This window comes from Urtica dioica, chromosome 11 (assembly GCF_054948205.1).
Source record: "Urtica dioica subsp. dioica isolate 48M chromosome 11, U.dioica_male_clone48M_v1_H2, whole genome shotgun sequence".
Taxonomy (NCBI): domain Eukaryota; kingdom Viridiplantae; phylum Streptophyta; class Magnoliopsida; order Rosales; family Urticaceae; genus Urtica; species Urtica dioica.
The window spans coordinates 7,959,332-8,031,420 of record NC_142766.1 but is presented as its reverse complement, the minus strand read 5'-3'; the positions used below and the strand labels follow the sequence as shown (position 1 = coordinate 8,031,420).

The window sequence follows — 72,089 nt, the reverse complement described above, 5'->3', positions numbered from 1 at the left end:
CAGATTTTTGCCCATACGACACTTTACCGGAAACAATTTTACTAAAAATTGCATGGTTTTGAAAATGGTGCGGTTCCCAAGGTAAAAAAAACCTCCTTCCATTTCTCTTCAAAGTCGTGGATTTCTAGCGATTTTAACACAAAATTTAATTACAAAATGTGTAATTATTTTCTTTGAAAAATGAGAACCTCGCTACCAAAATTTTCCTCAAAACCTCTAGAAGATGCATTTTCTTTACTTTTATAGATAGTCATGTTTTAATCTTCTTCAATATCACATTTTTCCGCAAGAGATCAAAGATTGTTAATGCCAAAAAAGGGATCAACATAATTAAAGAGCATCACCCGGAATTAGACCGACGGACCTTGTGGTCACATGTGAGCTGAAAATGGTAGCTTTCCTGGACTTGTCGGAAAGAGGTTTTCGACTCTTGTCACGTGAAAATAAAGAAGAAAATGAGCTGTGTAACGCAGAGGATTATCCCCAACGCGCTCATAAACAATTAACATCATTATGTTCTACAGAGTTTCATGGTCACCCTTGTTATATTTGATTTTACATTTTAACCAATTATATGAAGGCCATAGACTAGAAACCAAACACTTTTTTTTATATATAAAAAGGAGTAATTCCTCACGAAAATATATTGATAAAATAAAAATAAAAAGACTTAGCCTACAAGCACAAAATATTTCCAAACTTAAAAAAAATACAAATAAAACATTACAATGGGTGACTCTTTTCAAAGAACAGTGAGCTGGAGATTGTGTTTTAAGGTAGGTACATTGTCAGAGTGAGATCCTCACTTAAGAAAATAAACATATCCTATATTAAGGTTAAAATTTAAATAATGTAACTAAAAAACACATTGATCAAAAATCTTCTAACATAAAAATGAACTCCATGCTTGAAATTGAAACATAAAAAATAGTAAAATTAACTAGTAATAAAAATAATTTATTTCAGCAACATTAATTCTTGACCATCAGTTATTAAATCTAACTTAACATCTTCATCAGAGCTCCAAACAATCTGAAACCTCCATCATTACAAAATAGAGGGCTTTATTTGGTATATTATATGCGCAAATCCATAACCCTTTGCCCATCTATCTTATCCTTTAAGTTGAGTAAATATTTTTGGTGGTTTTATTTTGAGTTTTATTGTCACAAATTATTCCTTTAATCTCAAAGCTCTTTCATCCTTCATTCCAATCATTCTCTTGGAATTTTCGAATGTCTTTGACAATACCTCTGTGATAATAGTGACTTGATCACGACTCGCCTGATGACTCATTTGCGCATAACCTTCCTTCACATAATCTCGAATAAAATGAAAACGCACTACCAAAAAACTGTTTGACAACTACAGTTTAAATTTTTTTTAAAACTACATTTACGCCTTAAAATTGAATCTTAAAAAATAGACTACAATCACCTTTTTTATGAGGTATATTAGACTCCATTCAAATTCAAAACTGTAGTGATTAGTTTTTTATCCACTACGGCCAATATAAAAAGTAGTGTGTATAAAACCTAAAAAAAAAGTAGTGTGAAAATCTAAAAAAAAAAAATGGGCTCCAAATTTCACCAATTAAATAGAGGGAAATTTTCCTCCTCCATTTCACTTTAGGCGGGTTTAATAGAAAATTTGAATAAAACCCATTCAGTACACTGCGCTCCTTCTTCATTCTATTATGTCACATAACATTTATTTCAATTAAATTTACCAAACAAAAATTATTTTACTTACCAAAATAGGAGGAACAAGTGTCTCGAAGAGATATCGAGTATCTAAGATCAATGACGAGCGTCTAGCTAGAGAGAGATATGTGCGGCAACGGAAACCTTATAAAAAAAATCATGACACAGTAATTTATTTATATTCATAAAAAATTGTAAGCCTGTATTTTGACTTACAAATGCAATTTACTTTACAAGATTGTGTTTTTACTTGAAACAGAATCTTCTCATGCATGCTATTGCTAAAAGAAGACAAATTATGTCATATTCCCCCATGTTTATTTTAAACCTAAAATACCTTGTATTAATCATAAGCTAAAAATCCTAATTACAAATATGGGCCAGGGGGCCAAAAAGCTGAAAAGATAAAATCCACAGTACAAAAGACAATACTACTACAAAACTAGGATTTTACAATGGTAAATAACCATTGTAAAATGTTTCTGCAACGACTTTGTACCGTTTTAGAATCCAGTGTTATAAAAGCTAGAGATTTTATAACGGTACGGGTATCGTTGTAAAAAATACAAAAAAATTGAATTTCTCGCCTCAGCAACATATAAATCTCGCTGCAGCGAGATTTTCTACAACGGTTCTCTGTACTGTTATAGAAAGTTTTGCTGCGGCGAGATTTATATGTCGCTGCAGCGAGAGTTTAAATGTCGCTTTTAATAGTGCAACTTTAAATTGATTCCTTTTACAAATTTTATTTTTCTTTATTTTTAGCCTATTGTTTTAAAAAAAAATAATAGCAATCAAAATAATACATTTCATTCAAATAAAAAAAATTAAATCATACATATTAATTGCAATACCAAAAATCAATCTTGTTTATACCTGAATAGCTTCAAATGTGCCTTAAACAACAATGTCATGTCACAATTGAAAGAGAAGAGGAAGAAGAGAGAGAGAGAGAGAGAGAGAGAGAGAGAGAGAGAGAGAGAGAGAGAGAGAGAGAGAGAGAGAGAGAGAGAGAGAGAGAGAGAGAGAGTAATCTCATCAGAGAATGTTATTTCTGATTCTCATGATTTTACAACAGAGTATTTTGCTTTTATACTAAGTACACATCAGCAGAGCTATTTACACGTAAGCAACACAAATTCATTACAAACACACCCCCTCAAACTTGGCTTCATATCAAATGGAGGTAAGCTTGTCGCACAATTCTTGGAATCGTGGAATGGGAAGCGCTTTTTTAAATATGTCTGCTGTTTGTTGAGTTGATGGGACATATCTAATTTCAATTTCTTTCGCCATAACTTTCTCTCGGACAAAATGCATGTCTACTCCAACATGCTTAGTCCTGGCATGGTGAACGGGGTTTGTTGCTAGTTGAGTAGCTCCCACGTTGTCACACCAGAGAATAGTCTGGCCATTAAGTTCAATCCTCAGTTCTTTGAGCAAGTGTTTCAGCCAGGTTAACTCGGACGCAGCTTCTGCCACATCTTTGTACTGAGCTTCACAGCTAGACCTGGACACCACCTTTTGTTTCTTTGAACACCAATTGATCAAACACCCTGCTAAGAACATGCAGTACCCAGTTGTTGAGCGTTTGTCATCCACAGATCCAGCATAATGTGCATCTGAAAAAAAAGACTAAATCCATTGCAATCCCACGACTGAACTAAATGCCATGATCAAGAGTTCCTTTCAAGTATCTCAACAATCTCTTGCAGGCACACCAGTGCTCATTCGTCGGAGCTTGCATGAATTGGCTCAATTTATGTACTGGGAAGGCTATGTTTGGCCTTGTTAGTTTGAGATACTGCAGAGCTCCCACAGTGGACTTGTACAACTAAGGATTTTTTAAAGTAACTCCACTTTCTTCGTCAAGTTCTTGTTTTGACACATTGGAGAGGGACTTGAATTTGCATTAAGCAGATTTGTCATCCACAGAGCCAGCATAATCTGCATCTGAAAAACAGACTAAATCCATTGCAATCCCACGACTGAACTGAATGCCATGATCAAGAGTTCCTTTCAAGTATCGAAAGTAACTCCATTTTCCTTCGTCAAGTTCTTGTTTTGACACATTGGAGAGGGACTTGAGTTTGCATTTAGCAGATTTGTCTTAGTGAGAAGATCCAATGTGTAATTGAGTTGTTTCAAGTGATAGCCATCTTCTCTTTTGGTTGCTTCAAAACCAAGAAAGAAGTTCACCGGACCTAAGTCTTTGAGAGAGAATTGACTGTTCAGTGAGTTGACAAGCGTTCTAATCGCTACACTATCAATCCCCGTGATCAGGATGTCGTCAACGTAGATAAGTATCGGAATAATATTACAGCCAGTACCCTTGAAGAAAAGAGACTTGTCAGAGGCAGAAGATGCAAAACCAAACCCGGTGAGTGCTGAACTGAGTTGCTCAAACCAGGCTCTCGGAGCCTGCTTCAAATCATAAAGAGCCTTCTTGAGACGACAAACATGGTTGGGAAAAGCAGCATTGACAAATCCTTGTGGCTTCTCAGTGAATACTTTTTCATGAAGAACACCATATAAGAAGGCATTGTTAATGTCCACTTGTTGAATATTCCAGCCAAAAACTGTGGCAAGGGTAAAAAGAACCCTGATTGTAGAGTACTTGGCCACTGAGCTAAAGGTGTCAAAGTAGTCAATGCCAGTTGTTTGTTGAAATCCACGAGCAACCAATCGTGCCTTGTGCTTGTCAAGAGCCCCATCTGCCTTGAACTTATTCTTGAACACCCACTTTATGGTTATGACATTCATATATGGTTCTAGAGGCACCAGTTCCCAAGTTTGATTCTTGAGAAGGGCCTCAAACTCACATTGCATTGCCTTTTTCCACTCAGGAATGGTTAGGGCTTCAGTGGTTGTTTGTGGCTCAAGAGGTGTGTCTGGTGTGAAATAGTCAGCAAAAAATAATTTTGGTTTGAAGATGCCATGTTTGGATCTAGTGACCATTTGGTGGGCTGAATGAACAGGTTGGTTTGGTGGAATGACAGGTGTGGGGAGAATTTATTGGTGGGGTTGATGTTGATTATGAGGTGATTGGCAGTCAGGTGTGTGAGAGTTAGGCTGAACTGGATAGTTGTAGATCGGAGTAGGTGTACGAGACAGGCTTGGTGATGTGCTGTAAGAGCTACTAGAGGATTGAGTTGGAGCACTTAGTGGAGGATTAATGGACAAAGGAGTTGGAATGACCCAATTTGACTGAGGCACTGTGAAAGAAATATGAGAACTTGACTTAGAGAACAAGGTATCATATGGGAATTCAGATTCATCAAAAATGACATCACGAACAACATAAAGGCGATCAGTTGGATGTAGACATCTATAACCCTTACGAAGAGGACTCGGACCTAGATACAAAACACTTATAAGGAGGTAATCAAATTTGTGATGATTGTATGGTCAAAGAAATGGATAACAGGCACAACCAAAGGTTTTGACACTATACAGGTCTTGTTGTTTGTGATAGAGCATTTGAAAGGGTGACTTGTTGTGAAGGACAGGAGTAGGCAGAATGTTGATCAAGGAGACAGTAGTGCTAAATGAGTCCCACCAAAAATGAAATGGAAGTTTCGACTGATCAAGTAATGATAGACTTGTTTCGACCACATGTCGGTGTTTTCTCTCGGAAATTCCATTTTGTTGATGGATGTGGGGACGAGATAGAATATGTTTTCTGCGAAGGCTGTCTAGGATAGGCTTTAGAGGATGATATTCGTCACCCCAATCTGTGTGAAGAACTTTGATTTTGTGTGTGAATTGTCTTTCTATGAATGTGTTCAAGGGAAAAAGCCAAGTGAACCTGGTGAAATCATCCACAAACACAACATAGTATCTATAGCCATCACGAGGTATTTTAGGTGAGGGTCCACAAAGATCAGAGTGCACAATCTCAAATGGAGCAGATGACTTAGACATAGACTTTGGAAACGATTTTTGATGTAATTTTCCTCTAACACAAGCTAAGCATAGAGGTAATTTTGCAATTTCATTATGACTGAAAGGAATTACAAGCTTTAAGGTAGAAATAGAAGGGTGGCCAAGCCTTCTATGAAAAGAATTACATCAGATGAGCTTAATTCAGTCTTATTCTAACACAGAAACAAAATTTGTGGATAGCTTTGAAACTGACTGATTACAAGTGTTTTTACATTGAGCAGAATTTCTAAACTTATTTTGACTACTAAGATTGCAGACTTTCTGAGCTTTGAGACTTGTTTCGGCTTGCACAGCTTTACTAGGAGACAGACACAATTGATAGAGACCATTCCTCATATATCCTCTTGCTAAGACACGTCCATTGCGTTCATCCTTGATTAGACACGATTCACTATTGAATTCAATAACGAAAAGATTATCACGAGTGAATTTGGATATGCTAAACAGACTTTTGAAAATATCAGGGACATGAATGATGTTTTTAAGTTTGAGTTTGGATTGTGTGGCAGGAAAATGCAATAGTGAGTCACCAATATGAGAAATGTCAAGCTTTCCACTTCCTCTGTAGTCTGACTGAACTGAGAGGTAGTCAAGCTGAGCTGTGACATGATTTGTAGCTCTGCTGTCTAAGTACCACGCTGGTTCAGGTTTGCCAGGAAGATAGCATGAAGCCGATGAAGAGCTAGCTGTGTGTGCTTGTGGCTGGACTGAATTGTTCGAGTGTAGATCATGTGTGCAAGGACTATACCATGCTTCATCATTGCTTGATTGTGACTTATCGAAGCTTGACTGACTGTCTGAATTGAATTGACTCTGATGAGCTTGAGTCTGATGTTCCTCACTTGCACCATGAAAATTCTGATCAAATTTGTGCCAGCATTTTACGGCTGTGTGGCCAACACGACCACATAGTTGACATTCAGGACGTCTTTTGCCACCAGATCCACGACCTCCTCTACCGCCTCTTCCACGATTTGTTCTCCACCGCAATTCGAGCCTCGACTTGCACCTCCACGACCTCGATTCATTCCAGCATAGGCATAATTTGCAGTCATGTTGCTCATTAGACCTTGAGTGACATTATTGGTTTCAATTCGCATTTCATTAGACTGAAGCATGTACTGTACTTCTTGAAGATTTAGATCTCATTGCTTGGACATTAGATTTACAACCACTGACTCGTACTCTTGGCCAACACCTCCGAGGATGTAAAGTATGAGTTCGTCATCAGAAATTATTGATCCTGACGTGTTGTGAACATCTACAACATTTTTCATCTTCAAAATGTATTCCTCAATCGATGCAGATCCTTTCTTCATTGTTTGTAGCTGAAGACGCAGTTGAAGAAGATGAGCTTTGGACTAAGTTGAGTTGATTCTTCCAATCACATTCCAGATCTCCGCAGATGTCTGACAATGACTCACATGTCCAAGCTGAGTTTCATGAATCGAAGCGAGAAGCCAGCTCATCAAAAATTGATCGTATCGACGCCACTTTTGGAACTCTGGATTTGGCTGTGGAGCTGAGCAATTTGAATATGTGCTAGTTTCAACAAACTGAGAAGGAATCGCAGCAATTCCGAGTAGGATTTCTTCAAATCCATGAGCACGAACCGCAGGAAGAACTTGAGACCTCCATAGCACGAAATTGTTACGATCCAAACGCAGAGATAGTGGATTCAAGTGAGGCGAGAAGGTTGGTGTGGATTGAAACATCGAGGAAGAGACGCCGTTGGCATTGGCATTGATTGACGAATTTGAGTTCGCCATTGAAATAGGTATTGAACCCTAGAATGGCTCTGATACCATGAAACAGAAGAGGAAGAAGACGAGAGAGAGAGAGAGAGAGAGAGAGAGAGAGAGAGAGAGAGAGAGAGAGAGAGAGAGAGTAATCTCTTCAGAGAATGTTATTTCTGATTCTCATGATTTTACAACAACGGAGTATTTTGCTTTTATACTAAGTACACATCAGCAGAGCTATTTACACGTAAGCAACACAAATTCATTACAAACAACAATTATCTACCAACAACTGATATCTATCAGATGCTCTCGCTCTCGTACCTGTGGTCGCTAGAATCAGTTTAAAAATGACATGTAAGATGACATCTAAAAATTAACATTTCAATCACAAATCAAAATAAACACTGATACTATTATCATACTCATGCATAGAAAATAAAGCATATTATTTGTGTTTAGTATCCAAAAAAAAATCTAAAAAAAGAAAAACTTACAAAAGTGAGTGTACCCTCTTCCTCTACTTTATATAATAATATAATTAGTTATATATTATATAGGTTACGTATCAGCTTATATTCTATATATAATTAATAAGGTTTATTGCTTACGTAGTTGTTTAATATTTTATTATATTTAGTTTTGGTATTAAATTAATATTAGTTATTATCATTTCCCTATAAATAGGCTCTTAGACCTCACTGTAAAAGGAGATTTTGATCAATGAAAAAAAAATAGAGTTCTCTAAAAAATCCTTGTTTTCGGTATACTTTGTGAATCAATGAGATCGCGATGTCCTCAATCTGGCATTCGTAATTTAATGAACCAACATATTTTAGGAAGAGTCATTGACCGGTATTCATGCGTGAATCAACGATCGTGGTTGTTTTTATCCTTTCCACCATCGCTCGCTACATCATTCAGCCTGGAAAACAAACCAAACCAAACCAAACTAAACGAAATTGAGCGAGAGTTGAACGTGAACTAACTCCATGGAAGAGGAGATCATATAACTACAGCAGTATAAACCTAAACTAATTCTCACTAAACCTATACAATCAGACCACGCTTCGCCAAAGCGGAGATCACACGAGGAGAAAGATGATTCTTCTTCGTTATCTCTTCTGAAACCAAAAAAAATAACCCATCAAACCCTATGAAATTCGAAGAATAAAGAGAAGAAATTTATTCCTTACTGTGAACAACTCCAGTCATCGTCCAACCCTTCCTCTTCTTCAATCTCTCTCTCAATTGTGCCTTTCAATTTTTTATGGTTTTTTGGCTAGAGTCGTTGAAGTAAGGCCTATATTTTTCGTCGAACCCATACCAAATAGCTTCGTCATTGTTCAAATCCTCGCCGGAATCCTCATTATTCATATCCTCTTACAATGATTCTTTTTCTTCTCTCTCTCTATCTATCTCTCTCTTTCTCCCTATCCATCTATCTATCTATCTATCTATCTATTGTCGTCGCCTTCTTCTATTACTTTCATTTCGGGATTTTTCATTTTTTTGTTTAATGTACGGTCCAGATTAAAACACTGGTAGATTATTATTTAGTAATGTACGAACCAGATTCTTACTCTTATTACTTATAAGTCATGTTTTGTTAAGTTTACACAACGGTACATTCTTTCCGTTAAGTAAACGTCATTGCAGCGTGAATGCCCAGAATATCGTACCGTTATATAATGTCCAAAAATATATCTAATTGCAGCGAGAATTACTTATCCTTGCAGCGAGATGGTCCGTACCGTTGTATAATATCCTATTTTAGCCATTTCTTACAACGGTACAATTGTACCGTCGTAAAAAGTCCAATATTCTACAATAGTACAACTATACCGTTGCAGAAAGTCCAATATTCTACAACGGTACAATTGTACCTTTGTAGAAAGCATATTTTCTACCACATATATTTGTACCGTTGTAGGACATCCATTGTATAATCCATAGTTTGTGATAGTGTGATCTCTACACAATAGTCGCCACAAAGACCCTACCCTAAATTCAACCCGAATACATTAAAAAAAATTAAACAAAATTATTGACTAACTTTAAAAGTAACAACAACAACTTTAATTCAACCATGCCTAAATTTGAACCGAATACATTAAGAAAACTCAAACAGAATTATTGACTAACTCTAAACACATATCAAGAAAAAAAATAAAAAAAAATCTGGAAACTAATTCCGCATACTTGAGGGGAATTAACTATTTAAATAATTTAGTTAATTATTTATATAAAAAAATGGCATGAACTAGCCAATTCAAACTATGGCTTTTGCAAAATAGCCATAGTTTCATTAGGTTAGGCAAAATAGTCATCACTCTCTCCACCAAAAATGAGCACGAGCATGGCCGATGTGACGTAGACACGAGCATGGCCGATGTGACGTAGACACGAGCATGGCCGATGTGACTGAGATCGTAAGCAGTGACTCCACAGACATACATTCCCACATTTCCTTCCACTTTCAGCCTGGAAACTTCCTTCTTTCTGCTCATCGTGTTGTGGAGCCAGAGCTCAGAAGACGACGAATTCTCTGTCGCTTTTCCGGCGGAACTGCCTCGAAGGCTCTGGGCGATCGACGGTGACGCGCCTGAGGAGCCGAGGCATCGGAATCAAATGGGCTTGAAGAACAAGGGGTGAGCCGAGGCATCGGAATCGGATGCGCCGAGGCATCGGAATCGGTTCTGCTTCAGATCCTCGTCTCCGGTGTCGGATCTGATGCACGGCTGGATCTGTTGGATTTCCAGATTGTCATTAAATTTAATCATGCCTTCATTAATTTTAATCTTGTCTTCATTAGGTATAACAAAATAGCCAATTGAGAGTACTACGATTTTTAATCATGCCTCGATTAATTTTAATCTAGCGGTCATAAACCTTACATTCTGTCTTTATAGTTCGTTGGGATTAAATTTAATCCAACCTAGATTAAGTTGGCTAGTTTGCTTATAGTTGACAAACTATGGCTATTTTGCAAAAGCTTAAGTTCTATTTGGCTATATAGCCGCTTGACCCTAAAAAATGTAGTATAAAAATCTCTTGACCATGCCCAACTATAGCGTAAAGTAAACTATTTATATAACAAAATCAGAACTCAAACATATACCTAAGGGTCATTGCCTTTAGCTATTTTGGGATTGAGAGAGAGAGAGAGAGAGAATCAAAGGGAGTGGGAGCAAAATAGAGACAGTGTCAGAGAAACAAACGCATACCTTAGGAGTTTATGATGCCGGCCGGTGAGAGGCGGAGCGAGAGACAAGGAACAATGCCGCTCAAAGTTTCGGAGTTACTGTATGCCTGAGCGACAAAAAAATTAGAGAGATAAAGATGAGAGAGTGATAAAGATAGACACGGGAGTGAGAGAGAGAGAGAGAGAGAGAGAGAGAGAGAGAGAGAGAGAGAGAGAGAGAGAGAGAAAAGTATAGATAAACATGAGAGAAAGAGGCATCCCTCAGTAGTTTGAGAGCGAAGACCTGGGAGCGGAGCGAAGAAGACGGTGGGAAGACTCGGCCGGCTCCATGCATGAAAGTCAATTTAAAATAATTTAAGTTTCGAATAGAAAGAGGTATCGAAGCAAAGCGAAGATACTCGTAGTTTGAGTTGTTCACCGTACGAGGGAGGTACCGAAGGTAAGATCCTCGAGGATTGTACGAGAGCATTTCTGGTGGAACCCTAAAACAAGAACACCAGTTCTTTCCTTTTGTTTATGTATTATCTCACTTCGTTCGATACCTCGTACCGTAGGTACGAGTATCTTCGCTTTGCTTCGATACCTGATTTTTCTATAGAATTCTCTTAACTCAAGGTATAATATTTTTTGCAGAAGTTATGAATTGTCATTATGGTATCTTTCTTCGCTTATCTCACATTCTCTTTCCGGTTCCGTTCCGGTATCATATCTTTGATCATCTATCTTATCTTCGATACCGTCGGTGAACAGTATCTGCATTTATCTTTCTTATCTCGCTTATCTCACTTCGTCATTATCTCACTAAAATCGAGCGTTCGATACCTCAATACCTTCGGTATAGAGTATCTTCGCATTTCGAAGAGTGCATAACCGCATGGATAAGCTCACACTAACCCGTCAATTTGGGATCCGATTCGGGATTTCCCTTGGGAGGTCTCGGGAAGGAATTGGAATGTAATAATATCAATTTATTCATAAGAAAGGGTTCTCTATTGATTCAAACGTTTTAATATATTCAAATTTATTAATTGCTTTAATTACGATATATTAAATAATATTATTTAGTTTTTGGTATGATCCTACATTTTAAATATAATTAATTATTTGTTGTATCTATCAGTCAAAGAAAAGGATTGGTTCTCTAGGAGGAACCAATCACAAAATCTCATTATATCTCATTATACGCTCGTATCTGAAGCACGGAATATATATATAATATTACAAAGTATTTACAAAATTGTAAAAGTTAACAATTAATTTGTAATTGACCGGAGCGAGAGAGAACGTTAGAGAGTGAGAGAGTTCGAGAGTAAGAGAGAGCATTAGACTTGAGGTGGGGAGCCCTGAGCGTGCGTCGGACATGAGGTGAGGGAGAGTGAGAAAGAGACGGAGTGAGAAAGAGACGGAGTGAGAAAGAGCGAAGAAGAGAGAATGAGAGAGAGCGAGACCGAGGAATGACAAAGACTCATTGAAAACACGTGGCGGTATTTCAGTTGGAGTACTTGGAGAAGAGGAGATTGAAGGACCTTGTGAAGAAGAGGATTTGTAATATACAAACTTTTGCAACGCTCGACTTGTGGATTTGAATAAAATAAACGAGCTCCCGTTTGTTACAATTATGTTATTGAGTGAATGATGGACGTATAAGTTTCCCGAGTTAATTTAAAATATATTAAGGTAATGAGAAATCTCGGAATAAATAAAGGAATTATTGAGTTTATCTCGACTAATAAATTATTTCCGAGGAAATATTCCGGAAATTAATTTAAGAAATAAATTCTCAAGGACGAGAATTAATTCCGAGAAACCTTAATTATATTTTAATTAATTTAGAACGAACAAGAAAATTCTCGGTTCGAATCATATAATTATAATCCATTTGGTTATGGGTTTAAATAAATAATTATATGAAGAGGACTTGGTTGTAATGATTTTTTAAGGGACCCATTTGAAAGAAAACAAGGAAAAGAGATTGGTTTGTGAAAATTAGGATAATGATTGAGCTGCCACGTGGAAATCTTATCCTCTCTCCTCTTTCTTTCTTCTTCGAGTGCTATATCTTCTCTTCTTTTTCTTCACTCACGCGAGCTTCACCTGCAAAGAGTAACAAAGAAAAAAAAAAAATCAAGCAACAAAAGCTTGCTCGGCCATCATCACCGATCCTCTTCACTAGCACTCGACCTCAACGTCTTCTCCCTTTCTTCTCGTCGAGCGTCATCATCCTCCAGCCGAGCTCTCCTCCGCGCGCGCCACCTGAGAAGAAAGACGAGGTCGCCGAGAGCCACGTCGACGCCGGAGCAAGAAAGAACGCCGGGGAAGGCGTGGTGACTCACCGGGGAAGCTTATATCACGGGTTGAGGTGAGGATTTCATCTCCTTGGTTTGATTTGATTCTAGGGTTCATAGGGTCAAAAATTGGGGGTTTTTGATCCGAGATGAAATCTGAGTTTTTGGTTGGTTTTGATTGTTCATTGAGCTTGATTGGTGATGACTATGAGATGAATTTGGTGATTGAAAACGAATTTCTTGGATTGAGTTTGATTTTGGACGAAAATGAATATGTTTCGGACATGGTGATAAAACGGACGTGGGCAGTCCGATGTGTTATGAGTTTATATTTGTTAGTATTTTTCCTGGAAAGTAGATGTTATGGGCTTTCTAAAATGACCAAGAACGTAATAATCCGTGGAGTATTGAAAGAGTTATGAATTTTTGAAATCTGGTATTCAAAGCTGTGAACTGCTGAATTCCAGAACAGCGACCCAATATTGCGGGCTGTTTTAGAGATAGCTATTCTGCTCATATGTAGGCTTATAATATATCGTTAGAAAGGTACGGAAGTTAGTTACGTTCTGAAACTGGAATCGTTGGATTTCGAGTTGTATAGCTCGAGTTATGATGCATTTTTCAGTCGCTGTTCAACCAGTCCGATTATGTGCAAATTTTGATTATGTGTTTGAATCGGGGACTTAGAGTCGAGATTGTGCAATTGTTTGTGTATGTTTGGTATCGACGAGAATATGATGTGCCTTGTGTTTGAATATGGATACGAGTGTTTGCGCTCGTTTGGTTGTAAGATTGCTCGTTGTGTCTCCGGAAGTTTTTTGGTTGTGTGACTTGCTTGGGTCTGGATTTTGAATAGAGTATGTTTCCGGGCTCGTGAAATTGTCTCGAGAAATTTAGTTTTGATTTCGGAAATTTATGTGAGCTTGGAATCATGTATTTGACTAGTTATCGGATTACGCGAAAGGGATTACAGAATTAGACGGACGAGCGGGAACAGACAGAGTCAAAGGCAACGAAGCAGGAATTTGAAGTTTCGAGGAAAATGTTATCGATGTTAAAACTCGATTAACTCTTCCTTTGACTTTTCGACAAGTGTCAGATATTCCGGAGAACGTGAAAAGCAAGACATCGCTGGAAGTTGTCGAACTTTCTGTCGAGTTGTTCCAAGTAAGTGTGGAGACATAAGTCAAATACTTACCAAGGGAATAATCTTGTTTACGTGCATTTACGTGTTAATAACAATAAAGAGTATGAAAAGCCTTAAAAGACACAAACACCAAAGATTAAGGCTTCGGCCACTCTTTATGAAAAATTTAGTTGGGTTTATACCCATAGGTTCAAATGCTAACTTGAACCAGCCACGTTGCTACTTTGTTGTAGTTAGATCCCTCTGCTAACCATAGAGTTTGGCTAGATCTGAGGTGACAGGAGAGCATGTTGGACTCTCGGATTCGAGCCGAGGGTAGAAGTACCAGGAGTCACGTCCTGAGTCTTCAATCTAAAACACTTAACGAGCATGAAAGGGAAACCATAATTCTTTCGGGATTTATCCCGAGACGCTCTCCTGTTTGTAATTAGTTGTATACTCTATAAGCTAGAGTATCCAAATAATAAATAATGTTGTCGGTGGTACCCACGAGTTTCGACTCGTGTTGAGGACTAAGACGGTCCTGATGGCGCTGAGTACTCCACGGGAGCTGCTGAGAGCACCCCGTTCTTGCAATGGGAAAGGTCGCCCCGGCGAGCCCATTTGCTATGTCATGACGCATGTAGCCCCGGCGCCCAAACGAAGATGGTACCACTAGTGGATCCCAGACAGTCTTAAAACTTAAGCCACTGATGACTACTGCTCGAAGTCTGATGTTGGCTTCTTGTCATTCCAAGGGTTATAGCAGTGGATGTTGTATAACCTTGTGGAATGGCAAGTGATAGCGTAGAGCGAGGCCCCGCGTTAGACATGCTCTTGAATCATATGCATCTGCATTCTGCATTCGTATGTGTTGTTTGCACGTCACATGGCATTAGTTGTTTTTCTTTTCCTAAGTTAGACTCCCACTTACTGAGTCAATCGACTCATAGTTTTATGACCCTTGGTAATGTAGATAAGGGAAAAGCTTGTAAGCGGGAAACGAGATCGAAGACCGAGACCGAGCACGTATTGTCTTGACCTATGGGCTATGGGGTTTCTTAACCGGGGGTTAGTCTCTTTTGTTAAAACGTTCCGGAACGTATTTGTATAGGAGTCGCTATAAGACTCTTTCAGTTATAAAAGCGAAAAAATTTCTCCGGATTTTCGCAAACTATTTTAATATATAAAAGTATTATGATCTATTGTTTAATATGAAAAATATGAGAGTTGATCGGTCGCGGCTCGTGGGCGAGCTGTCGCTCGCAGGTCGTGACAGGATTATTCTGAGCTCATTAGCTTCGAGAAGACGACTAAGAAGGAGATCAGCGACGACGAGGCCGAGGAGGAGGAAAAAGAAGAGGAAGGAGATATCAAGGAAGTTGACAAGGAGAAAGAGAAGTAGCCCAATAAAACAAGGTCAAGGAGGTGATCTATGAGTGGGATCTCATCAACAAGAAGAAGCCAATTTTGGCTGAGGAAGCCTGAGGAGATAACGAAATAAAAGTATGCGGCATTCAGCAACACAGCGATGCTGAGGAGCCCTGAGTGTGCAACGGACCTGAGGTGAGGGAAAGTGAGACAAAGAACGAAAGAGACATAGTGAGAAAGAAATGGAGTGAACGAGAGAGTGCGATACAGAGGGAGTGAGATAGGCTAACCAAAACGAGGGGGGAGTGGCGGTCAATTTCTGGGAATCGTGGTAGACCTGGGTTTGGAGTGAGACAGAACGAGTAAGTTAAGGAATGAGAGAGATTGAAAAAGAGATAACGAGAGAGAGCGAGATAGAGGGAGAGCGATCGACTCAGCATGACGAGCAGTGGAGCGGCGGAAAAGAAGTCGAAGAAGAGAGTGAAGTCGCGTTTGATTAAATTTGGGGATTTTTGTTTATATATAGCAATATTAAACCTAAAAGGGAATAAGCGTGTGTATTTTTTTTTTCTTCAGACGTGACTAATCGCGTCAACTTTTATGTCTAAATCCTCGGTGCAAAAAATGGAAGCAAATTCTCATACCTATATGAAATTAATTTAACCAAAAAAGGGGATAAATCCACGACTTGTGGTGTGCATTCTCGCAGCAATATAGACGTGACTAATCGCGTCTGAAAGTTGTTGTGTCTAAAGGCACAGTTTACAGTAGTGTGTAAGATTGTCGAATCGATCACATATAGACCACTGCCTTCCAGCCCGACCTCTTTTGTACTCATTTCCGAATGTCCTACTTTGTGTGCACAATGGTCAAGATCAATGTATTTGTTGATGGGATAAAATATGTGTTAGTCGGAATCGTGTCCTGAACCGCCAACTCCAATCTGAAGCTGAGAAGCACGAGATTCTTTTTTTAATTACACTGTACTATATAGTATTGTTGGTTTTTTTTTTTACTATTACTATGCACTTTATTTTTTTATAATCATTTGCTTCTGATCACGTTCCGTGAATAGGCGGGCTCAGTTAGGTAGAGCACCTCGTTTACACGTGCGCCGGGATGGCTATATTTCTCGGAGCGAACTCCACTAGGAAAGAAATTAGTGTTGTCAGGTCATGGATTTTCACGATATTATTCATTTTCTTAAAGGTAATATGGACCGTGCGCCTCTTTTTGTGTCTCACTATATTTATCTCCAACTAAATTATGACATATAAGTGAGGTGTCCTGATTTAATTGGAAAAACGTATCCGAATTCAAAGTCGTCAAATCAACACAATAAATAAATAAATCCTCTAAAAGAAGAACGACCTCTCTCCAGATCAACTTTTTCTTTGTTTTGATATTTTTTTTTTATCAACTGATCCGTAATAATACAAAATATTTCAACGCAATAAATATTAGTTGTATCAATATATTTATCAGAATCATGTACGTCTTATTGCATACTCATTCATTGACCATTCACGATCGACGCAAATATTTGAAGATTTATTAGTACTTAAATGCACTATACTCTTTTATCACGCGGTAGCGTAACTCACTGCTCTATAAATAGCGACGAGGTTTATTGGTACAGAGACCACACACACTCTAAAAAAAATGAGGATCACTACCATTATTGGTGTTGTAATGTTGCTGTCCGCTCTGGCGGTGTCAGCACAGAACACGTGTGGAAAACTGGCCAATGGAGCGCGCTGTCCCGATGGGCGGTGCTGCAGCAACTTTGGGTACTGTGGAAACACTACTGCCTACTGTGATGAGGGATTGTGCGAATCAGACTGCTGGACTGACTACGCAGAGCGGTCTGACCATCGATGCGGCCGAGCCCTCGGGAGCCCCCCCTGCGGCCATGGCCGCTGCTGCGGCCTTAACGGCTGGTGCGGCGACACAGAAGACTACTGCGTCGGTCTACAATGCCGGTACCGCTGCTGGACTGGTACCGTCGCCCATCCCAGCAACGCAACCACCAGCTCCGTCATTGATCATGTCATTACCAGAACTAATTAGTTATTGTCAAATCAAAATAAAGAGCGGATGAGATGTACTACTCTTGCTCTGTGTCTTACGTTGCTACCAAAACTTGTTTCCTACTCTTGCCTTGACATTCGACTAGCTTAAAACAAGGTGTTAATTTAAATTTTTGCTGTGCATGCCAGGAGTTTAGTGTCTTGTTTATCCATTTATTAATAAGAAATCATTTATGTATTTTACATGTCAACCCGTCATTTTACACGAGTGAAGAATAAAGGTGGCCATATGGGATCCCGCGGGACCCCGTTTCCCGTATTATTGGTACCATGTGGGAAATGGGAAAAATCCATATTATAAAATATGGTACCGGGACTTTTGTCCCGGAACCATCCGGGAAATGGGACGGAACCGGGATCCCCGTTTAGCACCGTTTAGTACCGTATTTTTTATATTGTATTTTTTTAATTGAAAATATATGAATTTTTATTTATTTTAAATGCATTTATGATTAAAATAAAATAAATATGGGAAATATGGGAATCCCGGAACTGCGAAATATGGTACCGGGAATTCCCGGTACCGTGGAAAATGGTTCCGGGATTTCCCGGTACCATTTTTTACGGTCCCGGGAGTTCCATTTCCCGCAAAATATGGGACGGGACCAGGGGATCCCATTTCCCGGGTTCCATATGGCCAGCTTTAGTGAAGAATGACACTTCAAGAGCAAAAACGATTAGCTCTCTGTCTCTCTCTCTCTCTCTCTCTCTTCGAATGTGTATATTGTTGATTTTTGTTTGGTTTGCTTGAATAATTTTTTTCCCAAATTTTTCAGGTTAAAAAAAAACCATATAATGTCGACAATGTCAATAAATCAAATAGATTATTAACGACCATGTAATGAACTAAACAGACAAAATATAAAAGAAAAATGATATTTCATTGAGAGTAGTTTTGTATCAATAAATATAAAAAATGTCAAAATTTTGCATAATTTTTGACATATTGCATTTTGATCCAAAAATATTGAAGAGGTCATAGTTTATAATCTCAATCAATTAATTTCAAATGGCTTTCATGTAAATTTCTTTTTTATATTAACTGATCAGTAAAAAAATATTGAATATATATTTATAAAAAGAATACTGAAAATATTTCAAACAATATAATAATTTATTCAATTGGAGAATAACATTTAATTTATGGCGAGGCCTTGCCATCAATTTATAGATTTGTTTATACAATATTAATAGTAATGAATATTCTATTAATACATATATCTGAGTCATTAGTACATCTTATTGCATGCTAATTCAATTACCATTCGTGATCAATGCAAATATTTGAAGATTTATTAGTACTTATCGCCCTATACTATTAATAATGAGGTTTTATTGGTACAGAGACCATACACACTTCACGGCTCTAAAATATTCCCACCAAAGAAAAAAAAAAAAAAAAAAAATCGATGAGGCTCACCACTATCACTGCTGTTGCAGTAATAATGCTGTCCGCTCTGGCGGTACTGTCGGCGAAGAATAACACGTGTGGAAAATTGGCCGGCGGAGCCCGGTGCCCTGACGGGCGGTGCTGCAGCGTGTGGGGCTACTGCGGGAACAGCAGCGACTACTGTGGCGTGGAATTCTGCCAATTAGACTGCTGGACTGATTATGCAGAGCTGCCTGACCACAGCTGCGGCCCCTACTTCTTGAACCCACCCTGCGGCCGGGGCCGTTGCTGCAGTGTCGACAGCTGGTGTGGCGACACACAAGACTTCTGCGTCAGTAAAAAATGCCAGTACCGTTGCTGGACTGGTACTGGGCCCCGCCCCAGCAATGCAACCACCAGCTCCGCCATTGATGATGTCGTCCCCAGAAAAAATTAGTAATCGTATATGTCAAAAAAAAGAGTGATTGAAATAAAATAATATTTAATTACCACAAAAAAAAAAAAAAAAAAAAAAAAAAAAAAAAAACCACAACATTACTCCCCCGGATAGGATGCAACGACTATCCATAATAACGTACTATTATTTCCTTGTTTCTTACTTTGCTAACCAAACTTGTTTCTTACTCTTGCCTTAAGATTTGACATGGAGGAATCACGCATATAGCTCATTTTAATCCGCTAAACTGTCTATAAACTAATATATTACACATGAGTTGGCCATAAGTTCGAAAGGTAAGCATGAGTTGGAATTTTTTTTTTAATATATGAATAGTTTGATTATAATCAGGCTAATTAAATTATAGCTATACACGTCACTAGTTTAGTGTCATGTTTTTCCATTTATCAATTAGTCAATCGTTTTATGTATTTTATCTATAATCCATTTTGAAGTAATATTTAGAATTGCTAGGACCTGAATTTTCACCGTAGCTCTCCCAGACAGTCTCAGTGTTGAAGTCAACCATCACTAGAGGAAGTGATGCATGTCAAAATGGATTACGGTTTTTGGAAACTTGAGACCACGGTAATGAAAATGGACATAAAAGTAATATTTTCTATTGGAAACGACATAATAAAAAAGAGAACTCAGTGATATGCACTGGGGTATAGGGTTTAAGCCCAATTCAGACATTTAGAAATGGCCGTTTCGTGTTTTGTCTCGTTTTTTCAATTTTCAGCTTTTTTAACTCGGTGTGTTAATGTGTGCTAATTAGCTTTTTTCAGCTTTCTGTTTATTTTTGTCAGTTTTGGTTTGTGAAAAGTCACAAGATCAACTGTAAATCTTGGTGACTTGTTTAATGTGGACAGATTTTGTTTAGCGAAAAAAATGAGAGCTCTCTCAAAATCATTATTTTCGGTATTCTTGTTGGAATATTAGAGAGATGTTGTGGATTGAAAAGAGTAAACTCAGTGAGAAAAGACTGATAGAGAGAGAGAGAGAATTTTATTCTGATATTCTCTTCAATGATTGATATCCGTACAACAGAGGAATTTATAGGGAATGTTATGAAGTGACTGAGGTCAGACTAGCTGACTCATCAATCTTACACGTAGGCAATCTAATCTCAGACTAACAGTCCCCCTCAAGCTAAACTCTTGCCACTGTAGAGGTTAGCTTGTTGCATAGATCTTGAAACCTTGGAATTGCCAATGCCTTCGTGAACACGTCTGCCAGTTGACTCTCAGTGGGCACATAGCGAATGTCAAGTACTCTCTGCAGCACCTTTTCACGCACAAAATGCACATCTACCTCAATGTGTTTTGTTCTAGCATGAAATACAGGATTTGAGGCTAGTGAAGCAGCGCCAACATTATCACACCATATAACAGCACTTTCTTTGCTCTGCAAGCCAAGCTCATTCATCAAACTTTGCAACCATACTATCTCAGCAGTAGCATCAGCCAAAGCTCTATACTCTGACTCACAGCTCGATCTTGACACCACCTTCTGCTTTCTTGAACACCAATTAACAAGACATCCACTCAGAAACACACAGAATCTTGTGGTCGATCTTCTATCATCCAATGACCCAGCATAATCAGCATCTGCATATCCCACTATGTCAAGTCTATCTCTGGCTTTGGCAGCAGTGAACTCAATGCCCTTGTCCAGTGTACCCTTCAGGTACCTGAGTATGCGCTTGCAGGCACTCCAATGCTCAACTGTAGGCGCTTTGAGAAATTGACTCGGCTTATTCACAGGAAAAGCAATATCTAGCCTTGTCAAGGTCAAGTACTGCAGTGCTCCTATGGTGCTCCTGTAAACTTGGGGATCTTCAAGCTCAACTCCTTCAGCTCCAAGCTTCTTATTTTGACACATCGGAGTTGGACTGGCGTATGCAGTGTCCATGTTGGTTTTGGCTAGCAGATCAAGCGTATATTTCCTCTGAGTCAGATAATATCCCCCTGTACACTTGACTGCCTCAAAACCAAGAAAGAAGTTGACTTGACCAAGGTCTTTCAGCGAGAATTGAGCATTCAGTGAGGCCACTAAGGCACTGAGCTTGGCATGGTCACCCCCAGTGATCAGAATATCATCAACATACACCAAGATGAGAATGAGATCTTCACCCTGCCCTTTGTAGAACAAGGAAGTATCAGAGGTGAAGCTATAGAGAGCCTTTTTCAGTAAGCAAACATGATTTGGTCTAGTGGGATCGACAAAACCTTGAGGTTGTTCCATATGCACAGTTTCATGGAGAACACCATTCAAAAATGCATTGTTCACATCCACTTGATGAATTTTCCAACCAAATTGAGATGCAATGGTGAACAGAACTCGAATTGTGGAATGTTTGGCTACAGGACTAAAAGTGTCAAAGAAGTCAACACCCTCATGTTGCTGAAATCCCCTGGCAACTAGTCTGGACTTGTACTTATCCAGTGAACCATCTGCCTTAAATTTAGTCCTCAAAACCCACTTGTTAGTAATCACATGCATGTCCTCAGCTCGAGGTATTAGGACCCAAGTCTTATTTCTCATAAGTGCCTCATATTCCTGCTTCATAGAGTTTAGCCAATCAGGGTTACCTAAGGCATCTTGGACATTTTGTGGTTCAATTGGTAGCTGGTTAGACATAAAATCTGCTAACAGGGCTCTTGGTTTGTAAATGCCTAGCTTGGAACGGGTGGTCATAGAGTGAGTGTTTTGATTGGGGAGTGGTGGAGGGAGAGAGATGAATATTTCAGAGATAGGTATGGGACCAGACTCAGGTATATGACCCCCAGATGATGACTCAGGAGTGGATTGTGACTCAGGTTCAGGTGATACATGACTTTGAACAGAAGGACTAGACTCAGGATTCTGGCAAGGCTCAGGAGGAGGCGATTTTTGTATTGTTCACAGGTGTATGGTGAGGACTTGACTTTGACATTGAGAGCTGGTACAGACCATCCTTAAGGCTTCCTTGAACTAACACTCTCCTTGACTCCCTATCCTTAATATAACAAGCATCAGAATGAAACTCAATCACTACATTGTTGTCATGAGTAAACTGAGATATGCTCAAGAGGTTTTTAGTGATTTGTGGAACATGAAGGATGTTTTTGAGCTTCAACTTACTATGTATAGCAGGAATATGAATGATTGAGTCACCAATATGAGAAATAGAGAGCAAGGATCCATTAACTAGTAGAAAAATGACTTTTAATGGCGCCTCTTTAATGGCGTTAGTGAAAAAAAACGCCATTAAAAGTAATTATTGTATTTTCGAGATTGTGTTTAAAGCAAAAGACGAATTAGAGAGCGCCACGTGTAGTCAGCCTGTACTGCAAGATTCTCAAGCTGAGCAGTGACGTGGTTTGTGGCACCTGTTGGAATCGATCTAGGGTTTGAGAAAATAATTAACGCTTCGGTAAGCGGCGGAATTTTAAAAAAAAAATTTACAAGTAAAACAGTTTTTACTAACCTAGACAAGTGCAAGTACATGTAATTAAAAACCAATATGAGCTAGAAGTTTACTAACCTTTCTTGAAACTTGAACTTTGAAGAAGCTTGTGGAAAGTTTGCAGCGCTCGTCTCCCCTCGCAGCACGTCTCTCTTTCTTTCCTCGGCACCTCGAGCAACCACGAAAGTTTCTATCACTAAATCACTCGAAAAGAAGGAATCAGTGAGTGGGCACTTTTAAACACTACGACTTAAGAACAAGTCTCGAAGTCGCAGAGCTAAACACTAGGTCGAGTGAGGACCTAGGTGCCAAGACAAGAAAAAATCGAAAATAAACTAGAGAGAGAGAGAGAGGATTTTCGGCGAAGTTCTAGAGAGAGAGTCTCTCAAATCTCTTAAACTTGGATGAATGAAAAGTGAGGAATGGGGCTCCTATTTATAGGAGAGGTTTTACCTTCAATAAGGTACTTTCCTCTTCTATAGAATATCACATATTCATGAGCAAAAATCCCTTATTTCCCATTCCATGTTGGGCGCCCAAGGCTGCCTCCTAGAGGCTTGGATTTGTTTCCTTTTTTGTTCCTTGGCTTGCCCTTTTCTCACTTGGCCGAAATTCCTTGTGCATCTACATGCAAATTTGTTTCCTCTTTTTCTTTTGGCAAGTATCTAAATACATTTATGCACAAAATAAACTCTCTTTCCTCTTGGGTGGTGGGCGCCTATTCTAATGCTAGAAAGGCCTTCTAGAAGCTTTTCCACTTGTTCATGACAACATGAAAAAGGCCCATTAAGAATTTTCAATAAAATTCTTATGAAATGAAATTAATCCACAAGGCCCAATAAATCTTATTTTGGCCGAGTGAAACTTGTCATCAAATGAACATGTCAAAAAATTTATTGACATTCATTTCATCCTATGTCTCAAAAGACAAAAATACCCTTTTGACTATTTTCGTTCTTGTTTTGACTTAGCTTCCAGTTTAACTATTCCTATCGATGTGATTCGTGACAGTGACCTCATGGACCCAAATGAACAAAGCTTGAGCTAAAAACTTGGACTCAAAAGTTCACAAACCTTTTCCAAGTTTAGCTTAATGCCAACTGACTCCACTAAAGAGCTGACACTGAAAATCTCTCGGTTCAAACGAATTTGTTTTCTACTCAAGAATTCGACCTAATTATGATGAGCGGATCCACTGAATATTATCTATGTTTACCCTTCATGAATGTCATCAGCTAGTCGGGATTTACTAAATTACCATTTTACCCTTCTAGTTGTTATTTCCTCAACTCCTTTGTCGCTTGTGAATAAGTTAGAAACAATGTATTGACGAGGAGCTAACAAGTCACATTGTTTCATCCAAAAGAGTCAGGACTCAATTTGGACACTGGCCAGTTCATTTATTCACACTTCAAGGAACAAAGCATGAGGTGACATACATTGCATTTCAGCAATCTTGTACATGAATTCCATATCTATGAGAACTTCACAAAGTTACTCATGACAGACTCACAACTTAGTACTTCACCAATAGGCCTTGTTCGGAATCACGTAGTGAGTCCGAACTTTGACTTTCTCAAATGAGAATACTAAGGTGTGAAATGGCATGTCTCATTTCAGGATTAAGGTAAGCATGATGCAATTCATACATAGTGACTTCGAGACATAAGAGGTTAAATGGTTTGTTCTTATATTGTCTCTAGAAGTGCACTGGTCAATTCAGTACCTTCGGAAGATACCTAGAAGAACTATAGAGTCCCCAACTCTCAATGCCTCATAACCAGACATCATAGATTCTTCTAACAATCATACTGAGGTCAATAGTCCTTTGACCCTAAGATTGCGAATATATCGTTTTAAGCAAACTACGAAGAGTTTGTTCATGCAAATCTACATTTGTCTCTTCGTATGTTGTTAAGTTTGTTTATGGACTAAAAGACTAAGGTTTTATCATAAAGCTTCAAACAAAGAAAGAATGAATGAACGTTTCAACTTTATTAATGAATAGATAGGCAATTACAAGCAAGAGTCTTCATGAGACTTTATTACATCAAATGTACAAAATAAAGACTGCAACTCTTCTTGTGGGCACCATTGACAACAAACTCCCATTTGACTCAAAGAAGGTGTGTGTAGTCCTTCATGCCTAATCCCTCACGATGTTGGTCGAAGACCTTGTTCGCTAGGGCCTTGGTGAATGGATCTGCGAGGTTGTCCACCGTTGAGATCTTCTTCACTTCCACGTCTCCGCGCTGCACGATCTCTCGAATCAAATGGTATTTCCTCTCAATATGCTTAGAGCGCTTATGGCTTCTAGGCTCCTTTGAGTTAGTGACAGCCCCACTATTATCACAATAAAGGGTCATGGGCTCGTCGACGTTTGGAACAACTTCCAAATACTTAAGAAACTTTCTAAGCCATACAGCCTCTTTGGATGCTTCACAAGCAGCCACATATTCTGCTTCCATTGTGGAGTCAGCAATGCAAGATTGCTTAATACTTCTCCACACAACAGCTCCACCATTAAGGATGAACACAGATCCCAAAGTGGATTCCCTGGAATCCTTATCCGCTTGAAAATCGGAGTCGGTATATCCTGTCATAGTCAGGTCAGTACCTGAGTATGTAAGCATCAAGTTCCTAGTTCTTCGAAGATACTTAAGAACATGCTTAACAGCAATCCAGTGCTCGGGTCCAGGGTTGGATTGGAAACGGCTAACTACGCCAACGGCGAAACAGATGTCAGGTCTAGTGCAAAGCATAGCATACATGAGGCTTCCTACGGCAGAGGCGTAAGGAATTTTCCTCATGTCTTCAATCTCTTGTGCAGTCTTGGGAGACTGGTCCTTAGAGAGTGAAACTCCATGCCTAAAGGGTGTTTGGCCCTTCTTGGAGTCTTGCATCGAGAAGCGATCCATTACCTTATCAATATAAGACGCTTGAGAGAGCGACAGGGTCTGATTTTTCCTATCTCGAAAGATTTGGATCCCCAGAATGTACGCGGCTTCTCCTAGATCCTTCATATCAAATTGCTTTACCAGCCAGACCTTAACCTCAGATAACTTACCCACGTCATTACCAATGAGTAGTATATCATCGACATATAGTACCAGAAACACAACTTTACCTTCGTGTATTAACTTGTAAACACAAGGCTCATCTATTGACTGTTCAAAGCCGAAGCTCTTTACAGTTTCATCGAATCTAATATTCCATGACCTAGATGCTTGCTTTAGTCCATAAATGGATTTAAGCAACTCACAAACCTTGGTCTCTTGACCTTTATCCACGAAACCGTCTGGTTGAGCCATGTAAATGCGCTCGTCAAGATTGCCATTCAGAAAGGCTGTCTTGACATCCATTTTCCAGATCTCATAGTCGAGAGCTGCAGCTATGGATAGGAGTATGCGGATGGATTTAAGCATCGCGACTGGCGAGAAGGCTTCTTCATAGTCAATCCCTTCTTGTTGGGTATAACCCTTCGCCACAAGTCGTGCTTTGAACGTCTCGACGTTCCCATCAGGACCACTTTTCTTCTTGTATATCCACTTACACCCTACGGGTTTAATCCCTTCAGGAAGGTCTACAAGTTTCCAGACTTTGTTGACATACATCGAGTGCATTTCAACTTTCATGGCGTCAAGCCAAAGGTTTGATTCAGAACAAGCCATCGCTTGGCTATAGGAAACAGGGTCATCCATGTCGGAGACGGCTACAAGAGAGTCTCCATAAGACATGTACCTGTCAGGCTTTTGAGTAGCCCTCCCACTACGTCTAAGTACTACTTGACAAGATTTTGATGAGTTAGGTTGTGTTTCAGTTGGGGTAAGAACAGTTCTTACAGATGAGGTAGAAGCTTCCTCACCCAACTTTTCTTCAAGCACAATTTTGCTTCTAGGTTTTGCATCTTTCATAAAGTCCTCCTCGAGGAAACGAGCATTCGTGCTAACGAAAGTCTTATCGTCCTTGGGACTATAGAAAGTAAAACCTTTGGTTTCCTTCGGATATCCCACAAACAGGCACAATTCTGACCTACTAGCCAACTTGCTAGTCTTTTGCCTCAGCACGTGTGCAGGGCAACCCAAAATTCGGATGCGGCCAAGATTCACTTTACGGCCAGTCCATCGTTCATAAGGAGTACCAGGAACCGTTTTGGACGGAACTTGGTTCAGAATATAGGCGGCTGTTTCAAGGGCATATCCCCAAAAGGAAAGCGGGAGTGATGAGTAACTCATCATTGATCTAACCATCTCCATAAGAGTTCGGTTTCTTCTCTCTGACACTCCGTTTTGTTGAGGTGTGCCAGGTGCGGTAAGCTGAGAAGCGATACCTTCTTCTTTAAGAAAGTCATCGAACTCTCCAGACATATACTCACCACCTCGATCAGATCGAAGGGTTTTGATCACTTTGCCAGTTTGCTTTTCCACTAAAGCCCTAAAGACCTTAAATACGTTAAAGGTCTCGGATTTGTGTTTAAGCAAATAGACAAACCCATATCTTGAGTAATCATCAGTGAAGGTAACGAAGTATTCGTATCCTCCACGTGCCTGTTGGTTGAGCGGACCACATACATCAGAATGTATTAGTTCCAGCAACTCAGTGGCTCTTCGACCCTTATCGGAGAAAGGTCGCTTAGTCATTTTTCCTTCTATGCAGGATTCACAAGTAGGTAGTGAACCTATTGCAGAGGCTTGGAGTGGACCATCCCTCACAAGTCTCTTAATCCTATCTAGACTGATATGACCAAGTCTTAAGTGCCAGAGGTATGTTGATTTTGTTAGATCGGAGGATTCAGAAAGTTTGATCCTCTTTGGCTCCCTAATTAGATCGTTATCTATTTCGGTGTCTAAAAGAGAAGGTTGAGTGGGATAGATGTAGAAAAGAGCATTCTTCATACATGCATCAGTGACAAAAGAATTATCAGGAAACGAAATACGAATTCCATTCTTAATGAACTTTAAACAATAATTTTTCTCATGAAGACGAGCAACGGATATTAAGTTCTTCCCAAAGGTAGGAACAAAATAAACATTATTCAAGTTTAAAGTGCGGTCTTCAAAAGACAGCGTCACGGATCCCACAGCCTTTGCGGACACCAGGCTCCCATCACCCCATTTGAAACAGAACTCGCCTTCCTCTAAGCTTTTGGTTTTCTTGAAACCATTCAAGGAACAACAAATATGGTTAGTAGCAGCGGAGTCAAGAATCCACGTTGATACATTATCAGCTACTAAGCATGCTTCGGTAACTAGTACAATACTATGTTCCTTTGCTTTGAGATAGGCAGGACAGTTCCTTTTATCGGCCTTGTGAGGTCTCTTCTTAGTTCTAGAGGCGGAGGCTTTTGCTCAGTAGCATGTGCCTCTCCTTGATTCCTCTTTCTCTTAGTGAGACCTACAGCAGTGTGAAGTTCCTTCATAAGCTTGGTAACAGTGTACTCTAGCTTGTTTATGAAGTAGTTTATCTTGGAGGTATCAAGAGATGCGGGGAGAGTTTCTAAGATCATATCTATGATATTCTTCCCATCAATCTCAGATCCTAGGATTTCCATTTTACTCAGATGACTAATGATCAATATCATAAAGTCTCCAACAGGAGTCCTAGCCTGCATATGACAGTTCATAAACTGTCGGACTGCTTGTAGCCTTGTTTGACGCCTTTGCCCTCCAAACATCTCAAGGAGATTGTAGAGCATGTTAGCGGTAGTCTCGATGTCACGATGTTGCTCTTTCAGCATATTGTTCATAGATGCCAATATATAGCACCTCACAATCTCATCGGATCGAAGCCTGGCCGCTAAGGCGTCATTGTCCTCTTGAGTTGAATCATCATTCGTCAGAGGAGGACACGGGGTGGTGAGTACCCATTTGTGCTTGTTAACGGTAGGTTTTATGTCGAGGTTACGTTTCGAATCTACGTAGTTTTCGTTTTCGAGTTTGATCGAGGAAAGAAAGATAGAGAGATGGTTGAGAGACATATTGCCTATATAAGTTGAAACAAGTTTATGATTTAGTCTTTGGTTTAGGATTTAAGTTTTATTAAGACTTTTATAAAATCCAAAGGTGTTATAAACCAAACGATAATTTACTCCCTCAAGAGAAGGCCGCAAAAAATCTCCTTTTATAAGTAAATGACACATCATTAATGCTTAGCCAAGATGTCAATACATCAGCTTTTACTAGCCACCTTGTAAATTGGTTTGATCACTCATATCCTTTCGCAGAGCCTCAAGGGAGGATTACTAGGGATTGAGCCTAAGTGTGTAACCAACCACTTAGTCCAAAAGATCAGCTTTGAAAAACAATCCCCCAAGGGGAGGCCTTGTCATCATTGCATCACTCTCGGACGTAGCTCATTGAGCAATGATCGAGGCAATAACGCCTTGGAGTACTCACATTTAAGTGAGGGTCGCAAGAGCGGCTCTTAGTCCCACGTTATTGCATCTTTCACTAGTGTTGGGGATCGTGGGTTACAAACAACGAATATAACCCTCCCACTTAGTTTTTGGAGTTGGTTCATCGACTCTTATAAGTTCGGAAACAAATTTCCTAGTTAGAGAGCGACAGAGCGGACAACTAGAAGAGAATCCTAGATCGACATGTTCAGAGCAGTATTAGTGCATAAAGGCACAAGGTACATACTCGATCTTTTCCTATTTTCTATTTCGGGAAAGTGCGTGAGAGAAGTGTGAACTTCAACTCACTCGAACACTTGAAAGTTTGAGATTACACATCTTTTTATTTTTCGGCTTGTCTACAAGGAGACCTCCCACTCAAATTTTCAAGAGCATATAGATTTTGAACATATGTGATATAGATATAGTTTTGAAAACATTTTGAAAATTTATTTGATTTGGATGACAAAATATTTTTCAAGTTTGAAAGTGAAAACGGTTTTTCAAAATTCAAACTAGTTTTGTAAAAATTCAATTTCAATTAAACTTTCAAAAATCAAAACATTTTAATCTTACACATCATGTTTATAATCATATGAAAAACATTTTTGCTCAAGAAAATTTTCTCATTAGAGTTCTATAACTCATGGTAGTGGGGTTTGAAAATCCGGATTTCTAAAAAACTGGAGTTTCAGACAGCCGCGCACCTCGGAGTAAAATCGCCATATCTGGCGGCTCCGATGTCCTTTTGAGCCGAAACCGGTGGCATTGGACAGAGGACAGACAGAGCTTTAATTTGATTCAAGAATAATTAAATTTAGATTTCTGAGCAGAGAGTTATGCCACTTTTAATGCGGGTTTACTCCAGCTCGAAGAAAAAGAAATAAATTAAAGCTTGGTCCTTTTTAGGTGCGAAAAAGAATCGAGTGTAACAGAACGTTTTAAGATGTTGTTTAAAGCTTCTGTTTGTGTTTTATTAGCAGGGTAATAACATAGAATAAAAGAAATAACAACATGCATAAAACGATTCAAGTAAAAATAAGAAACTAGCAAGATATCAAAACTAGTCACAAAATTTTACTCGAAATTTCTCAAACCTTTAAAACACGTTTTTCAATATAAAAAATTAAAAACTTTTAGAACTGATTCTAATGTGTTTTAAAAACATCCCAATCTCATAGAAAATCAACATGCTTTTTAATTTAAAGACAAGAGCATTAAATAAATAAATAAAATCTAAGATTACAATTCTAACTTGTCACAAAATTAGTAAACTTTCGAAAACGATTTTCAAGCTCATAAATTTAAAAACATGTACATGCTAATCTTTGACAATAGCTCTGATACCATTTGTTGGAATCGATCTAGGGTTTGAGAAAATAATTAACGCTTCGGTAAGCGGCGGAATTTTAAAAATTTTCTTTTACAAGTAAAACAGTTTTTACTAACCTAGACAAGTGCAAGTACATGTAATTAAAAACCAATATGAGCTAGAAGTTTACTAACCTTTCTTGAAGCTTGAACTTTGAAGAAGCTTGTGGAAAGTTTGCAGCGCTCGTCTCCCCTCGCAGCACGTCTCTCTTTCTTTCCTCGGCACCTCGAGCAACCACGAAAGTTTCTATCACTAAATCACTCGAAAAGAAGGAATCAGTGAGTGGGCACTTTTAAACACTACGACTTAAGAACAAGTCTCGAAGTCGCAGAGCTAAACACTAGGTCGAGTGAGGACCTAGGTGTCAAGACAAGAAAAAATCGAAAATAAACTAGAGAGAGAGAGAGAGGATTTTCGGCCAAGTTCTAGAGAGAGAGTCTCTCAAATCTCTTAAACTTGGATGAATGAAAAGTGAGGAATGGGGCTCCTATTTATAGGAGAGGTTTTACCTTCAATAAGGTACTTTCATCTTCTATAGAATATCACATATTCATGAGCAAAAATCCCTTATTTCCCATTCCATGTTGGGCGCCCAAGGCTGCCTCCTAGAGGCTTGGATTTGTTTCCTTTTTTGTTCCTTGGCTTGCCCTTTTCTCACTTGGCCGAAATTCCTTGTGCATCTACATGCAAATTTGTTTCCTCTTTTTCTTTTGGCAAGTATCTAAATACATTTATGCACAAAATAAACTCTCTTTCCTCTTGGGTGGTGGGCGCCTATTCTAATGCTAGAAAGGCCTTCTAGAAGCTTTTCCACTTGTTCATGACAACATGAAAAAGGCCCATTAAGAATTTTCAATAAAATTCTTATGAAATGAAATTAATCCACAAGGCCCAATAAATCTTATTTTGGCCGAGTGAAACTTGTCATCAAATGAACATGTCAAAAAATTTATTGACATTCATTTCATCCTATGTCTCAAAAGACAAAAATACCCTTTTGACTATTTTCGTTCTTGTTTTGACTTAGCTTCCAGTTTAACTATTCCTATCGATGTGATTCGTGACAGTGACCTCATGGACCCAAATGAACAAAGCTTGAGCTAAAAACTTGGACTCAAAAGTTCACAAACATTTTCCAAGTTTAGCTTAATGCCAACTGACTCCACTAAAGAGCTGACACTGAAAATCTCTCGGTTCAAACGAATTTGTTTTCTACTCAAGAATTCGACCTAATTATGATGAGCGGATCCACTGAATATTATCTATGTTTACCCTTCATGAATGTCATCAGCTAGTCGGGATTTACTAAATTACCATTTTACCCTTCTAGCTGTTATTTCCTCAACTCCTTTGTCGCTTGTGAATAAGTTAGAAACAATGTATTGACGAGGAGCTAACAAGTCACATTGTTTCATCCAAAAGAGTCAGGACTCAATTTGGACACTGGCCAGTTCATTTATTCACACTTCAAGGAACAAAGCATGAGGTGACATACATTGCATTTCAGCAATCTTGTACATGAATTCCATATCTATGAGAACTTCACAAAGTTACTCATGACAGACTCACAACTTAGTACTTCACCAATAGGCCTTGTTCGGAATCACATAGTGAGTCCAAACTTTGACTTTCTCAAATGAGAATACTAAGGTGTGAAATGGCATGTCTCATTTCAGGATTAAGGTAAGCATGATGCAATTCATACATAGTGACTTCGAGACATAAGAGGTTAAATGGTTTGTTCTTATATTGTCTCTAGAAGTGCACTGGTCAATTCAGTACCTTCGGAAGATACCTAGAAGAACTATAGAGTCCCCAACTCTCAATGCCTCATAACCAGACATCATAGATTCTTCTAACAATCATACTGAGGTCAATAGTCCTTTGACCCTAAGATTGCGAATATATCGTTTTAAGCAAACTACGAAGAGTTTGTTCATGCAAATCTACATTTGTCTCTTCGTATGTTGTTAAGTTTGTTTATGGACTAAAAGACTAAGGTTTTATCATAAAGCTTCAAACAAAGAAAGAATGAATGAACGTTTCAACTTTATTAATGAATAGATAGGCAATTACAAGCAAGAGTCTTCATGAGACTTTATTACATCAAATGTACAAAATAAAGACTACAACTCTTCTTGTGGGCACCATTGACAACAGCACCACTGTCCAAGCACCACGACGTGTCACTGGTACTTGCAACATGAGCTTGATGCGACTGCTGAGACAGTGAGGCGAGCTGAGCTTGTGGAGCTGAGCCATAGCCATAGGACTGAGTGTATGACTGACTTTGACCATCAAAGCTTGGTACATAAGCTTGCTGAGCATAGTTGAGGTTGTAGCCACCAGTCACACCTTCTGAAGAAGCACAAAAGCTTTCTTCAAAGTTCATCTGCTCAGTCTCATCTATGTAGCCTATGTCAGACTGCACATTGTAGTAGTCATTCTCATACAGCTGTGTCTGATGAGCTTGAAAGCCTTGCTGTTGATGTTGAAGGCCCTGCATTTGAGGCTGAGAGGCTTGTTCTGGTGCTTCAAAGTGAACATCAAACCTGTGGAAGCACCTTATGGCTAGGTGACCTGTTCTTCCACAAATTTGACACAGCACACGTCCACGTCCTGGACTAGGACCACGTCCACGTCCTCTGAAGACAAATCCTCCTCTGTTGTGACCTCCACGACCAAAATTTCCTCTACTTGGAGAAAATCCAGTGCGTCCTCCTCTGTTGAAACCACTGCGAGTCGATCCATGAGCAGCATAATGTGCAGACAGGAGATCTGAATTATCAGGAAGAGAGAGTGCATTCATTGCTTCAATTCGCATCTCTTGAGATTGAAGCATGAATTGCACTTCCTGAAGGTTAAGATCATCTTGTCGCGATGTGAGATTCACCACTACGGACTCGTACTCTGGTCCTACTCCTCCAAGAATGTAGAGAATCAACTCATCATCAGAGATAGTTTGACCTGATTGGTTGTGATTGTCTGCAAGGTTTTTCATCTTGAGTATATAATCCTCAATTGACTGATTTCCTTTCTTTGTAGTCTGTAGAAGAAACTTTAACTGCAGTGACCTAGCTTTCGACTGTGTAGCATTCAACCTTGCTAAAGTGAACCAGACTTCTGAAGAGCTTCGACAACGATTCACATGTCCTAACATTGACTCCGATATCGAAGCGAACAACCAGGAGAGGAGAAACTGATCGTACCACATCCAATTGTGAAAAGCTGGATTTGGTCGTCGAACTATAGGTTGAGTCGGATATGGTTGATTTTCGATGAACAGAGTCGGAATCGGCGATGTGCCTTCAAGAATTGTGTCGAATCCATGAGCTCTGACTATTGGAAGTACGTGTGAGCGCCACAGAACATAATTGTTCCGATCTAGCCGCATCGGCAGTGGATTGAGGTGAGGAGCGAAGTTCGGCGCTACTTGAAACATTTCCTCTCCCTGGACTAATGGCTGATACCATGAAAAGAGTAAACTCAGAGAGAAAAGACTGATAGAGAGAGAGAGAATTTTATTCTGATATTCTCTTCAATGATTGATATCCGTACAACAGAGGAATTTATAGGGAATGTTATGAAGTGACTGAGGTCAGACTAGCTGACTCATCAATCTTACACGTAGGCAATCTAATCTCAGACTAACATGGATAATATAGAGGATTTATTATCTAATGAGTTGTTGACTTTAGGCAAAGATTTGAGTGGGTTCCACTCAACGGAATTTGGTAATTACTTCGTATTATTCTTCATTGCGGAATGGGGCATAATATCGATCATAAGTTTGCCAAAAATCGGAGCTATAATGAATGAGAAATTGATGCTCAAAGTATGCTTAAAGTACACATTTGTTATATGTAATTGAAGTGAAATTCAAGAGTCTCACATTGGTTGGGGATGTGTGGGTTATCTCTTAACCCCTCACGCGCGCCGCCGCCGAGTCGAGCCGGGCCGGGCTCGGGTTTCGGGAATGTCTCGGTCTCGGACTTGGGCCTTGAGCCGATTCTTATCTTTTTATTGAAAGTTTCACTTCATAAAGTTGTTAATTCCACAAATAACTTGAGTTGTTAGTGTGGGAATTAATTGTGTACCGTGCATTAATAGCGTACTTTGAATGGCTTGGACGGTTTTGTGCCTGGGCAGTTTTGAACTGAGCCAAAAACGTTTTACATTAAGTTCGAGTTATTGGATTAACTGCCATAATGGCTGGACGGTTTTGAGAGGCTGAAAGTTGTAACCTCTCTGAGACCTTGCCTATAAATAGAGGCCTCTAGCTCTCATTCGACGAACACACACAAATTCTCTCTTCTCCTTCTCTCCTCCGAAATTGCTTTGTTTTATTTTGTAGTCGGTGACTAGTTCTGTTGCAGTGTTTAGTTCACCGGAGACCTTCGTTTGGTGTACCGTTCTTCTCTTCTCCCGCCGTTGTATCCTGAGAGGTAAATTGCTCGTCGATTTCGACACCCGTGGGAGGGCAATATTACTTTAAGGAGAGCGTCGAACTGTCCTCGGCCTTTGGTTTTTCGTCTTGTTTTTCCTTTACTTCTTCTCGTTCATTTTATTGTTGTATTGTATTTTATTTCTTCTTATATCAAAGTTGTCGTTTATTTCCCGAAAATAAATATTATTTACGTAATATTTCTAACAATTCTTTGTGAATCAATTAGTTCAAGATTCCATTAATTTAGGTAATTTATCAAATCAATAGATATTGGAAGAATCATTGAAGTTCATGCGCGAATCAACAGTCATGATTGCGTATCCATCCCATCACCTCCCGCTACATCAGGAAGCCTCATCCTCATCGATCCCATATTCAAGCTAACCCAGACGATATCCTCGAACTCGGACGCCTTGCCTCTTTGCAAACCTCGCAAACCCAGCGATGATCCATCTCACGGCTCAAGAAGACTATTACAAATCAGTTTAGAGAGGGAAATGTGGTGCTGCGAAAGGGTTGTGGCTAAGGAGGAGGTATTTGTTTTTAGAGCTTAATTTAATAGCTCGTCTTTTTTGTTAGTAATTCATCATTGTCGAGATCTAAGTCCATTTGTGTATTTTGGCTTTGAAGTTATCTCCAAAGTTTTTTTATGGCTTTTATGTCTCGAAGATGTTTTACTCATCTTTACTCAGTACGTTAGTCTTTAGGCAATAAAAACATTTAACGTATGTCTCCACAGCTGGTATTGATCCTCAAACGATTTAGTTCATTCATGGGCAATAAAAACATTTAACGTATGTCTCCACAGCCGGTATTGATCCTCAAACGATTTAGTTCATTCATGATCTTGAGATATAGTGAAACGATTTAGTTCGTTCATGATATTGAGATATAGTGAAAGACCTATTGAGTTATTCGAATTTCATTGTGGTCAAACTTCTAGTTGTCAAAAGTTCTTATGCAATGTGTTTTTTATCGGATTATAATCTCAAATCATCTTGATCTTGAGATCTAATTCTTCTACCTTGAAAGATGTTTGACCTCCTTTTCAAATGAAAAGACTTGAACTATTGCTTAAAAAAAAAGTCACAACGACATAATAATGAATAAATAAATAAATAAGCATTCCTTAAAAATAAAATTAAAAAAAAAAAAAAAAAAAAAGGAAAAAAAAAACGACCTCTCTCCGGATTGAATTTTTCTTTGTTCGGATTTTCTTTACTAACTGATCAGTAAAAACTCTTAAAATATGTTAACCAAAATAACAATTTATTCAATTCGAGAATAACATTTCATTCATGACGAGGCATCGCGCTATTAATTATAGATTTGTTTCTACATATTAATAGTAATAAATACTCTTTATATCAATGGCCGAGGTCATTCCATAATAACATTTTTTTCATGAATGGCTGTAGGCCTCGCAATTAATTTATAGATTTGAAATGTATATATTAGTAATAACAAATATGTATCCTATCAGTACATATATTTGAGTCATTAGTACGTCTTATTGCGTCTTATGCATTGCCGATTTATTGATATCTTTCCTATCTGTACATATATTTGAGTCATTAGTACTTCTTATTGCAGACTAATTTATGGACTGCGAAGATTTGAAGATATAATACTTAACGTGTATAGGTTACTATACTCTTTATACTCCTCTATTAATAACGACGAGGTTTTATTAGTACAGAGACCACAGACGCTACGCCGCTCTAAAACATCCCAAAAGGAAAAAAGAAAAATGAGACCCACTATCACTGCTGTTGTAATACTGCTCTCCGCTCTGGCAGTGTCGGCGCAGAACACGTGCGGAAAACTGGCCGGCGGAGCCCGGTGCCCCGACGGGCGGTGCTGCAGCAACTTCGGGTACTGCGGAAACAGCACCACATACTGCGGCGTGATGTGGTGCAAAACAGACTGCTGGACTGACTATGCGGAGCGTTCCGACCACAGCTGCGGCCCCGACGTTGGGAACCCCCCTTGCGGCCAGAACCGTTGCTGCAGCCTCAACGGCTTTTGTGGCGACACCGCCGACTTCTGCTCCGACGGAAGATGTCAGTACCGCTGCTGGAATGGTACTTCCTACCCCACCGCCGTCACCCACCACCGCAACAGCTCCCTCAATATTCATGTCATTACAAGAAAAAATTTGTGATTGTAAAATTTAAATTAAGAGCGATTGAAACAAAACCAGATTCGGGCCGCGATATACTGCTTTCACCTTGTTCTTATGTTGTTAACGAAGTTCAATATGGGTAATTAAGCTAAATAGCCTCCTGAAAATAGCCAATTTATTTTTAGCCTTCTGTAAATAGCCCGGGGGATTTATTTACAGCTAATATAGGACGAGACTACCCTTATATTTTCCCGCCCATTAACCTCAGGAAATTTAATATCATTAAACGCAATCACGTAATCTTCTCTCTCATAGAAAATGAAATTTGAAACACGAAATCCCACTCCTTCTCCTTCTTCTCTTCTGCGCGCGGCCACCAGCACCAGCCCGAGCCCGAGCTTCTCTTCCTCGCGCGCGCCATCCCGCTGAGACCGAGCGCCGCCGTCTTCTCCTTCTTCTCTTCTGCGCGCGGCCACCAGCACCAGCCCGAGTCCGATCTTCTCGTCCTCGCGCGCGCCATCCAGCTGAGACCGAGCGCCGCCGTCTTCTTCTCCTCCTTCTCTTTTGTGTAACTAGGCCACCAGCACCAGCCCGAGGCCGAGCTTTTCTTCCTCGTATTCACCATCCCGCCGACGAAGAGACACCATCCCAAGGCCGAGCTTTTCTTCCTCGTATTCGTTGATTTTGAGTTTAGGCCGAGTGGTGAATACGAAGCTTATTTACAGGCGTATTAACAATATATATACTGTAAATACGGAGGTTATTAACGAAATATTCACTGTAAATACTAAACTTATTTACAGTATTTTCGTGCAAACAAAATTAGAAACTAATAACCTAAAAATATGCGCTCATAATAACTACCTGCACGATTTCAAAATTAAAATTTTGAATTTTGATTTTCAAAATTCTCGGCCTAATTGAATATTGTTTAATTAAAACTTGCCGAAAATTAAACTTGCCGGAATTGTTTTCAAATTTCAAACAAAAAACTGCCTAATACGAAACTGATTTACAGTATATTCATTGTAAATACGAAACTTATTTACAGGTTATTCGAGTAAACTAATAACACGAAGTTCAACAAATATCAACTATTAATATTTTCAATAAATATAATTATTATTAACCGATTTCCAGTGAATAATTTGTAACAAAATTAGAAACTAATAACCTAAAAATATACGCTCATAATAACCTAAACTTGCCGGAATTGTTTTCAAATTTCAAACAAAAAAACTGCCTAAAAAAGAAGTTACTAAATCGGTCAAGCAAGGGCAAATCAGTAAAAAAAATCCTTCTTAAATGAGCCGCCACGTAAGCGTCTAGGCTATTTACGGATTATTAACAAAACGTTGGCCAATTTTAAATTGCAACACTTTTCGTGGCTTAAGCGGCCAATTTTTTGTTAAAATATTTATCGGCCTCTCCCGAGTCGCCAATAAATCCCTAAATCTTATTACTCACTATCACATTCCTGTTTATAATTTGTTAGAATAATTTTGGGACTACTGATGTTATTAAATATATGTGAATGTTGGGGTCATTATTAATAACTCAAAATTGATGTGGTTTAATTCATAATAAAATTTATGCCTTAAGTACATATTTGTCGTGAGGTTATTATGTGGCTACACTAAGTGTTAATCTAATTTGATGATGGGCCAAATTAAAAATAAACCATAGTTATTAGTAACTGTCTGACATTTATTAATATAACAGAATAGGTCCCTGATTACAGTACGTTCATTTTTGTGTATCTCATCAACAAGAATACTCCAAAGTCTCAGGTAAACTGCAATCGAAAGACCACCACTCTTTTGTATTTTCAATTCATGGATTCATGTACGCTTCTGTTATTCAGGTCTTTAGTTTTTTTTCTCTTGAATTAACTTAAGATTAAATTTGGGATTCAAATTCTAACCATTGGTATTTGAGCCAACCTAATTTAATTCTTGAGAAGTATCGTCGATTTTAAATTGTTTAAACCCAATGAAAATCGATCATGCTTTTTAATGTGTTGTCGATTTTGGGATTCATAACTGTGGTTTGGCAATATGGAAATACTACGATAGACTATCGGAATTACTTCTGTATCGAATTTGGTATGCAATCGGTTATGTGGCATCATGTTAATTAATGAAGATTAATTGTTGGTTCTTTCTTTTCTGTTTGCACTACTACAAAATACCCATTTAGAGTCGCTCAAAAAGCGACGCATTATATTTTGGGCGTCGCTTTTTGAGCGACGCATATGTTTGTGACGTCCAAAGGTTAGAGCGTTGCTTATGACCAAGCGACGCTCCACGTAAGCGCCACGTCGTATTTGACGGTTTTTTTTGCTTGGGCGTCGCTTTTGAGCGACGCATATGTTTGTGACGCCCAAATGTTAGGGCGTCGCTTATGACCGAGCGACGCTCCACGTAAGCGCCGCGTCGGATTTGACGGTTTGTTTTGCTTGGGCATCGATTTTTAACCTGGAGTCGCTTAAATAAAAAGCGACGCCAAGGTGGAGTCGCTCAGGAAAAAAAAAAAAAAAAACGCCAGTCTGGAATCGCTTTTTATTTGATCGACTCCGATTTTTTTTTTAATATAAAAAAGGGGCGTCACTTGTTTAGTGAGCGACTCCAATATTAAAAAAAATTAATATTTAAAAAATACGTTTTCCACTATAATTTTTCTGCAACAAAACAAATGAAACAATACTCAAAACCGATCGAAAAACAAATAAAAACAGCTCAAATTTTTCATGCAAAATTTCAAAATGAAGCTTTTGAACATAACAAAATAACAGTATTAGCGCAGTTTTTACAATCAGCTAACCTTTTTTTATATCTTAACGCATATATAGTCTAATATAAAGACATCAACATACCATCCACAATAATTCTAGCATAATCTTGTCGAAGTTCGTCCATCTCGGCATCACTGTAAGTTGGCAACGATAGCAACTGAAATCAAAATAAATTAACATCTTAATAAACATACATAACATACTAAGAAACTATTAATTAGATACTTACATGTTCGAGGGTATCAGAAAGATTAGTTTCACAATGAGTTTCAGCAATAGTTTTGCGGTGGACAAAAGAGGGCTCGTGATGGATTGGCTCTCTTATGGAAAAGCCCTCTGAACTCATAGTCCTTGTCATTGTTGTCGTCTTGGAACTAACCTGACTACAAAAACTAAGTGTAACTAAAGTACAAGTTTGGATACCATTCTCTGAGCACTCTTCGAATATTCTACGTTTCTTGTTTATGTTCATTTTCTTCACTTACACGTCGACGTTTTTCTTCAAAAATTTGAGCTACTCAACCATTTACCGGTCATCATTTGCTCGACCTTGCTCGTGTTCCAAAGCATGCTATATTTCCTCACCTGTCCCGGACCATGGATTTGGTGATTGAGAGATTATTTTTTTCTTGAACTTATATCTTGTTTGAAAGAAATAAGATAAATGATGACTAATACAAATAATGGCAATAAACGAAAATAAAAACAAACAATGATGTGGCATCAAACGAAGCAAATATAAATTATGCTATTGTTGTGAAAAACACACCACACAAAGTAGACGTGTCGTTTCAAGTATTATAGATTTATAAGTAATAGCGTGGAACAAACGAGGATTGATAATACTAGGGGTGAAACTGGATCGGTTCGGTTCTGTTTTTGACATTTTTAGTATCCGAATCCGAATTTTCGGTTTTTAAAAATTCGGTCCAGTATCCGGTCTAATTTAGTCTAAAATCGAAATTCGGTTATCCGAATATTCGGTTATCTGGTTTCTTAAATCCAGTATCCCGTCCAGTATCCATTTTTTAAAATTCGATTATCCAGTTTGTAAAATTTCAAATCCAGTTTTATAAAACGGATATCCAATTTCTAAAATCCAAATCCGGTTTGTAAAAATTCAAAAAACGAGTACAAACAACTCTTATAAAGCTCAAAAATGACAATACATAATCTAAAACTGAGTAAAAAAATAAAGTTAAAAAAGTCACTCGTCTCCAACTACCTGCACATGTAAATATCATACTATAAAATTAAAATTACAACCCTAATGATCATAATAAACCATACAACAATTTAATTTGTATGTTACTTTTATAGATCACATATCAAGTTGTGTAGTAGTATGAGTTGATATATGAGAAGTTTGTTCTTCTATGACAACTTGACCATCATCTGTTAATAATAATGACATAAATTTAAAATAAATTTGTTTTAATAAGCAAACAACAAATGAATATGTCAAATAATATATCAAATTAATTATCTTACCCGAAACAACTTGTTTAGAATCATTTAGTGCTTCCACTTCTGCAAAATCTGATTTGGGAAAAAAATAAAAACGCTAGGTCTGTCTCAAACTTAGGTCAAATATTTTTTTTTAATATATATTTATTTTTAATTAAAAAAATCGATTAAATAACCGATATCCAGATTTTTCCAAAATCAAATCCGATATCCGGTCCAGTTTTGTAAACCGGATCGGTTATCCGAATCCGAATTTCGGTTAGCTGACGTGGCTCCAAATTTCGGTTTTGGTTTGGTTTGGATATCGGTTTTATCCGATTTCGGTTCGGTTTTGTACAGCCCTAGATAATACCACTCAAGAACTACTCTAGAAATTTTAACAAAATGGGTTTTCAAAAAAAAAAAAAACAAAACAAAACAAAAAAAACCGAACTTCCGGATTGAAAGCAATGACTACACTTAATATACTACTCTTGCCTTGTTTCCTATACGCTGCTAACTAAAATCATAAAAACGCATATCAACCACTCTTGAATCGTCAATTATTACCTTTTGGTTTCTAGTCCTATTAAAATAATCGATATAAATTAACGCAAGAACTTGTATGCTTACACTTGAGTCTAGGGAGGCCATAAATCCAGATTATCTCCCATCTCAATTCTAACATGAAACAGCTATTGATCTCTTTTTGGTCACCAAATAATCAAAAATAACACACTACAACAAATATTAGCTTCATCACGATTTTCATTGCGGCTAAAGACCAAAAAATCGCTGCTAATAAATTAGATTCAGTCGTGATTTTAGCCACAACAAGTCTCATTAAAGCTTAGGCACTATTCTAAATAGTCACGACTTTGGCTATGACAAATCGTGGCTATATTATCACCCGCCATCTGGCAGGTGACTATGTAGCCGCGGCAAGAATACTTTAAACAACTGAAATTAATTACATCGCACTTTACTATCATTTTATAAACGATACAATATATTTCAAATACTTTATTACAAATATAAAGGTACTACAGACTGTTTTGTGTGACCACAATTCCAATAAGATCAACTTATGGGCTTGGCTTTGTGAGAATTGTGCTGTTTTGGTTCATCTTAATAAGATTGGTGTATCATTGCTATCACTAATTAAACTATACGTTTGATCATGCAAGCGTATACATTTCAGAGTAACAATGATAATTTCTGATAAACATTTGACAAGAAATACCTTGCCTTTAGATTATGAAAATCATTGAGCAGTGTGACTAGCTACTACTATCAGAGTTAATTTCATGCGTACTCATGACCGAAATTTCGTCCAATGTAATGTGAAGAGGATTCCCACCAACTTCTTCAAACAAGACTAAAAGGTTCTCAGAGTCCTTAAAAAAGGATCGAGGGACATGATACCTGTGGAAAAGAAATGAAATATAACAAATAAATAATTATATGTGTCTCTCTTACACATTGATAATTAGTTCGATAGAGAATTTACTATAGAATTTAGCACCCCCTAATAGCAGTTTTGCACACGGTTTTTCTACCTGTCCTGACAGAAAAATCTAGACTTTGTTCAATGGAAATTAAAGATCTCCCAATCACAAAGTAAATCGATCTCCTCCAATTTTCAAAGTGTAACACTTAAGCTCCTAAGCTTTTCAAGTACAGCATATTGACCTCTAATTTTATTGAGACGGGGTTTCGTAAAAAAAATATTAATTTCATTGGTCACCTATGAAAAAATAGAGATTAAAAATGGATACCAAATAGTCTTACAATCCTGATTTGTTGACTGGGATACTAAGTTCCTTAACATTACGATACAGTTGTAGAACCAATTCGATTTTGTATATTAAATCTTAAAAAAAAAAAAAATATATATATATATATATATATATATAATAAAAAAAATTAAAAAAAAGTCCCAATGATCTAATATTCATCTTATTTCTAATATTTCAACCTTTATCCTAAGACAAAATTGAAAAAACTAGACTGTGATTAGAATATCCGACTTACAAGGATTGTGAGGGTTTTCCCTTAGAGGTATGGAAAGTAACCCAATAACGACCAATGCTATGTCCATTGATCCAAGCTTCACCTTTTCCCATCGCTTCAAGGTTTAATGCCAATGAACCATTTCCCTTTGGTGCATCAAATACAGTCTATAAAAAAAAATTGAAATAAAAAAATGCGTGAAATTAATTGGATTAATTATATCAAGATATAAACCAAGTCACTCTTAATATCCTTGCAGTTTATTTAAGAGTTTTAAGATATAATCATACTCATTATTTGATGTATAGTTGTCAGATACTTAAGGCCCTGGGTAAAATTATATGTAAAAATTAAATGTCAATCTGCAAAACTTTTATATTTTTGTCTTTTTATTCTCTCAAAATTCTGGTACTCGTACTCGCATCAAATTCCCAAGTGGATAAGGATTCCTCTTCTTCATAAAAGTTTGGTATACAGTTACTAGTACCAATTACAACTTGATGAATATATACCAAAAATCTTATGTATTCTTTTTTAAAACATCCATAAATCTCGTGGAATTAGAAATGAGGACAGACTTATGCACAACGCGTCTAAATATTTTATCGTGAAATAAAAAATAAAATAAAAAACCAAAATTTTCAAGCCATAAACAATCATTGATCTTAATGTTAACATATATTTTTTATTAACTTTGTTTATTGTATTAGGCTTCATTTAACTCTGTTTACCGTTTATAGCTTTTCTTTAAAAGATTCAAAACATTCACTATTATAAAAAATAATGTAACATTTTTAAATTACTAATCTTGTGTATTAAAAAAATACTATTTCCGTAATTTTTTCTAAAATAAACTTCGGGTATCATTTTATGGGGCAGTTCTGACAGTGCCCAATTCAACAACTTACCGGATTGAATGTAGGATTTATATCACAAGAATGACTTTCTCCATAATTTCGGACCAAAATTCAATAAATCTATTTTAATCCAAAAGCTTGACTTTACATATTTAGTGTATTTACCATTTTAACTATTTTCCTCTCTCTCTCTCTCTCTCTCTCTCTCTCTCTCTCTCTCTCTCTTTCTCTCGTGTGGCTGATTTTTTTATTTTTTTTTATTCGCTGAATCTTCACGGGGTTCACTTTCACTCTCATAGAACCGTTTGAAGATATTTTTTAATTTTTTAATTTTAAAATCTAGGAATTTGTTTGAGGATTTATTGACATGGATGTCAATAAATCTTCAAAGATTCTGGGAACTCGTTTGAAGATTATGGATCTGTTGAGTATTTATTGACATCCTGAAAATTCATTGTCAAGTATGTTAATAAATCTTCAAACGAATTCCCAGTTTTTTCAAATGAAAATACCAAAAAATCTTCAAACGGTTCTATGAGAACGAAGGTGAAATCATGTGAGGACAGCAACTCAAAAACAAAAGAATCTGCCATGAGAGAGAGAGAGAGAGGGTTAAACACGTAAATACACAAAATTGGTAATCATACTTTTGGATTAAAATAGACTTTTTGAAAAAAATTATTGAAAATGTCATAGAATCCTTTAAACATACCTTGTACCAATTAATTGTTTGATTGGAGGAGACTTCAAATGTATTCCATTTCACTTCGGCCAATGTATCTTCTTTATATATTTGCAATTTCTCTCCAAGTAGTCCAGCCTAATTATCAAACATATAATCAAACTGTTTTGTGATTATACAAGAGAACGTCTTATTTTCAGTGGGTACACTTAAAAGTAATATTTCGAACAAAAAAAAAAAAAAAAAAAAAATACCCTGAAACTCTTGGTCACACATTCTGTGATTTATAATTGCTCATTATATTTTAACTCCAATTTAACTAACATGGCAGACTATTATTTTTCTAAGGTTCGATTAATTAATAAAAATATAATGCAATTGGGTAGTAAATTTAAAATAAATTGTGTTTGACTTTAACTACTGGTTGTATTACCTGATATCCCCATTCGTAATTTGTAAGATTGTAATAACTATTTTCGGTTTTGCACTGAATTTCCACTCTAGTCAACCCAGCAAATCTTCTTTCCAGAAAAGCTCCAGAATCCTTAAAAAGAAAACAGAATTGCAAATCAAATGAAAAAAAAAATACATATTTTTAACAGAAAATACACATATTATTAACATACCGGTAGTCCAACCATTACACTGAGCAAAGAGATATTATTCATCCCAGCATTTAATTGTAACTTCTTCTCCAAAATGAATCCTTTGTTGTAGCTATGGTTGCCATGCTCATATCCTGATTTACAAAACTAAATTATTGTGTATATGATTTCTTACTTACATTATAATATTTGATTTCTTATCTAATACTAAAGTTCTCGGATCCTGATTTTACTTATACCGATCCGAATGCATTGTGGTGCGAGAGAAGCTAAACAATGCCCTTGAGAATACAATATCAAAATATATCTATAAATTAATCTTAAAATAAAATTTAATTATGTCCATGTGAATCACAAGACTAAAACTATGTACTTAATTTATAAAATAGGAAACAAAAATTCCGTGTCATTTTAATAAAAAAAAATTAAGAATATTTCACTTCCAAAAAAATGATGAGGCAAAAGAAATCATTAGGAAATATTACCCAAGTAAAAGTTATTGAGAAAAGCATGAACCACATGTCCCAATGACTCAACATGAAGAACTGGCTCGGCGCAAGTGATGTTGTGGTCAAACCTGTATTATAGTCATTACAAACCTTTTTTTTTAAACCAAAAAGATTAATATCTTAAGATAACTTAGAATACGAACACGCTAAGAACCATCATCATGTTTCATGAATCACAAACCGCTTGTCCGACCACGTCGGTTAACCTTAACTATTTTTTTTTTCCTATTTACTAGAGTTAAAGACTACTTTTTTATTAATGGTTAATCTCAATGAACTTTTATATTAAAATCCAAAACAGCTTGAAATACGTTATTTAAAAACATAAAATATTTTGTTTAAATTAAAAATTTTAAAAAAAAAATACCTCTATTCGTTTTAATCAAAATTTCAGTTAAATTTAACATTTTGACCGAAAACTAAAACTGGTTAGAACAGTTTTCCATTAAAAGGTGTATCCTTACGTAAACCCATTAACTGAATAGCCGAGGTGGCCAAAGAATAATGCATAGGATAAATGTTACTAAAATATTTGCTAGAAGTAGCCTAACTCACTACTAAAAAGTAGCTCAAATATAAGTGATTGTCAAAATACTAATAATAAGAAATAAGTTGCATACATACTCTGTCAATGTGAAACATTCTTAGTACTCGAGTAATTAAACAACTAAGAAATTTATGTCAATTCAACCAAACTTATGCTACGATTAATCTTTCCGGGGAATTTTAAAAAATAATCTAAATTTTTTATCAAGATTATAACTAAACAAAATACTTTATAAAATGCATATGACATTATTAAATTGTAATAGCTAATTAAATTTTGTGGAGAATATTTAAAATACTTAAGCTATGTGCATTGTTAAAATTTGAAGTCAAGTTTTCTTTATAGTTTATGCTTAAATATGTAATGTAATTTGTTATTATCTTAAAGAAAAAGAATCTATGCATAAAGATATAAAAAATAGGGAACATTATTTGTGGTCGTGTTCTTTTTATAATAATTGTGGGAATAGTTTGTCTAATATTTTTATCACGAAAGTACTGTTTTTTAATAAAAAAAAATAGTATTTTTCTTGATGTTTATATATTTTATTAGAAAAAATTACGTAGTGTTTCGAGCTCTATTCAACTTTACTTACTGTATAATTTCATTTATTAAATAAAATCTTTACAGTTTGGAAAAATACCACGCTTAAAAGTAATTAAAACACTCAATTCTTAAAAAAAAATGTTACACTTTTAAAATAAGTAGAAAAATGAGAAGAAGACAAATTTTAACTATGGAGTTATTAAATGGGGCCAATATTAAGGTTTTCTTTGCATGATAAAGTTATATAGGAATTAAAAGTACCTTATTGCTTTTCAAAAAAAGAAATTAAACAAATAAAAAAGAGTACCTTAGTGTGTACCAAACATAATCGGATTCGTCTTTACTCATATTCATGTGCTCAAGCAAAGCGCTAGCTCTTATCACTGTATCATCAAATTTCGGGATCACATCTGTGAATCTGTTCCATTTATCCTCTGAGACAAACCTGAGAGCAGTATTTCTGATTCTTCTGTTAGGCTTCACATTCACCTAGGAATGAAGAAAAAAAAATGTGGAAATAGCTACTATTAATTAAAATTATAGTTAATTATATTTACATATAAAAATTATAGCTTGGGTTATGCCTAATATGTGGGGTCTTAGTTTGAGTTTTTTTTTATATAATTAGATAATAAAGCTAGAATTTTAATATAAATGGTCTAAATTCTCTCTCTGAAAAATCACAATGACCTATTTATTTTTTAGTTTGAGGCTCAATTATAAGTACCAAATATGGCTTGATTCAACTAGGTTTGTTTGATTTTATAACCTCCAGCCAAATTGAATAGTCAATCAATGAGCTGACAAACGGAAATAATTCAATACCGGTTCTAAAATATAACATAAAATTGGTTTGGTCACTCTTTTCTGGTTCTAAAAAGGTATTAAAATAGTTATCTAGTTTTTTTTTTTTCCTGGAACAAAGTTGCTCAGTTACACTTGACTTGAAGATAGAAAAGCGCGCTAGCTAATAGCGAAACAATTTAAATAAATAAATTTAAGCGCTACAAAAATTAATGATTTGAGTAGAGAGTGATATGTATTGTATATATTTGGTACAGTTCATTCAATCTTTACACATTAAAAAAAAAAAAATACTTTTTTCCCTGAAATTGAAACCAAACAATATAATTATTGTTCGGTTCAAATATTTAAACCAAAATTTTAGCTTGGGCAACTGATTCTGGTTTGGCTTCATTATTTGAGTTTGATGTTTTTATTTGTCTTTTTTTATTTTTTTTCGGTCTCTATCTTATTCTCTCCTAGACAATCCCAGTGATGAAGCCAGGCATCAGTAGAGAAAGCCTCATCCTCGTCAATCCCGAATTCAAGCGCACATAGATGATGACTTCGTTCTCAATCGCTCTGCCTCGTTGCAGACCTTGGGCACCCATTCCTCTATTCTTACTCCCGGTTCGAGGCAATTGGTGCTTAGAGAGTGAGGTGTGAGACTGTGGAGGACTATGGTTGATGGATGAGGAAGTTATAGGGGGTTTAGTATTTATCTCTTTATTTGTGTTGTGTTTGTTAGTAGTTGTAGTTTTGCTAGTCAACTAAGTCTCTTTTTCCGCGGTGTGCGCCGAATTCCAATGGTGGAAAATTCGATAACCTCTCGTCCTTGGATACCTGTTGCGATCTGCACGGGTGTCAGATTTGACCTCTTTTTGGAGGTTGGATGTCTTTCTTTGGCTTAATACTTAGATGAATGTTCTGCTTGTCGCGTCTGGATTTGTAGGAGTTTATCTCCGGTTACGAGATAGGGACAAGTTTCGGCAGATCCTGAGTAGGTTCAGTCTCGCGCTTATGCTTCGGTAGTTCTAAGGCCACCTATTTTGACTGGTCTAATCAGTATGATTTTTGTGATTTTCTATTTCTTTGTAATATTTTCATTAGTAACGTTTATATTCTAGATCAAATTTCTTTTATGTAAAAAAAATACAAATAGGACTACAATTAAAATTTAAAAAATAAAATTATATATATAATGAATGGGAGAATTCCTAATTGGTTTTTTAACATTGTTTATTGGGACTTTTTGGCATTGCTAATTAAGCTTGTTTTTAACATTATTATAAAAGTTAAACCGTTTTGAACTGTTAGTTAAAAGAACTTTTAATAAAATAGTAAAAGCATTTATGACAAATTTGACGCAACTTTTAAATACTGAAATTCGTAAGATTTGAGAAACAGTTTGAAAATAATTTATTAAATACCTATCTGTTTTTTTTTTTAAAACAACAGATTTTTCCTACATCAAAATATATAAACAATTTTTTTTAAAAAAATACAATAATACCAAATTAATATCATTAGATTAAAGTAAAATGTAACAAATCGTCAAGAGAAAGGGAATAAAATGTTAAAAGTTAACCACACATAATGAAACTAACCTTTGCACTGTTGAAAATCACATTCTCACACTTCTGTAGAACACTGATTGACTTGGGCATCAACTCGTATGATTGATTTTTAAATTGGACTGTAGCTTTAGTTTTATTGTCCCTATTTATGAGAAACGCCACACAGCCTTCTTCCTCTTCGCTAAAAATATAGGCCTTTTGGGATGATATCACAAGATTATTGTCAAATAATCATAATAATAATATCACAAGATTATAGTCAAATAATAATAATAATATTGCACCTCTTGATTTTTTCCTAATGACTTGTTTGTTGGCACTCCCATTAGCAAAGTAGATGAACAATTTCTAATTGCAGTATGTAGCTCCTTTAGGTGGCCCCACTTTGGCTGTCTTAACAGACCTGTTTAAGTTAATTGAAAAAACAGACCTAATTAAGTTTATTTGAATTGGAATCAAATAAATGGTTGTAAAATAGTGGAAATTTCGTTTAGATTAACAAAATAGTCAAAATCAAATAGATTTCATCAGAAGTACCATGCCGAAATTATTTCAGTGCATAGTACATAAATTTATAGTGTAAATATTTTATTTTAGTAAAAAAAATCTTTAAAAACTTATATAGGACAATTAGACCAGTAATCCAATAAGTCATCCTCCTTTTAAAAAGTAATCAAACTTTAATTTTATTAAAATATACTCCATTAGTCTACAATAAATTAAATATAAATTTAAAAAGAGTCAATAAAATGGATAGTTGCAACAAATTCCTGTAAATTTAAAGAACATTTTTTAACCAAATTTATCTTGCATAAACACTTAAACCTTGGTTATTCTGCTTAAACTCAATTAATTTAATTTAGAATGGTTTATCTTGTTCAACTTTTCCAAATACGAACAAAATTCAATATACTATTATTTAAATATTATATCTTTATTGTTTTAAGGATAATATTATAAACAAAAAATTAGGTAATTAGCCAATTAAAACGTTTGGGATTTTTATATAGTCAACGTTTAGTAAATCTTAGGTAAATAATCATAAAGATGATGTGGCATCCTTGATTTTCCCTTTCATTGAAATAAAATGGTGTGATATTTATGTCAATTTACGCGTATAAATACATGAACGTGGTTATTTACCTAAGATTTATGAAACATTGACTATATGGCAATGTAAAACTGTAAATATAACTATATACTTAATAGACCCATATATAAATGGATCTATTAGGAAAATAGTCAACTTAAACGTTTGATATTACTAAATAGTCAATGTTTGGTAAATCTTAGGTAAATAGTCATTTTCATGTATTTACAGACGTAAATCTTAAATAAATAGTCACCTCTATATATTAGGTCACATCATTATTTACGGTTATTTATTTAAGATTTATCAAACGTTGGCTATTTAGCCTACTCAAACGTTTAAGTTGGAGTATATAAATATATATATATATATATATATATATATATATATATATATAAATCTATATGTAATTGTTGGGAACACCTCACCGTATTCATCAAGAGGAGCTTGATCATAATAACTTGTAATGACATAGGCTGAGCTTGTCCTTGCAAAGTTCGTTCCACCATGATACTTTGTAGATAAATATGAACTTTTAGGGATTATAGTTTCAAATATGATACACCATATGTATCCGCACACTTCTGGCAAGTTACTCGGGTAAAAAAAATGTTGTTCTAACTAAATATTCAACTGAAATTTATGGATTTGAAAAATAGTAAATGTTTGATAAAAAAATAGTTCAATAACTAAAATATACAAATATCATATGTCAATAATTTTTTTGACCAAATCGATTAATATTTTTTATAGTGATAAATTGTTTATCTCTAAGGATCAATATTTTTATTGACAATGTCCGAAAAAAAAAAAAAAAAATTGGACATCATTATTGTGTGGTTGTATTGATAACTTGAACATTTGACTATATATTTTACTGTCCGGGAAACAGTATTACTATTTTGTTGGTTTTTCGTTAAAATATAAAAGATTTTATCAACGTAATTTTTTATAGCATGTAAAATGAGAAGAAAAAGTGAATTGCAGTTCAAATGCATGTACCATGTAATAATTTACGTAGCTTCCATTCTTTGCTGCAATGAACAGTAGCACATTAAATGCTATATCTTCAGCAGACCTTATGTAGGGTTCTCCACCATATACGTGATAGCTATAGAAAAAAAAAATCTTCATTTCTTAGTAATAATATATAATACTTCTTAACGAGTGGGATTTTTATCAATACGAAATTCCAAATTAATGTGTTTTTTACAAAGATGTCCAGTTCTCTGTCCAGAGGGATGGTTTATTAGGCGAATTTGGGCCTTGGAAAGTTTCTCCACATTTCATTCCATTGCATGTGTTGATCTGCAAAATAAACATCAAAAGGAGTATACATTTGAGAAATTGACACATTACAATTCTACTAGTGAGCCCAGTATGGAATAACCAAAATGCCATTGTCTTTTCTTTTCTTCTCTCTTTCTCTTCTTGCTTTTCCTTCACTTGTTCATTATTCTTTTCTTTTCTCTTTCCCTTTTCTCTCTCTCGCTACCCTGAGTGTGAAGTGAACCCACATAGAAACACCAAAATCGACTGGAAAAACTTGGAATGGAAAGGTCTGGTCTCCTTCGCTCCGTTTTCAGGCTCTCGATGTACTCGGTGACGAACTCGACTTTGAGCAGGGTTAGGGCTGTTCTAGATTTTTCCTTTGAGATGAGAATTTTTTAGCCCCGCAAGAGGATTGAAGACGAAAAATCTCTGAAGAGAAAGGAAGTGAAATCCAGGTGCGGCGATCATGAGCGCGGTTGGGAGACACGCGGCGGCGAATCACCACCGGCAGTACTTCTTCGATGCGCCTCCATCGAAGTTGCTCCAATCCGCTTCCAAATCCAGTCTCTCGCAGGTAAAACGCGATGAGTTCTTTCTTCTTTGGTTCTCATTCTCTGAGATATGTAGCGGAACTTGTTTTCTTTCTTCTTTCTTCCTCGGCCGGCGGAGCATGATTTTGGATCGAGAGCGAGCAGAAATACAGCGAGAATCGGCAGAGAGAAGTCTCCTGTTGATTCAAAGAGCTCGCGTTCGCCGAGCTTGCGGAGGTACGAAGATGACATGCTCTACCCCAGAAAGCTCAACACTGCATTACTTGATCTTCATTACTTTAATACCGAGCTTTTGCCTGAGGTATTTTGCTCTTTCATTTTTTCCCCGGGATTTGTATAATTGTTTAAGATATTAAACGTTTGAAAAATTGAAGGTGTTAATAATAACATGAAATTGATTGGTGGTTTGATTGCATTACGAGATGAATAAAAGAAAAAGAGCTATCAGTGTACCATTGACATAAGCTGTATGTATTAGAGATGGTCCGAAACACAAGAAAGATTATGGTTAATTAATAACATATATAATATGAGAATAAAATAGATTACCACGGGATCGGGAGCATCAGTCTGCTTGCACATGACCCATGGAACTCCAGTTTGACGATCAACAGCCATTTTTGCAGCCCAACGAACATATGACGCTCCTTTTTCATGGAAAGCCCCTTCTACGTTTCCATATTCATTCTCAATCTGTATCATTAATTTATATATTCTTATTACGTCAAATTATAATATGGTCATAGATGTATTATTGTAAGATCATCCTATACGTATGTAAATAAATATATATTATATATACCTGTGACAAAATAATAGGGCCCCCTTGTGAAGCATATAAACCTTCTGACTTCATCATATCTATTATCTTCGCAGTGAAGTTTTGCATAAAAAACTGCAATTCCATCCATACTAGTTAGATTTATTTGTGAAAAAAGTTCCAACTGTTTTTTTATTTCTAAGGAAAAAATTTAACGTCTATAAATGCTACTCGCATGATCAATAATTTATTGACGCATGTTTTTATTATACACAAAATGCAATATTATATATATTCGATTAATCACAGCTGATTCTTTGTAATATCATTTTTTATTCCATAAACATGAGTAAAATATTACCCTAAGATTTTTATAGGAATTAAGTGACACTTTCAAAATTGTTCTGATAATCAAAAATTTATAATACCTTGAATGGTTCATTATCTGTCCGATAACTGATTTCCGGTACATCGTGCAACCAAAACGGAAATCCTCTATAAAATAAAATATACGATATACGTGTTAGAGTCTTGAGTCCCAGATATCTCACCAACTATCTAATTAGATATAATTCATACTCATGTAAAATAAAAATCTAGAATTCGTAAAATATAGAAATCGATAGTTCTAATGGGATAATTTGAAAGATATCGCTATAGTAATAAATAAGAAACAAAATCGTAAACAGCAACAGTTAAATTGTAATATGTACTTCATAAACCTAATATATTATTGTTAAGTGCCATATACGAATGTCATTATTGTAAAACATAATCGTTGAGGAAATGAAAATATAATGTCTAATTTATTAATTCCATAGAAAAACATTGTGTACCCGTAAGTCCATTCAGCCTCAATGAAAGGACCGATCCTGAGGCAAACATAAAGCCCTTGTGACTGTATTTCCTTTACGAATCTGACCAGATCATATCTGCCGCTGAAATCGTACTATGAATAATACATACGGAGAGCAAAAGCATACGATAAGAGATCAATAATAAATTATACATATTTTGTGGAGATATTTTTATAGCTAGTCAAAAGACAGAGAGTGAGATTTTTGTAGTGACAAACCTGTCCTTGTTTGGGCTCGTGGAGGTTCCAAAACACATAAGTCTGAATCACATCTATTCCTCCTTCTTTAGCTTTTCCTATCAATGATTTCCACATCTGCATGCATGTTTTACACGTTGGTTATGACTAATAAAAGTCTCTGCAGAGTGTAATTTAGTCTTGTTACGCGGTTGAATATATTCTGGCTTTTTGTTAAGGTTAGCCACTCTGTTCCGCACGTCTTATCCTGGGCTGCATATTTAGATTGTCTTATTCTCGGTGTCGTCTGTTCCACTTTGCATATTGAATTGTTTTAAAGTCACGTGATATTTTTTCCATCAAAAGGTGAAGAAAAAAAAATTGTGGGTAATATGTGAAATGACTGGTCAATTTGGTTTGGCCAATGAGTTGTTGGTAATTTATTCCAATAACGACCGGTCAAATTGGTTTGGCCCAATGTTCAAAATACCGATACCGATACTTATACCAAAGTTCTGATTTTATAGATATATCGAGTATCGACGGATATATTCCATAACAATTTTAATACATATTACCGATTATATCGGTGATATATCGATTACCGACGAATATATCGTCAAAAATCTTATAACAAAATATAATAAAATATGTACCACCATTTATATTTTTAAATTTCTAGTAAAACAATCAAATTTAAAATATACCTATAACTTTTCTTATAGATATACATTATTAATATTTACATTACTTTCTCAATATTAAAAAATGTAATAAAATAATTTTTTTCAAAGAAATTGTAAAATTTTTCTACTACATTACAAATATTCTTTAAAATAGTAAAAAGGAATAGTATTATATATTTAATTATTTAGTCTATTAGTATAGATATTATATATATATATATATATATATATATATATATAATACGTTATTTGTCATATATATTTATATGTAGTATAAAATTTAAATAAGAAAATATTGATAATATCATTATACTAAGTAAAATTAATAAGTAAAATTTATAAATAATAAGAAATAATAAATTAAAAACAAAGAAAAAAATAAATAAAATAAAACAAATAATAAATTGTTTATTTTCTTTTATTAAAAAAATCAAATTTGGACGATATTTTGTCGATATTTTTGGATTTTTTAACTACTAAAAAATATCGATATTTTGTCGATATATCATCGATATAGTTTAGCAATATTTATAAAACGATAACGATTACAACGGATATTTTACCAAGACTCTTCAAAAAACGATATATCGACGATATATCTCGATATTTTGAACATTGGACTTTGGCCTATAATTAACAAAGATTGATTATCTTATGAGTTGTCATTATTTCATTGGTGACACAAAAAGAGGGATATTTGTATGAAGGAAAACACTAGAAGGAAATATCCCGGTTAACATATTGATCCAGGTTGTTTTAAACATTTGTGTGAAGAAAAATACTAGATCCCGGTTAACATTAACTGGGTTGATCCCAATTTTTTACACATTTGTGTGAAGAAAAACGAACACTATATGAAAATACCCAGGTTAATACAAACTCAGATTAATCCGGTTAAGTTTAACTGCTTTGTCACCGTAAGACTTGTACAATCGTACTTATTCAAGGCGCATAACCTAAAATATTATCGTATTAAGGCGAAAACTCAGGTTTTCCTTAGTTTAACTTCATTTCAACGTTGTTAGAAAAGGACGAGCGGTTTTGGCGCCAACGGAGTCGGGCGACATGGATGAAATGCACTGACCGAAATTCGCGTTTTTTCATCAACGAGCGACGAGTCGACGGAAGAAAAATCTCATTCGAGGTTCTTCGATGCTAACGAGATGTGGAGGAATATAAGGGGATGAAGCTGGGGCGCAAATAGTCTCCTCTTATTTCCATCACATTTTTACATCGGAGGAGGCCATCGAAGCTTACACAGTTGGAATTTCTAGACGAATCTTTGAACCGATGAACGAACTTCTCCTAACTACCAATTCACTTCTCGCTTCCTGTCCTAGTTCTCTTTCTAATTAAATTAAGGATTATTTATAGCAATGCCCCTTGAACTCATGCACGTGTAACACTATGCCCCCTCAATTTGAAAACCGTACACAATCAACCTTAAAATCTTGCATCGTAACAAACATAGTCCTTCCGTCAAAATTTATCTATCGGTGTTAAACAAACAAGGGTAAAAACGTATTTTTTTTCCTTTTCTTCTTTTTTTTTTTAAACAAGGGTAAAAATTTATTATGAGGTTTAAATCTGTCAGCACCTGAACAGCTTCCAAAAACTTATTCGCCTATATGTTTCCATTGTCAACCTGAATCAATATATCAAAAATATAAAATCAATACGAATAAATTATCTTGTTATTGAAAATTGAAAAAACATATAAAGAAGGGAAAAGCTTCGCTGGGTGTGGTAGCCTCTAGTCTTTCTTCTCCAGACGCGATCTCGCCCAATCACCGCTACGCCGTCGTGGTTCTCTTGGCTTCACTGTCACCGATCCCAAACATAGGCTCTACGGACGGGTAATCAATACCCGACCTGCACTAGCATGAGCATTTGAGAGGGACGGGGCTGACGATCGGCCATAGGATTCCGGCGAACAGAAACCCCAAAAACCGGAATCAGAAAGAGAATGTTGACTTTCTAGGGTTTATACCCGTTCTATGAGGGACGCGACGGGACTAGTTTCTTTCCGCAGCGAATCGCGCTCTCCACCTACGCTTTTATCCCGACCACCGCCGCTCGGTTCTCAGGCGTCTCCGTCACTGGAGCCCCGGCAGAGGCTCTCCGATCAAGCAGCCGGAGGGGTTGAGCCCTGGAGGTGGCGGCGCGACTTGGCCTCACGGACATCGCCGCTGATCGACACCACCAAATCCAGGCTCCGCAGAAGATTGAAAAACCCCGTTTCCGGCGAACTTATTGCCGAGGTCGGCGACGACGATCGGCCATGCGACAGTGTCGGGGTTTGGCGACAAGGCAAAGAGGGGCATTTTGATAGGGGCATTTTAACTTCTCTTTAACGATAGGGGCATTTTGATAATTTCATTTGTCACGTGCTAAAAACGTGACCACACACCCAACGTCCGTCAAAAATATGTGACAGAAGGACTATATTTGTTACGATGCAAGATTTTAGGGTTGGCTGTGTACGGTTTTCAAATTGAGGGGGCATAGTGTTACACGTGCAGGAGTTCAATGGGCATTGCTCTAAATAATCCTTAAATTAAAATAGTTTAATGTCATTACATATCCTACAAAACAAAAAACCATATTCTAACCATACTTAATTCTGCTTTAATTTATACGGCTACAAAAATTATAAAATAAATAAATAAAATTTTCAGGTAATTTTTATAGTAAAAATATATGAGCATCTATCCAAAATATCAGTTTCCTTACTTTGTTTGACGATTTTCTCCTTTTTATTATCATTTCATTATTCCTAATTTTTTTAATTTTGACATATTTGAGAAATCGAAAAATATAAAAATTTCAAAACATATCAAATAGTTATAAATAGTTGTAGCCGTAATAAAAGTTGGGTATTTATGAAATATTTATCAGAGGTTGGCTAAATAGCAATCTAAGAGTATAAATATGACAAGTTTTCTAATTATTTGTAATTATAAATATGGAAACCAGCAAGTAATCAAAATTAAAAAAAATTAGTACATGTAAATATTTTCAGAAAAAATAATTAATGTAAATATTTTGTATAAACGTAAACAATTTAAAAAGTGAAAGAAAAAAATTGTGAAAACGTAAACAATTTTAATTGTTAATATGTTTCTTTTAAAAATTAAAATAGTTTTTAAATTCAAATTAAAATTTGCATTAATTTAAATAAAAGTTTAGAATAGAAAAAAATTAAAAACAAATTAAAAAAATATATATTTATAATGTAGGGGTGTTTATGAAAACCGTCAAACCGAACAACTCGATCATCCAAACCAAAATGTACTCTTTTTTAAACCGCCTTGTTAAAACCCTATGAAGTTTGAATTGTAACCAACTCAAACCGCAATTGTTTCAGGTTGGTTTGATTTTTTATAGTCATGAGATTGGGTTGACCCAATCAACCCGATTGTGTTAATCTTTTAATTTTTTTAAGATTACAAATATTTTATATGTACAATTTTTAAAATAATTCATTTTTTAATAATATTATAATTAGTTAAAAAAAAATACCCAATATTATACTTTATCATTTGCAAATACATGAAGATTTTGTAATTAAAAATATGCGTAAATTTTATTTTAATATGTAAACTTTCCAAAGATGAGTAAAATTTTGATTTTATTTGACATAACTTATTAGATATAATATATATATATATATATATATATATATATATATATAATTTTCATTCGAGTTATAAAGTTATTTGTCAAGAATTATAATCTGAAAAAATCAACCCAAAACCAACCCGATTATTTTTGGGTTGGTGTGGTTTGATTTTACCTTTTAATCGGATTGGTTTGGGTTTTAAAACTAAATAAATTAGTTGTAACAGTTCGGGTTGATAGCACATGAAAAAACCGACTAATCCAACCTGATTACACCCCTACTATAATGCATAATATTCTGAAATTAAATTGATTAATTCTGTAGGTACTAGGTAATGCGAGAATTAAGTGCTTCATACATAATTAATACCAGGCATATTTATGAGAAAAATAGCCAAGATATCTAAGTTTACATTGCGTTAACTATTTAAATTTAATAATTGTATTTAAATTTTGACTCAGAATTTGTTTTTTTGTTCAGACTGTTTACCGAATAAGACTATCATTTTAGGTTGGTTTATATAGAACTTTAAATTTCAAATAAGTAAATGATTAATTAGCTCACATATAAAATGTACATAATTATGTAAATTTCGGCGTAAATTTATTTAACTGTGTAAGTAAATCGGTAGTTTTCAAATCAACTATACCTATCGGTAGCTTTCAAATGTCTAACTATCTCAAACTCCACGATTCATAAACCAAAAGATGATTATATATATAATGTAGTGTTAACTTACCTCGGGCGTGCTACGAGGATAGTGTATAGAACCAGAGAAAAGGATTCTTCTATGGCCATCAATAATGAGTGATCTTCCATCGTAGCTCACATTATCTGCATTACTCAATTCTATACTTCTGATCATCATCACCACCAAAATATTTACCCCCCAATATATGAAACCCATGTTCTTCTTCCTCTTTTTCTTTACTAGTTTATTGTATAAAGATGAAGACTACGAAGATGCTGATGATTCAAGAGCAAATGAGTATGTTATGATTAGAGGAAAATGAGACATATAATATGTATGCATTTTGGTCTTTCGTGATAGTGTTAGTGTCACGTGAATTGTGTTTGGTATAAAAAGCGTGTGTCGACAGTTAAAGTGATAAGGTTGGTAAGCAGGTTAAGGCGTGCCTGAAATGCCAAGCTAGGCAATTGTCAGAGACAAAGACGTTGGGACAAAGAGTGTAAATTGCGCGCGCAAGAACCATTAAACTTTATTAGATATATCACCACACCTATAATTATAATAACACTCATCCTGAGAAATAACAACTGGCAATTCGGATACTTTCTCTTGATGTAACCAATATTACTGATCCTACATTGTAAATTTTCTAAGCAATGAATTAATAATCTTATGATTCGGAGCTCAAATTGGAAAATATAAATTTTATTTGTAAGGTTGTGGCTAGTTTGAGAAGAGCACATTACGTGATCCAATCACGAGAAGAAGGGTAATTTATTGAATAGTTGAAAGAGTCTTGACCCGTTCGTGCGATAGCCCCTGGGTGAAAGTCGGCGCACAGGGCTTGACCCGTTGTGGCTGTTATAGAATATATATATATTCACATTCAATTTTTAAAGATAATATATTTTTAAGTTGTTCTCTAATGAAGTTCTCCTAAACCAAAGTTCGGCCCGATTGGATGTGTGATATTGGCGATGATCGATTGAACGGTCAAGCTGAGCTGGAGTTATGACTACCGAAGTCATGATTGAATCCATATCAGAGGATTGAACCACTATAATACCGTGCTAGGTTTGAAATTGGAGAACGAATGAGAAAGAGATAATTCTTCATTAACTGATTGAAATTATAGTGCATGGTATTTATATTAAACTGCAAATTAATAATCAATGAATATAACAATAAACAAATTAACTATCCTAACAGACTGTAACCTGCTAGCAATGGCCGGTGGAGATCCGTCTGATACTTCGGAATTATAGACGTATATATTTGCATTGATTTTCAAAGTGGTGTAGAAACTAAATATTTACCCATCAAAGTTGTTGCACTATTGAAATAGAGAAATATATAACAATGGAATGAGGAAAAAAAAAATAAAAACAAAAAACAAAAATCCCAATAAGCTATCAAAAAGTGCATAAAAATTTAATCAGAAACTTGGTGAAACCAGGGTCGGGGTGTAGTGGTGATGCTCTTGGGGAAAAACATAATTTTCTCCAATATCGTCGAGAAAAACCGTCTCTTGTTGGGTGATCGGGTCGAACAAAATATGCTTTTTGCGACTAGTATCGAAGAGAACAAATCGGTCCCTGAAAACTCCTTGGAACGGCCCTATTGCCACGGGGGATTTGGTAACAAACATCTTAGTCCAACGATCCAAACCCTCGTCGTTTTTTCCCATCAGCCAAAAGTGAAACTCGTCTCTCGAGACCGGAGTTGTGAGACCAAGACGGCCCTTCCACTTGAAAAGCTGGAGGTACTGCTCGCTCCTCCACTCGGTGAGTTTGAGGCCAAGGAGCGTCGTGCCGAGAGGGAGATCCATCGGGCCGTCCATCTCCGTCAACTCTTCACTGTCCAAATCGATCTTCAAGATCGTGAAGCGATTAAAATCCGTGGGCTCGTCGCCGCGCAGCACGGCCCAGTAGATGAACCCGCCGAGCACCGTGCCTCCGACGACGTTGGGACAAAGCTTTGCGTGGCGAAATTGTCTGAACTGTCTCCATTGGCCATAGCTTCTTGAGAATAGCTGGAGCTGTAAGCTGAACCCTAAGCTGGTGATGTCGTTCTCGAGCGTGTGATGATATTCTGCGATGCCAACGATTTTGTAATCGTTGCAATCCCCTTCGCCGAATTTGATGCCGTGGTCGTAGGATTGGCAACGGGCACCCGTTCCCGGCTCTATGATTGGATAAAGGGGACGTGGAAGCTTCTGGAACTCCGTGGTCGCCGGATTCCATAACACTAGTTGCCTTCTTGCTTCTCCCTCTTCCACAACAAAGTCTTCATGTTCGCCAACTTCCTTGTCGTCGAACTTCAAGAATTGATCTAGTAAGACCAAGCCGTTGGAACATCCGAGGAGAGAGGTATATTCAACTTTACCGCACCACAAAGGGGATTTGGTAACGTACGACATGTCAATCTCTATGGGATCGGATTTTCCGTGAGCGATGAGGAACAGCTTGTTGACGTATTCCTCGCCGAACTGCAATCTGCCGATGACGTCGGCGGAATTTCCGGCAATCATCGAGTGGTGGCAGAGGTGATCAGCGATGAAGAAGCGACTGGATATGTAATATGACCAGGCTTTAGAGACGGTCTTGAACCTCGTGAGAGATTTCACGTCTAGTCTCGGTAGGATTTCTTGGAATATGAGGTCTTCGCTCAGGTTGCACTCATAAATCGACAGGGTCTCCATTGACACGGATACTTCATCCATCGTCTCTCTCTCTCTCTCTCTCTCTAAATATATGATCTGATGCTCTCAAAGTGTGACCCTTTTGGTGTTTATATATCTGATATGAGCCTTTAGGTTTTCCAGTCGGACTTCTATTAGTATTTATATATAATGAGCCTTTAGGTTTCCCAGTCGGATTTCTATTTCATTGCATATTTTTAAAATACCGTCTAATTAATTCGGTTACCTAATTTTTTTAGGTTTCTGCATTACAATATAATTCGACGATTCTATATAACATAGATAAAATCTACATTTATATTTATATTGTTGTATATCCAAATATATATACTCAAAAATTCCGGAAAATATATATATGTATTTCAGCATCTTCTATTAAGTTTATAAGTATCAACTCTAATAGTCTTCGAGCTTTTAATAAATAATATATATATATATATATATATATATATATATATCTTTTAATATTATTCGATTTGCTAATTAGGTGATGGTGATGTAGCTAAATAGTCAATTTAAAGTTATGAATTCGCAAAATAATCAAAGTTTGTATTAATTTAGTTAAATTGCCAAAATATGCAACAATCTGGTTTCAAAAAAAAAATTTGACCCCAAGATTAATTTTTTTGAAAGTGATGAATTGCTTATAAAAATTTTAATTTTGGCTGTCAAAAAAATTTTGAAAACGTAAATTTAGCTACTTTGCTGAAAAGTTGAAACTTTGACTATTTTGTCAATCAATAAGTTTTAAATGGCTAATTTTTCCACGCTTAAAAAAATGGCATTAGACGTCCCTTTTATATGATGATATTCAATGTTCCTTTCAAAAATTCCTAATAATATCCCATATTTATATATGAGAAATTGCTTAATTTGCCACCAATTTTATAACATTTTCTCATTTTCCACTAAAATGCTAATTTTTCCCAAAATGCTACCATCTATGTCAACAATGTTGACATCTATGTCAACAATATTGATATCTAATAGTGAAGAGCAAACATAGATGTCAACATTGTTGACATAGATGGTGGCATTTTGGGAAAAATTAACGTTTTGGTGGAAAATGAAAAAATATTATGAAATTTGTGGCAAATTAAGCAATTTCTCTTTATATATATAACTTCACTACAATAAGTATTAAAATATTATATATCGACCGAATATCTATGCAATGCTGGGTGTGTTCTTAAAAGTATTAGATACTTTCATCTTCAACTTAGCTTATAACATGTATATATTGGAATCAGACATATACAAATGTAAGGTCACACATGGATATTTATCCTGCAAACTCCACACTCCAGATTGTACAACTCATAATTGTTTGCTAATCTCCCATATTTCTAGAAACCTTTAATAGTCTAAGAGACAGCTCAAAGTAAAGAAGAACATTGTTAGAAGAACTCTAGTTACACAGTGGAGTGGTTTCTATTGGTTGAATTCATGGTTAATGATATTGATCTAATGGTTATCTAACCATGACAAATTGATTCAAAGGTTGAGATTAAATGTTAATTACATTCGATGAATCTATATAATATAATAAACCAGAATGCTTATTTACTATTCATAGACTATATTCCTCTTTGTTTTTAACCAATCTACCTCGACACGTCACGAATTATTATGACCTAAGGTTACTCTTATTCTAACACATACACACTCTCACATACAGGGACCGTTTTCAGACTTCAATGTTCTTTCATTTCAGATTGCAATTTTTCAATGAATCCCAATGTTTTCAGCCTTTTCATCTTATTCAATCGCATTTAATCGCATTTTTAGGTCTCTCCACTTCATCTCCTTCGAATTCGTTTCTTTTTCTATATAGCCTGTTTCTCAGTCTCTCTCACCTTTCAATTTTCGCTCTGATTCACGCGGTGCCTCAACGAATCTTAGACACGCTTCGCAATTCCAGGGCTTTCTTTCCCGCCGCAAGCCGAGAGCACCGCGACCATCATCACCTCGTTGGGATCGACTCCGCCCGAACACATCGACTCGAAAACTTTGAAGGCATCGTCCCACAAATACCGCTTCGCGTATCCGTCGATCACCATCGTCCAAGTGACAACATCTCGCACAGGACTTTCATCGAACACCTTGCGCGCGTCCCAATCACTCCCACGCTCCGACCAAAACCGAATCATCCCATTCCGTACAATCAAATCACCATCGACACATTTCTTCCTCATAACGCAAATCACCGAGCCTCCTTTCTTGGCCGTCGGAGCCTTCTCGCAAGCCTTGAGCGCGTAGACGAAGCGCAAGCCGTCCATCTCCACGTGCTCTCGGACCATCCTGACGAAGAACTCGAATCCCGCCCATGTAACAACCTCAAATCATGGTGTTCCGAGTTCGAGTAAACAATTCGAGCCCGCCAACCCCGTACGCCACCGTCCAAGTTCGCCGAGGTATGCCTCATCTTTTTTCTCTCTTTTGAAGTTTGCATCTGAGATTAGGGATTCTTTGTAATTATAGGGTTTGTTGTTTATTGATGGAATTCGTTTTATAAAGGTTTCCTCTAAAAAGTGTAATTTTTTTATTTCATTTGCAGGGTGGGAAAGACCTCTTTGATGAATCAGTATCCTTGGACTAAGTTATCTGATGTATTCACATATACATATATATATATATATATATATATATATATATATATATACACATGTATATATATTTCTTGTGCAGGACGTATATAGCTTGTAATCATGTGGGTTTTGTTAGGCAATTGAGATTGAAATCTCTTTCTTAAAAACTTAAATTTGTATAGCCGTTCTTTTGGGTTTATTGCTCTGTTTTTTTCCCTTGACATACTTCTTATAGGTATGTGAACAAGAAGTTTAGCAACCAATATAAGGCCACAATTGGAGCCGATTTTCTGACAAAAGAAGTGCAGTTTGAAGATAGGCTCTTCACCTTGCAGGTAATTGATAGTTCTCTTACCAATATGTGCACTACGCTTTTACATATTTTCCAGCCATATCCTTTGTATTTATCAGTTGGCTCTGTCTAAGTTGTTTTGTTGATTTCGCTCTCTTGGATTTGCCGTAGTTCAAACCAGACACAAATGGGATATATTCACTAATTAAGTATCAAATGCTTACTGTTTTACTTTAATGAACTGGTTTTACTCTATTTTTCTCCATAGTTGTTTTATTTATGTGTTACAGCAGAAAAAACTTCCACAAGTTTGTTCTCTTTCTGCATAATTGATTACTATAATGTGTCAGAAAATTGGTCCTTGCTTCTTTTTCATGGTTATTAAACAATTCAAGTAAAAAAAATCGAGCACGCCAACCGCGTACGCCACCGCCCAAGGTCGCCAAGGTATGCCTCATCTTTTTTCTCTCTATAATTTCCAGCTTCGCTTAGGAAATTTTTTTTTTAATAAGACAGGGACCTAATTGACTGGCTGCTAGGTGTTCGAAGAAAGTCCTCTCATAGAAAATCGACGTAGGAATGTTTAAATTTGTTATGAATTTTTTTGATGTATCGTGTTCTGTATCTGCTTACACATTAGTTTGATTGTTGCGGAAATTGGATTTTAAGATTGAGTGATTTTTTTTGGGTCTTAGATACCGATAAGAGCAAACCTTTCTGATAGTGTTTAAGGAAAGTATTTTCTCCTTCGAAATGTGAACCGATTTTGCTTTATTTTCTCTAGATATTTTGCAATGGTCGGAGTCGACCAGTTTTGGGGATTTACTATCTGCACGGGACTTTGCATCAGCTTCTGCTATTGCAAACATGAAAATCGTTATGTGAGTATGCATGTGTTGCATTGATTTTTTTAAATGTGTTAATCAAGAATATGGTTCTGATGCAGTTATGGAGGGTGGGATAGGAAGAAGTGGTTGTCTGGTGTATTCGTCTTAGACACAAGTAATAATCCTCTTTTTCTCTCAACTTCGACACCATCACATTTTCTTTTATTCCATTATTCATCTCTTGATCTTCTTTCTTGAAAAATTATCACTTAAATGGACCGAGCTGCCCATTACTGGAGTATTACCTCCTCTTTGATATTGTTTCTATTTTTGAGCCTCAATTGTTAATACAAAACCGCATTATGTATATTAAATAAGTCTTTTTTAATCACGTGTGTAGCACGTGTTACTATCTAGTATAGAATAATGTATCATCTTATAAGATTAGATTTAACCATGACAGTTTGTCGCGTCTAATGTCGCGGTTGTTTCATTAACAGCCGCGACTTTGGACCCAACAATCGCGACAAATGTGTTGTGGTGTTACAGATACATTATATTAGGCTTTCTGAGTTTTCAAAAAGCTATAAATATATTACATATAACATATATATATAGGGTTTATAGGCTGTAATATATTATATTAGGATTTTTTTCTCAGCAAGTGATATATTTGACCTAGCCAACCTTGGTGGTAGAATTTCCTCTTTCTCTCTCTTGAGATTTTCAGCTCCCTTCGTATCCTAGAACCATGGTTACGTTCAATGAACATCTCCTTAAATGAAGTAAGCAAAGAGTTAATCCAAATTAAGCATCATTCATGACTACGATTTCAATACTAATAAATCATGTGTAAAAGGTAATTTAAATGTTTTTCGGAATCAATCCAATTCCAAACATGATTTATTTTCTTTGTGGCATTGTTTGTGGTTTTGGCAAACATTATGGGTATAATTGCAAAGTAATGAAATCGAGAAAAAAGAAAATGTAATATAAATAGTTTGAATAACTATATAAAAAAAAGGTAATGTAGTAAAATAACCAATTTAAACGTTGAGAATTGCTAAATAGTCAAAGTTTGATAAATATTAAGTATATAGCCAATTTTATATAGTCACACACGTAAATATTAAGTAAATAAACACTGCCATATTAAGTCACGTCATCATTTATGGCTATTTACATAATATTTACCAAACATTGGCTATTTAGCAATATATCAAACGTTTAAGTTGTCTATTTTTCTAATTTTTTGTAAAAAAAAAAAGGGTGTTTGATTTAAATCCTTCTATTAAATAAATCATAAGAAAAAACTAATAGTGAGCCATACTTTTAGAGACTCATCATTCTATAAAACCCCTCAATTTTAGAAGGTCCGTATCGTTATTGTCAACAGAGGAAGTATCCACTGACGTGTTAATTCAAAGAAATTATGACAAAACTCCCTATGAAACTCATGATGAGATTCGTGAGTGTCTCAAAAGCTTGGTGGGCTCGAATCTCGAGCCGCTCCTTCATGGCCGACCACCTTCATCACCACTCAACCGTCGAAACACTATCTGACCTAATTTGTGTCCCTAAGCTCGATTTATGATCATCACGGCGACTTCAGTAGGTTATTTCTTATTCCCAACGGGAAATCCAATCCTATAAAAATTGACCTTTCGTATGTGGCAAAAGCCCATGAGAGGTCCAACATCGAGAATATGTATCTCAATGGATCCTGAAACGGCTTGGTCCAATACATCCAACAGTTTTATCACGATGTATTCGATTAATATCTGAAGATATGAAATCCAGTGACAAAATAGTTGAGTAATCTTCCACGACCTGTTGTCCCCGTCTCCATGTATGCAAGCCACATACTACGAATACAGCCTCAGTTCGATTACGATTGTCACGATAACAATGTGGTTAGAATTGCCGAATACGATAACGCTTAATCTTTTCTCAAGTATCATTTGTCAGGACTATTAGGCAAGCTCCTTTGCTTGAATCGGACATTTAGTTCATGTCGCTATTACTAGATCCATTGTGAATACGTTAGATAGAGACATATTGCGACATACTCAAGTATTAGGCCCATTTTTATGTGCCAGAGGGATATTTATGCTCAAAACCCATAAATTTAAGTAGTCACATGGAATTCAGCCTCCATCTCTAGTCCTGTTATTCAGCTAAAGCCCTATCCATTGGAGAAAGCTCGGATCCCTATTGGGTCATGATCTTCTCGAGAGGATCAAGGGAGGAGTGGATGTCGATGGGTTTGTCTACTAGGAGATAGAATCACCTGTTGGAATTTATCTAGGGTTTAAGAAAAAGTTTAACGCTTCGTTAAGCGGCGGAATTTTAAAAATTTTCTCTTCCAAGTAAAACAGTTTTTACTAACCTAGACAAAGAGCAAGCACATGTAAATAAAAACTAATATGAGCATAAAAGATTACTAACCTTTTTAGAAGCTTGAACGTTGAGAAGCTTTTGGAAAAGGTTGCAACGTTCGTCTCCCCTCGCAGCACGTCCCTCTTCCTTCCTCAGCAACTCGGGCAACCACGAAAGTTTCTATCACTAAATCACTCGAGAGAAAAGGAATTAGTGTGTGGGCACTTTTAAACACTACGACTTAAGAACGAGTCTTGAAGTCGCAGAGCTAAACACTAGGTCAAATGAAGACCTAGGTGCCAAAACAAAAAATCGAAAATTAACTAGAGAGAAAGAGAGAGGATCGGCCAAGCTAGAGAGAGAAGCTCTCAAATCTCTAGAACTTGGGATGAATTAAATGAGAGGAATGAGGGTCCTATTTATAGGAGAATGGTTGGCCTTGGAAAGAAGTAGTTTCCTCTTTTTCCAAGCATTCATGAGGAAATCTTATTTCCCCTTTTTCCCTTGTTTTGCACGTCCAACATAGGTTTCAATAAGCCTTGGATTTATTTCCTCATTTAGTCTTTGCTCTCTCCTTGCTTCATTTGGCCGAAACTCTAGTTTCCTCATAGAGGAAATTTGTTTCCTCTTTTTTCTTTTGGCAAGTATCTTGATACATTTATGCACAAAATAATCTCTCTTTCTTTGGGTATGTTGGGCGCCTAAGTCCTTCTAGAAAGGGCTTCTAGAAGTTTTTCATTTGTTCATGACAACATGAAAAAGGCCCATTAAGAATTCTTATGAAATGAAATTAATCCACAAGGCCCAATTAAACTAACTTGGCCGAGTGATGTTAAGTCATCAAATGACCTTGTCAAAAAATTTATTGACATTCATTTCATCCTATGTCTCAAAAGACAAAAATACCCTTTTGACAATTTTCGTTCTTGTTTTGACTTAGCTTCCAGTTTAAGTATTCCTACTCGATGTGATTCGTGACAGTGACCTCATGGATCCAAATGAACAAAGCTTGAGCTAAACACTTGGACTCAAAAGTTCACAAAACCTTTTCCAAGTTTAGCTTAATGTCAACTGACTCCACTAAAGAGTTGACACTGAAAATCTCTCGGTTCAAATGAATTTATTTTCTACTCAAGAATTCAACCAAATTATGATGAGCGGATCCACTGAATATTATCTATGTTTACCCTTCATGAATATCATCAGCTAGTCGGGATTTATGAAATTACCATTTTACCCGTCTAGCTGTTATTTCCTCAACTCCTTTGTCATTTGTGAATAAGTTAGAAACAATGTATTGACGAGGAGCTAACAAGTCGCAATGTTTCATCCAAAAGAGTCAAGACTCAATTTGGACACTGGCCAGTTCATTTATTCACACTCCAAGGAACAAAGCATGAGGTGATATACATTGCATTTCATCAATCTTGTGCATGAATTCCATATCTATGAGAACTTCACAAAGTTACTCATGACATCTTCACAACTTAGTACTTCACCAATAGGTCATGTTCAGAATCACATAGTGAGTCCGAACTCTGACTTTCTCAAATGAGAATACGTAAGCTGTGAAATGGCATGTCTCATTTCAGGATTAAGGTAAGCACGATGCAATTCATACGTAGTGACTTCGAGACATAAGAGGTTAAATGATTTGTTCTTATTTTGTCTCTAGAAGTGCACTGGTCAATTCAGTACCTTCGAAAGATACCTAGAAGAACTATAGAGTCTCCAACTCTCAATGCCCCATAACCAGACATCATAGATTCTCCTAACAATCATACTGAAGTCAATAGTCCTTTGACCCTTAGATTGCGAATATATCGTTTTAAGCAAACTACGAAGAGTTTGTTCATGCAAATCTACATTTGTCTCTTCGTAAGTTGTTTAGTTTGTTTATGGACTAAAGACTAATGTTTTATCATAAAGCTTCAAACAGACAAGGAGGAATGAATGAACGTTTCAACCTTTTATTAATGAATAAGCAATTACAAGCAAGAGTCTTCATGAGACTTTATTACATCAAATGTACAATATAAGGACTACAACTCTTCTTGTGGGCACCATTGACAACATCACCAGCCACGGTTAAAGGGAGTCACTATAAGATCTTGATGTTGGATTTGAACAAAGAGGAATTATAGGGGATCGACGGCCAGGCAGTCTCACAAAGCGATGGTGAGCTATCCCGTTTGGTTCTCGTCAAGGGGAAGTGTAGCAACTTTTGCCCTAAATCTAAAGCCCTAATTGATGAACTATCAAGATAACAAACACACACAAAACAGAACTATGCAAGAATGTAAAAGACACAACAAATTACCGAGGTTCAAATTCAAACCAACAACGTGTTGATCTGAATCCTAATCCCCGTTAAGCTCTAATCGGAGAAACTCAGGCACTATCTTTAGTTCTTCGATTACACCATCTGAACTCTTCTCACAATCACCCTCTCTCTCAAACCAATATTCACTCAGAGTTTACAACGAACCAATTACAACAACTCACACAAGGAGCTCACGATCAAGAAGATCGAACAAGCTCAATTACACACTCAGAATATTCAGAGAAGAAGAGAAGAATCACTCAAACCCTAGCAGAGCAAAAACAGAAGAGATTAGGTCTAATGAACCAAGACCGCGGTCAAGGCTTCCTTTATATCTCTCAGCATTGCTGGGGTGAGTCTTGTCCATCAGATTAGACCAAATCCAATGGCAATCAACAAGTCACTCATAACACACTTGTCTCAACAGACTCAGTGTCGTTTATGTGCTGACTTGTTACTACTCGTCGTTTCTGATCTAATGGGCTGGGCCTCCGGCAAATGACGTTGGGCTTCAATTCCAACAATCTCCACCTTGAAGTTCAACAGCCCATGCAATCGAAGTCTTCATATAGTGCCTGGCTTCTTCCACGATCATCATCACTCAGTACCTGCAAACAATCATTCAATAAAGAGTAAGTTCAAGCAGTGCTTAAACTTAGCAACAGTAACAACCTTAGTTCCCATATCAGCTGGATTATCCTCAGTATCAATTTTACACAATTTCACAACATCAGTGGGCTATCAAGTCCCTGATGAAATGGAACTTGACATCCACATGTTTAGTTCTTTCATGGTACACAGGATTTTTGCTCAAGTGTATTGCAGACTGACTATCTGAATACACCACAGCATTATCCTCAATCAGCTTAGCCTCTTTCAGAAGGCCTTGGAGCCACACAGCCTCTTTAAAGGCATCACAAACTGCAATGTATTCTGACTCTGTGGTTGACAATGCAACTAGAGATTGCAAATTAGATTTCCAAGATATGCAATTCCTACCCAATGTAAAACAGAAAGCAGTGGTTGACTTCCTTGAATCCCTGTCACCTGCAAAATCAGCATCTACATATCCAGTAAGGTCAAAAGGTCCAGGTCTTTTGCAATAACACAGTCCAAGGTCAACTGTGCTACTCACATAGGCAATAACCCACTTAAGAGCTTGCCAATGTTCAGGGCCTGGGTTAGACATAAAACGGCTAAGCAAGGATATGGCAAATGATAAATCAGGTCTAGTGCTTATCATGGCATACATTAAAGAACCAATAGCATTAGCATAGGGAACACTTTCCATTCTGAGTATCTCAGCTCTGGAGGCTGGACACTGAGTCTTACTCAGAATGAAGTGTGGAGCAAGAGGTATAGGTACACGCTTACAGTCCAGACTGCCAAACTTGGACACAACCTTTTCCAAGTAGGATCTCTGATGAACTTTAAGCCAAAAGTTCTTTCTTTTTCTTTCAATCAACATCCCAATTCTTTCATATCAAAGACAGTGTTTAGCTCCTGCTTTAACCTGTTTATCTTCTCCACAGACTTGCATTGCCTTGGGCTTTGTTTAAGCCCATACAGAGATTTTTTCAGAAGGCGCACATGATCAGGATGAGCTTTGTCAATAAAGCCCTCATGTTGTCTCATATAAATCTCTTCTTCCAAGTCACCATGTAAGAAAGCAGTTTTCACATCTAACTGCTCAAGTTCAAGATCCATGCTTGCCACAAGAGACAACATGATCCTGATAGTTTTGAACTTTACCACGGGAGAGAAGATTTCTATGAAATCTATACCTTCTCTCTAAGTATAGCCCTTTGCAACCAGCCTGGCTTTAAATCTAGGAGG

At 36.5% G+C, this 72,089-nt stretch overlaps 2 protein-coding genes and 1 long non-coding RNA gene across 3 annotated transcripts; 1 reads left to right on the top strand and 2 right to left on the bottom strand.

The window, feature by feature from the left end:
• Window positions 1-12,648: 12,648 nt before the first annotated feature.
• Window positions 12,649-15,263, top strand: LOC149380989 (uncharacterized). The gene is made up of 3 exons (XR_016301961.1): window positions 12,649-12,951; window positions 13,823-14,044; window positions 14,980-15,263. It is a non-coding gene; the product is annotated as an uncharacterized LOC149380989 (long non-coding RNA).
• Window positions 15,264-42,260: 26,997 nt separating this feature from the next.
• On the bottom strand, window positions 42,261-59,444 carry MUM2 (Glycosyl hydrolase family 35 protein). The gene is made up of 18 exons (XM_089630124.1): window positions 59,192-59,444; window positions 54,187-54,282; window positions 53,948-54,060; window positions 53,540-53,606; window positions 53,154-53,246; window positions 52,901-53,044; window positions 51,742-51,836; window positions 51,531-51,639; window positions 50,957-51,041; window positions 49,723-49,841; window positions 49,469-49,633; window positions 47,386-47,567; window positions 45,962-46,053; window positions 45,498-45,610; window positions 45,305-45,415; window positions 44,902-45,009; window positions 43,354-43,499; window positions 42,261-42,744 (listed from the first exon to the last, which is right to left on the bottom strand). Exons 1-18 carry the CDS (start codon window positions 59,357-59,359, stop codon window positions 42,600-42,602), a joined length of 2,151 nt encoding a protein of 716 aa, XP_089486250.1. The 5' UTR covers window positions 59,360-59,444; the 3' UTR covers window positions 42,261-42,599.
• A 1,134-nt stretch (window positions 59,445-60,578) lies between these two features.
• On the bottom strand, window positions 60,579-61,844 carry LOC149380987 (F-box/kelch-repeat protein At3g23880-like). The gene has a single exon (XM_089601261.1). The coding sequence runs from the start codon at window positions 61,842-61,844 to the stop codon at window positions 60,579-60,581; it is 1,266 nt and encodes a 421-aa protein (XP_089457387.1).
• Window positions 61,845-72,089: the final 10,245 nt, after the last annotated feature.

Excerpts from the sequence above, each read along its gene's own strand:
- MUM2 (XM_089630124.1), bottom strand. The coding sequence starts at position 59,359 with ATGGGTTTCATATATTGGGGGGTAAATATTTTGGTGGTGATGATGATC. Across the intron at positions 49,634-49,722 it reads CATTAGGAAAAAATCAAGAG|GCCTATATTTTTAGCGAAGA; the intron begins GTGCAATATTAT and ends TCATCCCAAAAG. Across the intron at positions 46,054-47,385 it reads TATGTTTGGTACACACTAAG|GTTTGACCACAACATCACTT; the intron begins GTACTCTTTTTT and ends ACTATAATACAG.
- LOC149380987 (XM_089601261.1), bottom strand. The coding sequence starts at position 61,844 with ATGGAGACCCTGTCGATTTATGAGTGCAACCTGAGCGAAGACCTCATA.